At 37.7% G+C, this 72,089-nt stretch overlaps 4 protein-coding genes across 4 annotated transcripts; 3 read left to right on the top strand and 1 right to left on the bottom strand.

Annotated features, from left to right (window-relative positions):
• Positions 1 to 4,029: 4,029 nt before the first annotated feature.
• Positions 4,030 to 9,716, bottom strand: LOC136223218 (beta-galactosidase 13-like). The gene is made up of 18 exons (XM_066011106.1): positions 9,550 to 9,716; positions 9,377 to 9,472; positions 9,180 to 9,292; positions 9,026 to 9,092; positions 8,719 to 8,955; positions 8,549 to 8,643; positions 8,349 to 8,457; positions 8,181 to 8,265; positions 7,569 to 7,687; positions 7,032 to 7,202; positions 6,698 to 6,876; positions 6,262 to 6,371; positions 6,048 to 6,157; positions 5,776 to 5,883; positions 5,582 to 5,686; positions 4,826 to 4,971; positions 4,399 to 4,747; positions 4,030 to 4,323 (listed from the first exon to the last, which is right to left on the bottom strand). Exons 1-18 carry the CDS (start codon positions 9,712 to 9,714, stop codon positions 4,198 to 4,200), a joined length of 2,490 nt encoding a protein of 829 aa, XP_065867178.1. The 5' UTR covers positions 9,715 to 9,716; the 3' UTR covers positions 4,030 to 4,197.
• Positions 9,717 to 41,293: 31,577 nt separating this feature from the next.
• On the top strand, positions 41,294 to 48,218 carry LOC136222158 (L-ascorbate peroxidase 3). The gene is made up of 9 exons (XM_066009670.1): positions 41,294 to 41,543; positions 41,636 to 41,760; positions 41,862 to 41,911; positions 42,612 to 42,677; positions 42,752 to 42,800; positions 46,182 to 46,264; positions 46,358 to 46,437; positions 46,535 to 46,637; positions 47,905 to 48,218. The coding sequence occupies exons 1-9, from the start codon at positions 41,431 to 41,433 to the stop codon at positions 48,100 to 48,102; spliced, it is 867 nt and encodes a 288-aa protein (XP_065865742.1). The 5' UTR covers positions 41,294 to 41,430; the 3' UTR covers positions 48,103 to 48,218.
• Positions 42,807 to 46,174, top strand: LOC136222159 (uncharacterized). Its single transcript, XM_066009671.1, has one exon. The coding sequence runs from the start codon at positions 45,168 to 45,170 to the stop codon at positions 45,966 to 45,968; it is 801 nt and encodes a 266-aa protein (XP_065865743.1). The 5' UTR covers positions 42,807 to 45,167; the 3' UTR covers positions 45,969 to 46,174.
• An 8,703-nt stretch (positions 48,219 to 56,921) lies between the features above and the next one.
• Positions 56,922 to 57,984, top strand: LOC136224729 (myb-related protein 308-like). Its single transcript, XM_066013142.1, has 2 exons — positions 56,922 to 57,292; positions 57,384 to 57,984. The coding sequence occupies exons 1-2, from the start codon at positions 57,030 to 57,032 to the stop codon at positions 57,889 to 57,891; spliced, it is 771 nt and encodes a 256-aa protein (XP_065869214.1). The 5' UTR covers positions 56,922 to 57,029; the 3' UTR covers positions 57,892 to 57,984.
• The last annotated feature ends 14,105 nt before the right edge of the window (positions 57,985 to 72,089 follow it).

Raw genomic sequence — 72,089 nt, 5'->3', positions numbered from 1 at the left:
TCCATCTCTACAGCATCCGCCATCTCCTCCGGCTGTGCCCTCTGGGCATCCCCCATCAATATCTGGTCCCCCCGTTCCCTCCGGGCAGAGGCAGTCACAACACGTGACCTTGTATGTCTCTTTTCAGAACGGTTCTCAGTAATATTAGCCTGTAAAAACCAAAAACATTTTACATTTATAAGCAAATAACGCATTTTTATTTAAATATACTCAATTTCTCGTTTTTCGATTTTTTAATACTTGGGCATTGCCATAGGCCGGGTCGAACCAAGTTATTAAAAAAAAAAACAAAATTTCGGGCCTAATTTGGCCTAAACAGAGCGCCGCAACCGTCCGGCCGCTGGGCTGAACGGTTGCGGCGCTCGTGTCGGCCTTACGGCGGAACGGGCAGCGTGCACCGTTCCGCCTTATGGTGGAACGGATGCGCCGCTCGTTTCGCCGTAAGGCGGAACGAGCATGGCCATCGTTCCACAGTACGGGGGAACGATTGCGCCTTTCGTTCCACCGTACTGTGGAACGACGGCGCCGTTCGTTCCACCTGCAGTGCCGTTTCCACCTAGGGTGGAATGGACAGTTCGTCCGTTCCACCCTTGGCGGAAACGACACGGGGAGTCCGTTTAGGGTAAATTCATACGGGTGTCGCCTCCGATTCGGAGGCGGAACCCGTGATTTCTGAATAATTAAAAAAAAAAAACTTATCGGAGATTTCATGAAGCCTTTACCCGCTCTTGGCTTTGGCGGCATGTTGTTTTAGGTCGGGTTTTTTGAAAAACCAAAAAGCTAGAGAGGATTTGAGAGGATTTGAGATTTTTGATTTTTTGAGTTTAAATTATAAGGAGGGCATAATTATCAAAATAGTGCGGTAGGTGGAAAAAATATTGCGGTAAATAACAGCCCACAAAATAAATTAGAGGAATTTAGCAAGTTCAAAGAGTTCAAAGAAAAGGTCGAGAAGGAACTTGATTGGAAGATCCAATGCCTTTGCACTGACAATGGAGGAGAGTATACTTCACATGAGTTCTCAAGATATTTGCATGACAATAAGATTCGATGATAATTGACTTGCCGTAATACTCCACAAAAAAATGGAGTAGCAGAAAGGAAGAACATATACCTTGCGAAGATATGTAGAAGTACGTTACATAATGTTCCACCTCGATTCTAGGCTGATTGTATGAAGACAGCTGCAGATGTGATCAACAAACTACCACAAGCACCACTTGGATTCATTTCACCATTTGAGAAGCTATGGAAGATCAAACCCATTGTAATCACTTTTGAGTTTTTGGTTACGTATGCTATGTTTTCATTCCTAATCATTTACGAAGTAAATTTGATAAGGAAGAAATAAAGGTGCATCTTCATGAGTTATGACAATCGGGGTGGAAGTATTGTAACATAATAACATGGAGGTGTTATACTTCAAGAAATGCGGTGTTTGATGAAGCTTCATCCTGATGGTCTTTTTATGAAGTTGTTCTACCTAATTCAAAAGAAATCGATGAGAAATTACAAGAAAAACTTGCAAGAGATGAGGCGACTAAAGAAATCACTCGAGAGGTAGAACCAATGGAAGAAAGCATTGGGAGTAAGTCATCTGAAAATCTCCATGGTGCATATGAGTACATCATCAAAGAAGAAGAATGGCCAAGTCAGCTTGAAGATATCATTGACAATGATAAAGCAACAAAGGAACAACAATCACCAGTGTGAAGATAAACAGAAAAATGGAGACCGAATCTTAAGTATGCAAATGCGGCAGTGATCAAAGAAGCAGTAAAGGAACCTACGGCGTATGAAGAAGCATCCTTAAGTAAGGAGTGGAGAAAGGCCATGTAGGAAGAAATAGATGCCTTGAAGCAGAACGAGACTTGGGATTCAGTTCCCAAACCCAAGATGTGAAACCCACTTTATGCAAATGGGTCTATAAGGTAAAGCAGAGGCCTGATGGATCAGTCAAAAGATACAAAGCTCGATTGGTGGCTCAAGGATTCTCACATAAGTATGATATGGACTATGATGAGACATTTAGTCCATTTATGAAGATCACCACAGTACGTGTTATACTAGCACTTGCAGCTAGTAAATATTGGATTAAGAGATTTACATGGATCAACCTTAAGGGTTCAAGATCAAGGTTCAACCAAACTATGTATGCAAGCTGAAAAAGGCACTGTACAGATTGAAGCAAGCACCAATAGCATGACACATGATGATAACAGAGTTCCTGATTTACAGTCGCTGCATGATGACACCAACTGATTCCAGTTTGTTTGTGAAAGTCCAAGGTGAGAAGTTGGCTTATAATATTAGTTTATATTGATGATCTTATCATCACATGTGATGATGTTGATGAGATCAATCAAGTCAGAGCCAACTTATCGGTACGATTTCAAATAAAATCATTGGGAGAGTTAAACCATTTCCTTGGTCTTAAAGTTGAGCGCACAAAAGAAGGACTCTTCTTATTGTCAACACAAGTATGCTGAAGATCTATTAGAGAAGTTTGGGATACTCGAATGCAAGCCTATTACAACTCCAGTAGAGGTACACATAAATTTATGTTCCATTGAAGGAAATGACTTGGAAGATGCTACCATGTATAGACAACTAGTTGGTAGCCTGATCTATCTAACTCTGACGAGGCCAGGCATATCATATGCAGTAAGCATGAGAAGTCGATTTATGCAGAATTTGAAGAAGCCTCATTTAGAAAGAATCCAAAGAATCCTACGATATGTTTGAGGTACTATGGATTATGATGACATCCTATACAAGAAAGAAGGAAAACATGTGGTATATGGATATTGTTATGCTGATTACGCTGGAGTTCATGACACAAGGTGTTCGACTACAAGTCATGTGTTCAATTTTAAATCGGGATCTATATCTTGGTGCAAAAAAAGAAAACTTACAGTGTCCTTATAAGTACCGAAGCCGAGTACATGGCAGTAACCACTGCAGCTCAAGAATGTACCTGTCTGATACAACTTATGAAGGATCTTCATCAGCTAGTGGATTACTCGGTACAGTTACATTCTGATAATCAATCAGCTTATACTTGCATGAGAATTCAATGTTCACGCAAGAACCAAACATATGGAGGTTCATTATCACTTTGTACAAGAAAAGTCTAATGTGAAAACATCAAGATGCAGTGCATGAAGACTGAAGACCAAATTACTGATATATTTACGAAATGACTTAATGGTGCAAAATTCGAACATTTCAGAAGGCAACTTGGAATGCCAAGTAAGTACGAGATATTAGAAGTCGGTGCTGTGAGGGAGTATTAAGAATCATCATCGACTGAAGATTCTAGAGGAAGATTCTTTTAATGTCTTAAATTTGTGTCAAGATTAGTCTATTAGGTAATATCTAGAGTTTGTGTTGGTTGATTTTCTACCAACACAATTATGAGGTTATTGATACACGTTGCATTAGATTTTTAGTTTGCAAATTGTGGCACAAAATAAATCATATCTAGTATAAATAGGAGTTTGAGTTTTGTATTGAGGGCATAGTGAGTAGGAAAGAAGAAATTGAAGAGAGAGTAGACTACCGAAAATAATTAGAAGTGAGATTGTGTAATAATTAGAAGTGTGAGTACTTGTGTCCTATGTTATTGATAATAAATTTTTCTTCATTTAATTAAGTCCTTCATATTTAACATAGGATGGGGTGAGCAGTCACTTCTCCATCCCATCCCTCGTGCAAAAAATAAAATGAGATTCTCCATATATGTTGGAGCGAATCCTTGTCGAAAGCGGACAATCTCCGTCCCAAATATGTAACTCTTGCAATTTAATTAAAATTATGAGAATTCAAGGGAAGGCTTAGGAGCGGCCTCTTGCCAATTAAATTGGCAAGGGAAGGCTTGCCCCCAATACACCCTTGTGGTGGGACCCCTCCCCGGACCCTCGCTCAGCGGGGACGCGTAATGCGACCGGGCCGCCCTTTTTTTTTTATGAGAATTCTAATGTAACAAAAATACTTGGAAAGACAAGAGAGAAGTGGAATTTTTCATGGAAGATTTAATTCAAGTAATTCTACAATAAAATGTATCTAAATTTCTACAACACTATAGAATTAAAGCTGGATTGTTTATACAGGAATATGAATATCTCATCCCTCAAGTGATTTAGAAATGCAAATATGACCAAAAGAGGAATCCAAGCTGTTGATGATTAATTAAGATTAAACCTTGGAACACTTGAGTTGAACCGCTAATACTTTTTGAATGTCTGGACAATCATCTCTTTCCTGCTTCTGAAAATGCTTTCTATGGATCGGAATTTTACACTTGCTTCTTCCTAAGCACATCTGCTCATGCAACATTTAATTATAATATCAAGTAGTGTAATGTTTTGAATAAATCTATAATATTAAGGAGTGTACCTTTTCAACAACTTTCTTAGAGGAAGAAGAAGTGCAATTTCCAGCTACAAATTCTCCACAAAGACCACTTGGATTTCCAAAACTTGCAAAATCCACACCACTAATTCGTTTATGGCTTGGACACTTCAACTCTGCTTTTTCCTTTTTTACTCTATCAACTACTTTTTGTTGCATTATCTTCCTGTGCTGCCTTCTTCCTGACTTTTCATTATTCTCTTCTATCAAACTGCATATTGTATCTCTGTTAACTGTGAGGATCTCTATTCGCTCCGGTCTCGCTCTTTCCTCTTCTAGGATCACCATTACATTCTTACCATGTTTGTGCAGGAATGATCTTGGAATGTGGTACCTAATACATATTTATAAAGCTCTGAATATCAAACTCCATTATAAAATAAATTCAAAAAAAGATGAACATATGACTTACTCGGATTGTGAGGGCTGCCCAAGAGGAGATAGGAAAGACATCCAGTAACGACCAATGCTCTTACCGTTGATCCAAATCATACCTTTGCCCATTCCTGTCATTCTAACTGCTACTGGATCCTTTCCTTCTGGTGTATCCAAGTGCGTCTGGAATAACAATATCAAACTCACACGACAGAATAAAAATCCGCGGAAAAACATCAAAAATCCGTAAAGCACGTTTTCGACGGAATAAAAATCGTCAAGTAAACACACGACAGAAATTTTTCTGACGGAAATTTTTCTACGAGTCTTTGCGGAGTACTCAACATTTTTATTGAGATCTTATCCGTCCTTCTGGAGTTGTTGAAGTTTAAATTGAGCTCAAACCGTCACACCTCTGACGGAATATTGACAAAACTTATTTTCCGTCAGAACTTGGATACGGAAGAGGATTCTGTCAACAATTTGACAGAACTATAACTGTCAGAATATACCGTCAGAAAAAATGACGGGCATGTTCCCGCCATAATATTTTGACAGAATGTTTTTCATATCATCGATATTTTGACGGAAACCATTCAAACGAAATTCTGTCAAAATGTACGGACGGAATCTATTCCGTCAGTATATTCTGCCAGCAAACAGGTATTTTCTAGTAGTGATTTAACACTTCACAATACTTCCGACCAATTAACTAATGCCGCATGTATACATTTTGTAACACCAATCATTTCGCATGATTGATCGAGTACAGTCTAATATTTAATTATGATACCTTGTACCAAGTAAGAGCAGGTCCTCGTTGTTCAACATTTGTCCAATGAACCTTGGTTGATCCTTTCTCACTATAGATTTTATGTCTCTCTCCATCTAAACCAACCTTAATAATTGAATTAGAAAATTAATCTCAAGTCATAGTTGCTAATTAACTAAGGTCATAATTAGGAAAAAGAAAAATGAAAATTAAACCTGGTGACTCCAGCTGTTGTATGTGAGATCAAGTCTTCCTGTGTTGAGACCTAACAGAGCAACACCTCTTGGTCCTGCAACCCTGCGCTCCAAATAGGCTCCGCTATCCTTCAATTATTAACACATTAAAATTTTCATTAATTAAATAATTAATTAATTACGTTATATTGTGCTGCACGGATACTATTTAGTAGCATTTCTGTATTTAGTGTCCGTGTTCATTTTCGTTTGAATGCTATTTTATAAAGTTAGAGAGTGAAGAGTGTTGTTACAGGTAATCCCATTAGAGAGGCCAAGAGAGTGATAGTGTTGGTCCCAGGCTTCAACTTCACACCTTTCTCAAGTACAAAGCTTTTCTCTATATTGCTTCCATGTGCAGCTCCTACAAATCATTGATTTCCATTAGTTTGGTCTTAAGAATTAATTAATATTGAGATAAAGTAATTGCAATTCGATCATAGAAAATGAAATACGAAATTAAATTACCTACAAATTCACCATTAACAAAAGCAACCATTGCATGGCCAAGGCTAGCAACTTGCAAAACTGTTGAAATATCTTTTCGTTGTGGTAAATCACTTCTTCTCAATTTTATGCTGCAACAGTAAATCAATATATATTTCTCAGAACTGGAAATTACTATCTATTTTAATTTCGTCCGTAGATAGTGACAGAGCTAGAACAAAACACTCAGGGACCAATGCAACAATGGTAAATTCGCCACTGAGTCCGTAACTAATATCAAATCCGTCGCAAATTCTACATAGATTGAAACTAGCGACGGATTTTTATTTTTATGATCAGTTTACAACGGAAATTTCAGTGGGTAATTATAATTTTTCTTTATTTCTTCCTAAATTGAGCTGTAAATCCGCCCCATCTGGCTATAGAGAAGAAATTAAAAAATATGTAGTTTAATTACCGTGTAGTGTACCAAGCATAATCTGAGGTATCCTTGGTCAAGCCATAGAGCTCCAAAGGAGTAGTGGATGTCATCTTGTTGAGTTGGGTTGGAATCTTCTCTTTGTACATTTTCCATTTAAGGCTATGCTTTGCATTTTTTGGTTTTACCAAGTTTCTTTGATTATGCTGTGATACTATCTGATTTCCACATAATTAAAGAATTATGACATCATGTTTTATTTAATCATGGATACGGTACAAATTTAACTCTACCATTATTGTGGGGGAGCGAATTTAATTTCCATGTATAAACAATGCAATCTTAACCCTTATTAAGAAAAGATGGGTTTTACCTGATTGGTATTAAAAATGACATTCTTGCAATCATGAAGAATGCTAATGGATTCTGGTGGGAGGATATATTTATGGCCTCTAAAGTCCACACTTTTAGAAACCAGAGTTTGCCTATTCGTCAAGAAAGCTGCACAAACTTTATCTTTTCCTGTCTTCTCATATACACGAGCCTGCACCATTTATACCAAAACTAATTAATTTTTCTTACAATCACCCCCCTTAACTTTGTCAGTTTTAGACATTAAACCTATGAATTTTCAGTTTGACATCACATGACCCTTTTTGTATATCATCCTCCCACACCCACTTATTCTAGAGTTTTGATCATGACATGTAAAAAGGATCATGTCAGATGGCACTGAGATTTGTACCGTGTGAAGTGTCTCATTATTTTAGGGGTTTAATGTGTTCGATTACAAGGACTTAAAATTCAGGGACTGAATACATAAAATTCATAAATTGAGGGGACTTAGGATTCAGTAGCCCTAATACATATTATATATAAACAATTGGATCCTCTAATTAATATGGATTACCTCTAGATCATCTCCTAAAGTAAAAGTGGAAGGAGTACCAAATAGCAGAGCCTTACTGCACAACTTTAGAGCACTATGCAAATGCTTTAGGTGGCTCCACTTTGGCTCCCTCTTCAATCCTGCAAAATATTAATGATGAAGTAGGGGGTTAGCATTCAAGTTTTTATATAAACATGAGATATGATTTTATGATGATTTCGCGACGTTTGGATTTTTGCGTTTTCGGACCTTAATTTAGTTGGAAATGCGTCAATAATCAAAAGTCATGGCTTTGCTATGAGTTGGGTCGCTTTTTAACTAAATTCATCTGTCAATTTACCATTTTAAAGATCTTTTTGTAACTTTTCTATTTTCTTTCCTTTTACCTTTAAGATTAGGATTAGAGTTAGGTTTTCCTTGTACCGTTCGGATTATGATTAGTTTTATCTATTTAAAACATATTTTCAGATGTATTAATAGTTGCTTGTTAATAAGAATTTGAGTTTCATTTTCTAAAGTTCCCTATCGAATTGTAAAGGTTTTGATCGGTAATTGTACGCGATTCAACGATCCTGAATGAAATCTGTTTATTCTATCTGCATAAATTTAATTTCAATATATATATATATATACCAAATTCATCAAGAGGAGCATCATCATAGTAACGAGTTGTAACAAAAGATGCAGTCGTTCTGCCGAAGTTTGTTCCTCCGTGATACTGTATAAGTATGATTTATATGAAACAAAATCAGTATATAAATTGATGATTTACTTAAAGTAAATATGATTATTAGTTGATACCATATAATAGTTGGTTAGAGTTCCATTCTTAGAGAACCATCGAGCAACAGAATATGCAAGATCCTCAGGTGTCCTGTGGGAAGGTGGCTCTCCAAATGAATATCTATGCCTGCATTCATCATGTTTATCTATCTATTTTTAATTTCTTTGATCCAAACAAATCATCTATTAATTAATTCACTAAATTAAATAATACTAACTGTGCAGTCCAGTTCTCAGTCCATAGAGAAGGTTTGTTGGGACTGTTAGGGCCTGCGAAAGTATCCCCACATTGCCTTCCATTGCAAGTGTTAATCTGCACATTCATTTTGAATCAAAATTATAATATACATATATAGTTTGTGGGTTGAATTGAAAGAAATAAAAATACCAGAGGATCAGGAGCATCATTCTGCTTGCACATAATCCATGGAACTCCAGTTTTGAGGCTGACACCCAATTTAGCAGCCCAATCAATATATCTACTTCCTCCTTCTTTAAATACATTTTCGAGATTATTGTACTCATTTTCCACCTGTGCTAATATTATTGGCCCTCCTTGTGGTGCAAATAACTTCTCCTCTTTCATCTTTTTTATTATCATCTTCATATACCTTTCCATGTAGTACTGCATCCCAGTTCAATTAATTTCATCACACTTATTTAATCCACAAAATACAAAAGAATTAATATAGCACCTTGAATTGTGGGTTATCAGTACGAAATGTGATGTTTTTCTCCTCTCTTAACCAGAATGGTAACCCACTGTATGTAAATAATCAAATTAATTATACTTTATTTATATATGAAAAAACACATGTAGAAGACAGACAGAAAGAGAGACGTACATACCCATGATTCCATTCAGCTTCAATGAATGGGCCAACCCTGAGTGTTGCATACATACCATGCTTATCAATCAACTTTATGAACTTCACGACGTCGTATTGCCCTTCGAAATTGTACTGCAAATCCCATTCCCATTCCCAAACTATATAATATAATATAATCACCAGAAGACAAAGTATAAAATTTATATATAGAGTTACCTTGCCTTTCACTGGTTCGTGGATATTCCAGAAAACATAAGTCTGGATGACATTAAGACCGCCATCTCTGGCCTTGGAAAGGATATCAGACCACATCTATAAGACCAAACCCATTAATTAATTAATTTGATCAGAAACATAAAACAAATAAAAAAAGTGAAATAGGCACATACACGAGGAGTACTGCGAGTATAATGGACTGAGCCAGAGAAAAGAAGCTCACGTTTTCCATTTATAATCAAGGATCTTCCATCATAAGTTACTCCGCGATGATTATTACCATTTGTGAAACAACATAATAATAATAATGATAACATAATAATTAGAAGCAAATGCATCCTAATTACTTTCATTTTAATTTAATCTTTTACCTTTCTTCAACACGAACTCAGAAAGAAAAGAAAAAGAAAAGAAAACAGAGTGATAGATAGATGTAATAATTGGATGTTATTTTAATTATAGTGTTAAGAACCAGACCCGGATGACTCGGTTGATGAAACAGTTCAGTTGGATATTGGCGGATATTTCTCTTCTAACCAATATCTGTATTCAATTTTTTACGATTCATAAAACTTTGTTCCACTTCTGCATTTTCAGTCACAACTACGTACCAATAATATTATCTTCACACTAATTTAATTGTTTGAAAAGGGATAAAATGAGTCTTTTGTCTACAATTCCTTCCACTGTTTATTTATTTATTTATTTTTAAATGTGAATAATAATAATAATAATAATAGAGAACTCAATTACTTTATTTGAAAAACAAAGATATACTAGTTTTATCTTTTTCCTTTTTTTTTTGGAAATGTGAAAATGCTAATAATTTAGATCCGACTTCTTGTATATGTCTAGGAGAATTTCTCATTTTGCTTCGAAATTGAAGATAAATGACAATGAATATTTTGAAGATCCAACCTCAGGGGTTCAACCAAATTCTCCTCCTTCACCTAGCTGTTCGGACGTTACTTCTTGAAGTTTATTCCTTTCTGAATTGGGATTAATTCGTTATCCTATCACGATTGAGTCCTTAATACGTGTAGATAGCGCCACAAAACAAGGAAATTTACATTTCTCAAAGTTTATTCCTTAGTAGAATCCAGACTCAATTTTCTTTTACTTAGATTAAGAGTCTCCACTCCTACATAAAGAGTGTAACCTCTCTAAAAAAATGTATGACATAATCACACAAATCATTACGCTGTTATTCTCTATTTTTTATCTCTTAGGAGAAACCGAGGGCTCATCCACACGGGTCAGTTCTGAAGCCACCAATGGTCACTCCAGGGTTGGTCGAGCGGTGCTTACGCTTAGTCCCCTCTACGACTTTTGCATCTGAAGCATCCCTTGAGCTCACTCGGGTTCGATCAAACTTTGTATTGTAGTTTGAACGAAGAAGACTAGTGTTAATAATGGAATCCGAACTCTATGATAATATCCAACCAAAAAGGGAATCCATGAGTGTTACAAGACTTACAATGAATAGGAAATAGGAGAGTCTAACAAATGTCAAACTACCAAGGTAAAAAAGGCAATCTTGTTCACCGGAGCCGAGTTAGGTTCTAGAGTATTCACATACTCTTAATAATCCTTATGATCTTTCCAACTCCATGCGACACTCTTAAATCAGATGTCTAACGAGTAACTTATGACTTGCGAAAGTTTTAGTCAAACCTGGAAAACTCTAGATTTGGTACCATAACTTTTTATAGGGTTAGAATAATCCATAAAAGTCTTAATATAAGTTCGAGTACTCTTCACAATATTTCCAACGATATTAAGTACGTCCAATTTCAGACGAAAAAGTTATGACTTGCAGAATATAGGATGCACAAGGGAAATCCAGGACACTACCCTAAAAGTGTTAGGTAACTTCAAACACGTTATAAATGTAACAAGTGTATTTAGAAATGTTAAACAGTAGGTTAGTGGTTTCACCAAGCGTTTTATGGGTGCTTAATATTATCTTCTGAGGGGGAATGAACATTCCTCACATGTACCTAACTTTCTAAACACAGTTGCTTCTCGTAAGGAACCTCTAGTTACTTTTATGGGATTTATCAAAATCCCAGTGGTGACTCTAATAGCTTCCAAAGTCTAACACTCTTAGACATATGTCGTGTAGTTTTATCAAAACCCGATTTGTAAAAGACATTATGGGAGGACATTTCTTGTCGAAAATGCAGACGTGGAAACCCTAGTTCCTCACCTAGAGTGATGACTCTGCTACACATGATTTGAACTCGAGAAGTTGATTATGTAAAGCATTTCTTATGTATATGTGATATCATTTACATGTCCTTTGAAGTCACATAGCATACTTACATTATAATAACCCTTTTCGAAAACTTTGGTAAAGACTGTTGGTCCCTTGTAATATGAGAATTAGTTCCTAAGGGGGTTTAAGGAACTATTTAAAAATTTTCTCTTAAAAGGCTGACTTGTTTATTTTAACACTTAAGATTTTTCACTTAGTTGTTTAGCACGGTGATATTGAGTGAGGTCAGAGGCAACTTTAGCTAATCAAAGACTAAGGCTGCTTCTAACATTGAGTCAGGAGATAACACTAGACAGTCTATTCCTGAGCTCAACACCAAATCACACAACTCAATATATATCAGTTAAGCATTTTACTAGGCACAATACAAAACAAGCAGATAAGGAGTTAAGGGTTAAAGAATGTTACTCAGCAGTTTTATCCTGGTTCGACCTCCTACCTACATCCAGTCCCCCGGAATCCTTCTGAGCTTTAATCCACTACTGAGCTCTTTTAGGTAGAGCACAAACCCCTTACAATAGTCAGCGAGTATACAGAGTACCTTCCTCTATATCCTATACTCAATACTATTCTACCACTGAGTGCTAAAACCGAGCAACTCATTGTCTCCTAACAATCTTAGAATTGCTAAAGGTTTTTGTTCTAAATACACAAAACACTTTGAATGATCTAAATTCTAATCTTTTACACAGAGTAAGAATGAGTGTAAGATTTCTTTGCTTTGCTTTGACACAGAACTTCAAGTAGGAATTTGGTCATCGTTTCGACTTGGTGAAGATCTGCATCGAATGAAACAAATAAAAGGCCTATTTATAGTGACACTTTGAGCCTTCGGTCTATTCGAAATTCAAAATAACCGTTGGAGGGAAACAGTTCTACTGTCCATTTCACTCCTCAGTGCTTAATATCTTCGGCCAATAAGAATGTTGTCTTTTCTGTCTTGATCAGTTCTTCAGAAGCTTTTGGTCAGTACGCGTTAGGTTGTCTCTCCATTTATGGTAAAGATTCCTGAACAGCGAGACGACAACTGCTCTGGCTCAACTAAAGCTTTCCTTATTTGGGTAGCCTTTGTCTCTAAGTCTGCTAAGTCAACTTCGCCTTGTCTTCTTGTTTGCTGAACTCAGTAGCTTCGTTGTGAAGCACTTTAGCAAGCCTTCTGGATCCTTCTCCTTGCTGGGCTGAGTTAGTTCATAAGCTTTGGATCTGTTTGCTTAGGCTTGACCTTGCTTAATGGGCTTTAGGCCTTGGTCTTAATGTCTTTCAACACTTATGAATTAAATACTCAAACAACACTTGAACAAACACATTAGTAACAATTAAATCAAAGCATTTAAATTTAATGTGTTGGAATATTTTATCATAGGGATTTAATTCTAATTCGAATAATTTTGTCAAATCAAAATCATTGTAGAAATGTGTTTCAACAAAGACAACCCATGACTCCACTCGAGATCTAAAAGGTTTTGCGGGTTAGTTCCCCATTGCAATAAGAAACGAGATATCCTAACACCACTCGAAAAGGATAATTTAATTCTTATTGTGAGGTCCTTGTGTGTCGACTAAAGCTGAAACAGTGGCCTTAACAGCTTCCCATAGGATTTTTACACCATAATAGATGATGTTTTATGCATGTATTTTGTTCTTGTTTTTTCCTCTTAGGAGAGATTATCCCTTATCATGTATCTCATGTTTTATTTGAAAGAGATTTAACCTCTTTTTCTTATGAGAAAGAAAAATGAGAATCGGTTCCAAAATAGCCTATTATATAACAAAGAGTCTACTATCTTTGAAATAGTATATATATCGCACCTTCAATTTGGAAAGGACCTAAAAGAATTAATCTCTAAATAACTTAAATTCAAGCTAGGTATTCCCTATTTGAAAATATTGTTTAATAATTAAAAATTGTCTAAACCAAAGCTGAATCCTTGAACTAAAGAGTTAACTAGTTATAAACAAAAATAGTGCCCGGCAACGGCGCCAAAAACTTGATGCTCGTAAAATGTATAACAATAAATAGGACAAGTGTATCCTATCACAGCAAGTAGTATAGTGCTTAAGCACACGATCGAACCACAAGGACTATTTACCACAACTAATCGGTCTAAGGAAAAGGATGCAATTATTTGGAAAGTTGGATATTGAGGGTAGTTGTTGAAAGAGATAATTCCAAAAACGAAAGATGAAAGCAAATGAAGAAGGAGGATTTGATTCTATTGATTAAACAACCTAGGATGAGGATGTTCTTAATTGGAAACAATGTATGATGTGCTGGATTCAGATGTATATCCGAAGGACGATTGACGGTAATCACTTAGTTAACTGCATGGATATGGTCAATCACATGCAGTCTATTCACATGCAGTCGGCTGATGGCTTGATTAGGTGAACAACCTAGGGCATGAAAACATTAGGTTCTGTGTGATCGAGGCCCAAACCGTAGCCCAGCCACTGAACCGCACTCCTAGTGGTCTTTAGCGAGGTCAGATCATGCTAATTCGGATTAGGTAGGTCCTTGGTTAGGTTACTACCCATCTATGATCCTATAATTGTCAGATTCTAGGCATTAGGTTCAAATCTTACAGGCTAGTTGATCATCATCGATTCTCACTCTAGCCACGATCCTATCCCTGATAAATATAGGTCATTAAGCATGCACAATCTAATCAATTGGGATTAATCCATACATTAAATCACTAATCATACATTATCAACCAATCAATCTCATCCCCATCCCAGGAGGGATGGGGGTTAGTTCATAATCGAACTCACCAAACAATTTAAACATAATTCATCAACTAAAATCTCCATTAATTTGAATAAATGAACAGTAAGAGACAATCCAAGGAGTTAGAAATATAAAACCCGATTCTGTCTGGTTCTGATTACAAATTGGAGAGAACCTCCTCTTCCCGTCTCCGAGAAATTCAAATCAATTACAATCTAAGCAAATCTAATGGTGAAAACTGATACAAAGAAAGAAAGGAGCAAGGAAAAGTGAAAAGAGAACTTGGAACCCTAACAAAGAAGATGTAATGTTCTATTTATAGTCTAGGCTTTGTTAGGGGTAGTTTTGGCATTTTTCAGGCCAGGATTCGTGCTTTGGAGGTAAGAAGACGCTGGGAAATTACTTCCCAGCGTCTCGTCTCATCGAGACAAGAGGTGTCTCGGCAAGACGGGAGGGTGTCTCGACGAGACACTGGGCGTCTCGTAGAGACACCGCGTGATGGTTCCCTTTGGGAACCATCGGTCCACCTCGTCTCGTTGAGATAGGCTGTGTCTCGACGAGACGAGGGCCTGTCTCGACGAGACAAGCCCTGTCTCGGCGAGACAGGCGCTGAGAGGTGGCACTTCCCTCCAGAAGTTGTCTGTTCTAGTCCTTGGTCTTCCAGAGTTTGCTCTATCGACCCCCGAATTGTCCGGACATGCTCCAAATGGCACGAGGATGGTTCAGAATTGCTCGAATAGTCCTAAAAACGCCTGAAAATAGAGAAAATGCCATAAATAATGGAAATTACTGATTTTAACCATAAGCCAACAAAATGATAACAAAGCTGAAGGAAAATAAAGCGAGAATGAACTAAAAGGGGTCTAAAAACCCTATACAAATGGGAGCTATCAGGCAGCAACACCACCCTTCGTCGCGGATGCGATTCGCAACGGGGACGAACCTGGTTTTCGTCCCCGTCACGTTTATTTTCTGTTTTTCAAAAAAAATATTTTGGTTTTCAGAAAACTAAAATTAATATATATAATTAATTGATCCACATGATTTTAATCGTGGTTTGTTTTAAAATTGTATAGACTGAATTGAGTTGTCTAATTGAAGTTATCTGATACGGTTAATTAGACGAACTATTTCATTGATACAAAATTAAAATTTAGGAACAACGAATCATCCCATATAAGTTTATTAAATACATAATTGTTATAATTAATAAAAGTATATGGTAATTATATGTGTTTTAATTTGATTTTGCAAACCGGTTCTTGTGCTTAATAATCATGTTTGATGTATTAGTTAATCATGTTAAACGATTTTGGTAAAATGATTAAACACAATAATTTATAATCTCTCGTCTTAAAAGTTTTGTGTTTTGGAATTGATTTTGCAAAGTTATTTGATGTTTAATTATTTGTATTTGATACGGTTGAATTAAACATGTTGAATAATTTTGGTAAAATAATTGAACACAAATAATTAATACTTTATATAGTTATATTTTGAAAGTCTAATTAAGTTTATGTTTGATATATTTTAATTAGAATAAAATTTAAATGGTACAAAATTTAATTAAAGGTTAATTTGATAATAAAGTTAAGTAAAAGACTAAATTGATAATAAAATTAATTTAAGGGTTAATTTGATTAACTAAAATATTACATAAACAGTTTATGTAATCAACCAATTAAGTTTATTTAATTGAGTCTTTGCATATTTGGAGTTATGGACATATTTGGACCCTCTTTTTAGTCTTTTGGTATTTTGGAAAATAGGACATGCGTGTCCTGCCTTATCTACTCTCTATTGTATTTCTCTTCTCACTTAAATCCCTTCAAATTAGTTGAAGTATTATTTAGTAGTATAGAAATGAAATATTATTGTAAATCAAGGCGCCAAGGAAAAGACGGAGGACCTGAAGGATAAATATGTAATAGTTAGTATTTACCTTAAGGTTGACCTTTTATTCCGTTTCTAGCTCGACGGAATAATTTAGATGATATGTCCATAACCGCCAATGTAAATTGTATGTGTCTGATGTATGCTAAAGCAAATCAAGACTAGGTTAGATTATGAGACTTTAAAATAAAATCCCGCACTAATCAAAAGTTAAGTCAATAAGCAAGTTATTATAAAAATCGGTTGCCCCTCCCTAATATTATAATTCAGCCGGCAGTACTGAGGCCTTTGGGTTGTTGAGCAAACTCAAGCTCGGGGTCTTATGGTAACACCTGAATTATCAAAAATCGTTTTCACGAATATGGGGTAATACTCAAATTAGATTATGATAATTGGATGAGCAAACTCATGTTGTTATAACCTAATGGGCAATATGGTTGGGATTGATAGCAAACAATATCAGTTACTAATGTGGTTCGTAACCCAATAACCTAGGAATCACATGGTTGATGTGATTGATTGCATGAATCTACCTGATGAATGAAACTAGCTTGTTGAGCAAACTCAAGGTGAAATTTCAGGAGTTAGGATCCTAGCTCACTAAAGGGTTTGTGAAATTCTTCGAATTAATATGGGAGGTTATTAATTTGGTAAAATAGTGGGAGCAATTTAAAAACAAATAAAGTCCTACGTATTTAAATTGTAAATGAATTAAACAAATGAATAACATCCGTTACTCTATCTCACTCTCAAGTTAAAGTAAATACTCTGAATCATCATATCTAAAATGGATCTACATAATATTTTAACCGATAACAAATTGAATAGTTCAAAATTCACCAACTATTTTGGCAAACTCAAAATTGTTTTGAAGTTCGAAATGATTGGGTATGTATTAAGATACACTGATACCCATCGTCAAAATTGTTTTCAAGTTCGAAAAGATTGGGTATGTATTAAGATACACCGATACCCAATGTCCTTATTGATGATGCTCCTGTTAAGAAGATTGATGTTTACCGGAAGCACCAATCAGATGACGAACGTACAAGATGTATCATACTTGCAGTTATGGCACTAGAGTTACAAAGGCAACATAAGAACATGGATGCATATTCCATGGTTATAAACTTGGAGGAGGTGTTTTGAGAAACAGACTCAAATGCGAAAGCTATGAGATAGCAATGATTGTTTCGCCCCAATATGCAAGAAGGTTCTTCTGTTGTGGCACTTTATGTCAAAATGATTGACTACATCACCAAAGCTTTCTAGTATTGGATTTGTGATGGATAATGAATAAAGTGTTGACTTAGTTCTACAATCCCTCTCAGAGATTTATTCATAAGTTCATCGCGAACTGCCAGATGAATAAGCTCAGAGACCTCTCTAGAAGAGCTCTTGAATATGCTCAAGTCAGTTGAGCCCAAATCTTAAGAAAGTCAGCACTTGTTATTGAGGGATCTCACGAGAGAAAAGGAAGTTTCCCAATTCTAAAGATTCCAAGAAGAACAAATGCATTAAGACCAAGTTAATAAAAGCAAGAAGGGAATGCCACCAATATGGTAAAGAAGGGAATTGGAAGAGGAACTGTAAGAAGTACTTAGACTTTCTCTAGAAGAAAGGTCAGGATGGTGCTTTTACATTTGGAATTAAAAGATAGATAATTCAACTTACTTGTGGTAATGTCACCTAGGCCATATAAGCAAGAAACTCATGTCTAAGCTACATTAAGATGGGCTTATAGACTCAGTTGATTTTGAATCAATGAGCACATGTAAGTCTTGTTTAAAAGAAAGATGACAAAGACACCCTTTAGAAATAAAGGAGAATGTGTATCAGACACTCTAAGACTAGTACATTCAGATGTATGTAGTCATACGTCAAACACAAGCAAGAGAAAGGTTCAATCACTTCATTAGCTTCATAAGATGATCATACCAGATATTGATTCATCTACTTGATGAAGCATGAGTCAGAAGCTTTTGAGAAAGTTCAAATGCTTCAAGAATGAAGTAAGAAAAACAAACAAGAAAGATATAGTGCTTCGATTAGATCGTCGTGGAGAATATCTTTCTAATGATTTTTCTTAATTATCTAAATTGAATATAGGATTCACTCATAATGGACTCCTCTGTATACACCACGATGTATCTGAAAGGAGAAAGTGTACTCTATTAGATATAGTGCGATCCATGATGAGCACAACCTCTCTTCCAAAGATGTTCTAAGGCCACGCCCTAGAAACCGCCTTATTTACCTTGAACCGAGTATCCACAAAACCGCCAAGTTCTCTTCCATTTGAATTGTTCATTGGAAAAGAAACCCAGTTTCTCTTCCATAAGAATTTAGGGGTGTTTAGCACATGTTAAATACATAGCATCAGATTAAGTTAGACCCTAAATCTGATAAATATTTCTTCATTGGAATTCTGAAAGAAACAGTAGGATATTACTTCCATCATTCGAATGATCGAAAGTAATAGTATCCAAACACTCTGTATTTCTAGAGAAACAGTTTCTTCTAGAAACACAAGTAGAAAGCGTGATTGAACTGGAAGAAGTTCAAGAAGAAGGATTGGCTGAAACATCGAAAGCAATGGTGGAACCCGAATCAGTCTCACAAGATGAGACACTGGTGACATTACTAACTCATAGGTTTGGTCAAGTTCATCAAATCCCAAAGAGATTTGGATTTCTAGTGGGAGCCGATGAAATCCCAAAGAGATTTGGATTTCTAGTGGGAGACGACGAGGAGGTTCACGTGTTAGACGATGAACCAACGACTTATGAGAAGGCTATTGTAAACCTATACATGTAAGATAGTGGGAGCTCGTATGAGCCTTTACATGTAAACTAGTGGGAGTTTGGTCGTTTACTTAGTATTATATGTCGATGATATTCTACTAATGGGAACGACGTAGCTATACTACAATCGGTGAAAATTTTTGGTTATCGGATAAAATTCTCCATAATAGACTTAGGAGAAGCAGCTTACATCTTAAGGATTAAGATCTATGGAGATAGATTAAGAAGACTGCTTGACCCCTCCCAGTCTAAATACGTTGACAAAGTGCTCAAAACGTTTTGCACTAGACCTAACATCACTTTTGCTTTAAGCATGACAAAGTCGATTATAGGTCAATCCGAGTGATGGTCACTGGATTGTTGTCAAGAACATTCTTAAGTATTTAAAATGACTTAAGATATGATTCGGCTATATGGAGATGAAATTTGAAAGTTGGACACTTTCATATACAAGTCATCAAACAGATAAAGATGATCTTGCAGAATACAAGTTTATTCTGAAAGAGGTACGGTTAGCTGGAATAGTTCCGAGTAGGAAATCGTGACTGAGCCAGTAAATTAAATCAGAGTATATATATATGTAGCAACTTCAGAAGCAGCTAAAAGGAAGTTTGGAATGCAAGTTCATTAATGAACTAGGCGTAGTACCTGACATTGTTAATGAGATTAACAATAGAGTTGTTGCTCTTGCTAAGGGCCCGCAGTCTCATAATATGTCCAAACACTACCTCAGTTGTTACCATCTCTTCCGAGAGATAACAACAAGAGTAGATGTGAGAATTAAAAGAGTGCCCACCAAGGCACAATCTTATAGATCCATTTAAAAGAATGCCTTACCCCAAAAGGTTCATGATCATCATACGAACGCTTATGGGAATGTTTTTAAAAACAATTGGCTTTAGTCCGAGTGGAAGAATGTTGGGGTTTATGTCCTATAGACAATTGTTTTAGGATATTAATATTAATGAATAAATTGTTTATTTGATCATTTGTTTAATCAGATATATAGCATTAAATGTAGCTATATATATAAAGGCACAAATCTTTCATAAAAGAAAGTAACCCTAAGTTCATTTAAGTAGTTATAAAGTGTTCATACAAGCATGAAGTGAGATTGTACTTTATAATAGACCAATAGACTTAAAGTAAACCCAAGTCAAGTAATATGTTATAGGGGTTGGCATATTATTGTTGAGACTTGCATGTAACAGTGTTTTCTGTCGAGACAGAAAACTGATCTCACAAGCTTTAGATATTCAGATATCTAGACAGTTACATGGATTCAGTGAAGGAGTTCATTAGGATTGGGACCCGACTTGAGATAACAGCATGGATTAATTTATCTAAAAGTGTCAACTGTTCATCTCATTGGTATTAGTAGGTATAACTAATCCTCAGACTCAAACATTCGTTAATTAGTGATTCTAGATTATGGAGTCTGGTACTTTGATTCTGTGCGAGCACGATCCAACAGGTGAGAGCCTGGGGTGTGTGAGAGCAGGGTTGGGTATCACACAAAGTAATTGCAAAATAGTTAATGTCAAATTGAGCATTCGTCACTCTCGATAAGTGGGAGATATATCCAAATGGCCGCTTGTGGTGAATTAACTGAAATCCTTGCAAGGTGATAGAGTTAAGAGTAGAAATGGATATTTCACTTAACTTATCTTTTCGGAGTGAATTCAACCTGTACAAGTAAAATCGGACTCTTCGTTATATGTAACCTTGACACGTTCCATGGTTATAAGGAATTGACCGACAAGATATAGTTGATGAAGGATCGTATTATACTGTACCTAATACAGAAAGGTTAACGTCAGTTATCAACCTGACTTCTTAATTGCTCTGGGGGAATATCATAGGTTCTGCTAGTAACAGCTTGTGACGGTATTCTATTATATATATATATATATATATATATATATATATATATATATATATATGTTGGAATTAATCGTGATGGATAATTTCAAAGGATATATACGGCTAGTGGCAATAAAGAACCTAATGGGTCGCATATGGGACTTGGAATCGGAGGACAAAAATGTAATTAGTGAGACACTATAGAGATGGGCCGAAATTTGTAGATTAATTAGGGATAAATTAATTTGATTAATAATTATAATTTGATTATGGTTGTGAATTAAATTAAAGGATTATCTGATAATATTAATTAGAAGTTTTTATGTGATTGAAACTCTAATTAATTATCTCTAACATTAATTATTAATTTGAATAATAATAATTATTTAGATATAATTAGTTATTATTTAGATAATAGTAAAGTGTTTATTTAATTATCTAATTAAGAATCCTATTCCGAATAAGATTCCAATTATTTAATTACCACACAACTGAGATTAGGGTTTTGAGAAGTCTATAAATAGACTCCCTAACCCCATAATTCGGCCAACACTAAACAGAAGGGCTAGAGGAATCATTCCGCAACCGTCTCGGCTAATTACAATCTTTGTTACTCTCTCTTTGATCTCGTATCGATTTCTGTTAGAGGCAATCATTGCGATTGCTATTATTAAGGTTGATTACTGATTAGTTATCTTTTTTTGTGTTGTTTCTTTTATTGTTCGTGATACACGGATTAAGAGTTGTGGGCACTTCGTTTGTAACCGTAGATAGTTCTTCACCGAAGGTATTACTTTCTATCCTTCTTTATATGAAATAACAATTAACAGATCTTGGAAAAGGGAAATAGATGAAATAGATAAAATTTTATTATTCCGCTGCGCCTAGACTTGTCTATTTTCCAACATAAGAAGCGCACAATGCGGAAGTTGCATTAAAGGCAGTTATATAGATGTAAATGGGGCGGGCGGTGCGGGGACTAGGAATGGTTTCCCCTCCCAATTCCCCAGTCTAATGGGGATTCTTTGTCCTCGAAAATTAAATGGGGAAAATTTAATCCCATCATTGCCCCCATAAAGATCCACATTCTCCGGTTTGTTTCTCCATCTCAACATAATTAGTTTTAATTTGAAGAAGAATATTCAAAAAAAAAAATTGCTTGAATCAAACGACTTTCATTCATAGGCAGTCTACAATAGTAATTAAAAGTTAATAAAACTGTAATTCTAGTCCTATAACAAAATCTAATTACCTGAAAAAAAAGGGTGTTGTTAAATCCAGCCCCAAATTCCCACCCCTAGCCCCGTGAAAGGACGAAAATGCCCTTTCATGGGTTTTGGGGAGGGAAAACCTATTTTTTTTGCCAATCTGACATGCGAACGTGGTCGGGCGTGATAGCCACACGCCTCACCACGTGGTCGGGCATGATAGCCACACGCCTCACCGCAAGGGCGGGCGTGTGAGCATCTCGTCCGACCACGCGGTGAGGCGTGATATCCACACGCCCGCGTGTTGGATTGGCAAAAAAATAGCTTTTTATTCCCGTAAATTGGCCGTTAAACCTGTAAATAGGCCGTTAAACCCGTAACTACAGAATTGTACTTAAAACCTAAAAATACCATACAATTTTAACTAAAATCAGTAGCAATAATATAAGTTAATGAATAAATATTATTAATTACAACATATAAAACTAATATAATCTAGTCGAAGCCTCTCTCCTTTCAGCTTATAGATTGTCCAAGTGACGAACACTCGGATGATGAAATAGACGCCATTGGGTGGCAATGGGAGGCACTGGAAATGTAGGATGTAAATAAAGATGTATGTAGTGATGATAACTCCCCAAATGACAAATCACAATCTCTCGCTCTGGTGATCTTCCATCGTCCGAACGCATCGGCAGTATAGTGCAACATCCTAACTGTGATGTAGTAAAAAGGAATATTACTGCATTCAAAACAGATGCAGCAGCATATAAGTCATCCGGACTCACCATCCAATGGGACTCACTACACCCCGCTTCTGCCCATTTAATACGCATGAGGGCAGCATCAAATCCGTTCCCATACACTGGCGCATACAGATCACGGTTTGCCCGCATCTGATTCTCTATGAGCACTCTCATCAGCTTCCACTCCTCCTGGTTATAGGTGATGGCATCGGCTAAAACACGAAATCCACAGTTGCCATCTGCTACAACATCATGGAATCTAGTAATAAATGGTACGATGAGACCTTGAACCCGATGTAAATGGTGGTAACCAGCGATATCCGCATCAAATCCGACTGAAAATATTAATATATTAAAATTCATCAATAAAAATATATTTACTTTAACTTCAACATATATATTAATAAAATAAAATATACCTGGCATCTCGTTGTTATGCATAGATGAGGATGAGGAATGGCCTCAACTACGACTACTCCTCGAACCTGAGGACCGTGCTCGACCTCGTGGTGCATGACTGTACTCCCATGCACTCGAATTTCATTTCGTTGATGAATTCCCCTTTGGTCTACCCCTAAAAGTGTCTTTGACCTCAGGTTCTTTGAATCCAATTTGTTCCGGGTTTATCTGATCATGAATCATCATCGATGTGCTACGCACCATTGAAGGATCTAATTTTTCAACCTTTTCCACAAGAGAGTGAAAAAACCGGTGATCCTCAGACCCGTCAGCATATACAGGAGCACTAACCGGTATGTCACTCAAACCTTCAAACGCAAGAGATCTCCAAAAAGGATGGATTCGGTCAGCATGGACCAATGTGTCCATGTCAATATAAGTTTTAAGCTCACATGCACACGGAATGCCATGAGTCATGGGCAACACGCATCCGCATTCACTAACCACATCCATACTCAATCCGTGCATACGCTTGAGCTCGGCATTTAGTACACGCAAGCAGTAATGTGAAACGTGTAAGTCGAGATACTTGAAAGGTGCTCCACATTGAGCCACCACAGATCTTCTTCTCGAGTCCTCGAGTGAGTATCTGATTATATACCGTAAAGGATTACAAAACTAATGTATTACACTTTAAAAGATTAAAGCAAATAACGGAATAAATGTCTTACTTGATCGCCTCGATCTGAGCTTCAATGTCATTGTGCACCTTCGCCCACACTGTATCGAGTGCACCAGTAGATGAATTCAACCACTGTTTCAACTGTGCATGTGAACTCTCCACTCGACAGGTTGTGGTGTTTCCTAAGTGCAACACCTTGTTCGTCCATGCTCGATAAAACTTCTCTTTATGCACTAGCCATGTGGTCTCCACGTACTCTATCACACGAGGCTAGTTGGCAGTAGTATCCTTCATGGCATACAATGCTGCCTCATATTCGGCTACTGTCGGGGCTTCAATTATACGTTTCCATTTGGAATTCTTAAAAACTTCACCAAAACTCTTCACTCCACACAACTTGCCTACTCTATCCTCCACATCTTTATTAATATGCCATGTGCACAATAAATGATGACTATGAGGAAATACCTCATGAACCGACTTCATCAGTCCTAACTCCCAGTCTGTAGTAATGGCTGTTGGATGCACATCAGGTTGGAGCAAAAGCTTCAATTTTTGTAACACCCACATATAACTTCCCTCAGTTTCATCCTTCATGATTGCATAGGCGATCAAGAAGTTTTTGTTTGAAGGCGTCATTCCAATGATCTCAAAGAATGGCATCTTATACTTGTTTGTTTTATATGTTGAATCCATACCAACAAACAAGTAATAAGATCGGAACAGTGTGATCGATGTAGGATGTGCCATAAATAAGTGAGTCACAACATTGCTACCCGGCACCACTTGCGTCCAATGTACATATTCCTTATCTATAACAAGCCGATAAAACTGACCGATTACATCCCGACCCTCAAAGCTCTCAGTCCTGATTTTCTCCCTGTAGTTATAGATATGTCTTTGTGTCGGGCAATCCTCCTGATGTTTTTCTTTGATTGCAGTAAAAATAGCACAAGGCTTAGCTTGAGTTGAACTCATTTCACGAACAAGTTTTTTGGAACCCGGGCTTAGTCCGCTCATCTGTCTGTAGCCCTGACGATATACAGCCAACTGATGACTGTGTTGTCCTCTATCTCCAGCAATACCATTCACCACCCAACCGCCTAATTCAGCGATTTCCAGAACCTTTATCTGGAATTTGCAACCACAGTACTTTGTTTTTGTATCCCTCCGTAGTATAACATCCGTATCCATATCCCTTTTCCTTCTATAATTCTTAATACCACGAGCACATTTAACCAATATCCACTTTGACTTGCCCCTGTCTTGTGTGAAGCTGTGGTTAACTCGAAGCCGATCCCAATTTCCGTCTGTTTTGCCCAGTTAACAGCTTCATGATATGTTTGAAACGTTTGTTTGGGAAAAAACTGCGAACTGTAATCAATGCCGTTTCTGCCAAATTCTTCCCACGAAACCTCCTGCAAATGATAAATAACGAACATTACATTCCAACACACGACATTTCTACAGCGTTTCGGTATTTAAACCCGAAAAGCAGCCACAAATATGCTCGGGCGTGTGAGCATCACGCTCCACCATGAGGTGGGGCGTATGAACATCACATCCCACCTCATGGTGGGGCATGTGGCTATCACGCCCCACTATATGGTGGGGCGTGATGTTCAAACGCCCCACCACATGGTGGGGCGTGATGCTCACACGCCCGAGGTTCAAACCAGAGATTTTTTTAAAAAAAATTTGACAGAAATCAAAGGAATTTCAATTGGAAAAATACCTCAACTTCAGACAGAGCATCACTCCCGTCTCTTCCCGGTGATAACGGATTGCTCTCCATCAAACGTGCTGTCTTTGATTTCGAATCAAAATGTATTTGGGTGAGTTTGAGAGAGTTTGGGAGGGTTTGGAATTTTCAATTTTTGGTTAAAGGGCGGTTACGTCTTTTTTCGAGACTGGAAGTGTGAAATTGGGGCTGGGTATAGTAATCCACACAAAAAAAAAAAATCAATACAACCCATGTCTCAAACACTAACAAATCTATAAAACAAAAATAAGAAAAGATCAACTCATGGGTAACAAATCTATAAAACAAAAATAAGAAAAGAATAACTCATGGTTAACGAATAAATCAAGATCTGAAATATGAATGACGTGTCATGTTCCGTTATTGAGGTCTAAATTGATATCCTCTTTCAAACATTAAGCATATATTGATGCTATTTTTTTTACATGTAGAACCTAAATTGATACTTCTCCAAAACCATAAACCAATTTTAATATCTTATCCCAAACTAAAATAATATTATATTTAAATAACTTGCACTTGTACTTCTTCCCCGCGAACGCATCTAGAATCAATCACAAATGTATCAAACCATGTTGTTTATTAACAAAGTTCAAATTTAAGTTTAATTATTATATTAGAGTTATTTGAGAAACGTCTGAAGTAGCGCATGCACTAATAGTAGATATTAATATGGAGAAATGCCTTCGTGGTCTTCTTTTCCTTTCTCTGCTAGGGCGGTGGAGTAAAGCGGATTTTACCGGTTTCTGGTCTGTTCTTCTTCCTTTTTCTTTCTAATTTTGGTTCTGTTATCTCTGATTTTGGATTCTATTCTTTAATTGTTCAATTCTTTTCTCGTTTATATTCTATTGAATGGCTGAGAGGTTAGAAAAGATGATTCAGAATATGCGATTATCGGAATCGGAAGGGGCGATTCTGAATCTTGAATCGGTTCAGATCAAATCGGATGTGGCGATGAAATTTGGTGTGGTTGGGAGGGTTCTATCTTATAAACCGCTGAATCTGAAAGGTATGGCTCAGGCTTTTCGAGTTGGCTGGCGCATCCAGTCCTTTGAATTGAAGGAGTTTGGTGAGAGACTTTTTCTATGCGAGTTTGGGAATAAACATGATAGAGATAAAGTACTGTATGACGGTCCTTGGCATTTTGAGCGTAATCTTGTGATTTTTAAGGAGGTTGCTGGGCATGAACAATTGGATGATATTCTGATGAATTCATGTGAATTTTGGGTTCGGATTATTAATCTTCCTTTGAATAGAAGGGATGAGGGTTCGATAATGGCTGTCGGAGAGCGTATTGGAAAGGTTGTTGCGGTGGATGATGAGGATGTTGGATCCTGGGGTAGCTGTGTAAGGGTTAGGGTTGCTGTGGATATTAATTTGCCTCTAACTAGAGGTGTGTTAATTAAGAATAGTAAAGGTGAACGAGTGTGGGTTTCCTTTCGTTACGAAAGGCTTCCTAATTTTTGCTACTGGTGTGGTAAGTTGGGGCATGGGTATGAGGATTGTGTGGATGGGCCGGAGGAATTTGTTGGTAATGAATGGCCGTTTCCTCAACATCTTCGGGCTTCTCCGATCAAGGTAAGAGCTGTTAAAGTCTGTGTTTCCTCTTCTAAACCAATTTTAGATATGTCTGGTGGTAGGGGTAAGGTTGTTCGTAATTTGGTGGTTGAAGATGTTGTTCAGGAGTCCTGTGATAATGTTGTTGATCAAGAGGGTCCTAAAAAGATTGCTTTGGATGACAGAGGTCAGAATATTGGTAGGAATGATTCTGAGAGTGGAGAAATTTTAAAGGCGTTACCTAATATTAACTCAGTGTCTGCCTTTGAGATTAGTCCTTCTGTTGTTGCTGATGTAGCAAGTGCTGAGGTTGGGATCATAAGGCTGGCAGGGAATAAGGACTCTGGTGTTATGGTAATAAGTAATAAAGATTTGGGGAATGTGGAATCTGATAAAGTAAATATGACTAGTAGTGGGAGAGTCAAGTTGAAAAAATTGGCTAGAAGTCGTCGTAGCCCTTCGGGTATTAAGTCTTTTGGGCCGGGTAATGTAGTTATTTCGGAAAAGGGTGGGCCTAAGAGGAAAATTTCTAGTGAGGATAGTGAGTGCTGGTTAGAGTTTGGGCGTGATAGTAGTAACAAGAAACTAAAGAATGATGCTATGTGTGTGGATGGGAAGGATTTTCTGGCGGAGGCTGTTGTGCAGCCCCGCCCTACATTATGAAAACGTTAAGTTGGAACGTCCAGGGGCTGGGCAACTCCAGGACGGTCCATGCGCTTGCGCGGATGATGAGTTGTTTCTGCCCGGACTTAGTGTTTCTGATGGAAACTCGTATTTGTCAGAAGAAGGTGGTTTGTTTGAAATGTAGATTTCCTACTTTTAATTTTTTTGCTGTTCCGGTTGTTGGTAGGTCAGGAGGCTTGATATTATGTTGGGAGAAGAATCTTTGTGTACAGATTTTGGGTTATTCTGATCATTGTATTCATTTTGGGGTTCTGAATGATCAAGGTGTAATTAGCTGGAGAGGTTCGGGTGTGTATGGGTGGCCTGAGAGTGTTAATAAATATCGTACTTGGGGAATGATGAGGGATTTATGTGGGAGGGAGCAGGTACCTTGGCTGTGTTTTGGGGATTTTAATGAAATTTTATTCTCTTTTGAGAAAGAAGGGGGGCGATGCACTAATACACATTTGCAACAGGCTTTTCGGGATTGTATAGAGGATTGTGAATTATTTGATCTGGGTTATAAAGGTTCAACTTTTACTTGGTCAAATGGTAGGCGGAATGAGGGACGTATTAGGGAGAGGCTTGATCGGTTTTTGAGGTCGGTGGATTGGGATATTATGTTTCCTAATTCTTGTGTCTTTCATTTAGCACGTGTGTGTTCTGATCATGCTCCAATTCTTCTTGATTCTCTGGGTAAACTGAATTCGGGCAGACGTGTCTTTCGGTTTGAGAAATTTTGGGTCAAGGAAGCTAGCTGTAGATCGGTTATTGAGGAGGCGTGGGCTGGGGCTGAGGTGAGTCATGAGGGTGGAATTATGGATAGAATTGGTTTTTGTGGTAAGAAGCTTAGTATTTGGAATAGGGATATCATTGGGCATCTGGGAAAACAGATTGGTAATTTGACGGAGCGGTTGAATTCGCTTCAGATGCGAAGGGGGTCGACGGAAGTGGATGCTGAGATTAAAATAATTTCATCCAAGTTAGGGTCTTTATTAGACAAGGAAGAAGAAATGTGGAGGCAGAGATCTAGGGTTGAATGGCTTGCTGAAGGGGATCGGAATACGGGGTTTTTTCATAATAAGGCAAATTCAAGGAGAAAGGTGAATTCACTGCATAAACTCAAAAATGAAAATGGGATTTGGTGTGAATCGGATGAGGGAATTGAGAAGATAATCACATCCTATTATCAACAGCTATTTAGTACTTCAAATCCGATATGTTCTGAATATGTGCTAAATGCTATTGAGTCCAGAATTGGTCAGGCTGATGCTGAAGGGTTGAATGCGGTCTTTACTGCTGATGAAGTTAAAATTGCGCTGGGTCAGATGCATCCGACGAAGGCTCCTGGTCCTGATGGAATGCCGGCGCTTTTTTATACGAAGTATTGGGATTTAATTGGGGAGGAAGTGACGAAGGTGGTGCTGAATTGTCTGAACGGTATGGATTTTCCGCTGAATTTTAATCATACTTTCATCACTCTAATTCCCAAAGTGCATTCACCTTGTTCCATGAAAGATTTACGTCCGATTAGTTTGTGTAATGTGATTTACAAGTTGGTTTCTAAGGTGTTGGCTAATCGAATTAAGGGTTTTTTGGATTTGATTATTAGCCATACGCAGTGTGCATTTGTTCCGGGTAGGCTTATTACGGATAATGCTCTTATTGCTTTTGAAATGTTTCATACTATGAAGTATAGGTGTCATGGGAGGAATGGTTTTTGTGCTCTAAAGCTTGATATGAGCAAAGCATATGATCGGGTTGAGTGGTCCTTTGTGGATTTGGTTATGAGAAGAATGGGGTTTCCTAGTCAGTTTGTTGATTTGGTGTTAAGATGTGTTTCTTCAGCCTCTTTTTCTTTTCTCATAAATGGGGTGCCTAAAGGTTTTGTTAAACCAAGTAGGGGTCTTCGTCAAGGGGATCCGATCTCACCCTATTTGTTTCTAATTTGCGCGGAAGGTTTTTCATCATTGATTAAGAAGGCTGAAGTGGATAGATGTTTACACGGAATTATTCCTGGCAATGGAGGGCCTATGATTTCTCATTTGTTTTTTGCGGACGATTCTCTTATTTTTTTCAGGGCTTCTTTTGAGGAGATGGCTGTGATTAAAGATATCTTGGATCATTATGAGAGAGCTTCGGGACAATGTGTTAATTTTGAGAAATCGGAGATTAGTTTTAGTGCTAATTTGTTGAATGATTTTAAAGAAAACCTTAGGGCTTTTATGAATGTTCGGGCTGTGGAAGCTTTTCCTAAATACTTGGGGCTGCCTACTATTCTTGGGAGATCAAAAAAGCTTATTTTCAATTTTCTCAAAGATCGTCTTCGTAAACGGGTGAGTGGATGGAATGAGAAGTTTCTATCTAGAGGGGGCAAATAGGTTTTGATTAAGGCGGTTGCTTTTGCTATTCCGCAATACATAATAAGTTGCTTCTTGATTCCTAAAACTCTTTGTGAGGAATTACAAATGATTATTACGGGTTATTGGTGGGGAGATTCAGAGAATAAGAGGACTATTCATTGGGCCCGTTGGAATAAGTTGTGTGAAAATAAGGCAAATGGAGGTTTGGGTTTCAAACATTTATATTCGGTAAATCAAGCTCTACTTGTGAAGCAATTATGGAGAATTATTGATCAACCGATGTCTCTTTGTGCTCAGGTTTTTCGTAGTAAATATTTGAGGGGTTTTAATTGGTGGGAAGTGATGGGTAGGGCGTCCGATAGTTTTGTGTGGAGAAGTCTAGTTAGTGTTCGATCTATTTTGTTACATGGTGGTATATGGCGGGTGGGAAATGGTTCAGATATTAGGATTCTTTCGGACAGGTGGGTGCCTTCTCTTCCCTGTGGTCGTCCGCTTGTGCTCAAATGTGAGCCTCCTTCTCCTTTTGTGAGCTCTTTGATAATTCCTAATTCCGAATTTTGGAATTCGGGGGTGGTTAAGGAATGTTGTTTTGATGAGGATGCGGAGGCTATTTTGAACCTTCCTTTGCGAACCAATGTGGTGGATAAATTTTTTTGGCCTTTCTCTCGGAATGGTCAGTATGAAGTTAAATCGGGGTACTTGGTTGCGGTTGATCGAAATTCGGTGGTTAATAATGCTCCTGGGGCTTCGTTTGGTCCAAGACGATTTTGGAAACATTTGTGGAAGCTCAGATTGCCTCCAAAAGTATTGCACTTTTTATGGGCTTGTTGTAAATGTTTTTTACCTTGTGCTGATATTTTGTTTCGTAGGAAAATTCCTGCTGTTTTGCAATGTCCGTTCTGTGGAAGTGACGGGATTTCTCTTATTCATCTATTCAAGTATTGTGCTCGATTGAAAATGAGATGGAAGGGTGCTGGGCTATCTCTGAAGGTTTACGGGCTAACTGGAGATGTTTGTCTGGACTGGTTTGAGGCGGTGAAGGAGGCGTTACCGGGTGATGAATTTCTGATTTTTTGTTCGGTTTTATGGATGTTGTGGTTTGATCACAATAGGATTAATCATGGTGAGGCTAGCCTTGATGATAGGGCATTTATGCTTGGAGTTTATAATGCTGCTAATTCCTCATCTTGCCATTATGCTTCTGATGCTGCTAAATCAGGTAATAATAGGTGGATTCCTCCTGTTTTTGGTTTTGTTAAATTGAATTGTGATGCGGCGTTTGCGGTTTCAAGTAGTTTTGGGGCCGCGGGTTTCATCGCTCGGGATTCAAATGGGGTGGTTGTGATGAGTGGAGCGTGTCCTTTGGGTCGGTGTTGGTCAGTTATTCATGCGGAATTGTTGGCTATTTTGAATGGTTTGATATTTGCCAAACAATGTGGGGTGGTGAAAGTGGTGGTTTCGTCGGATTGCAAATTTGCTATTGATGCAATTATTGCGGATATGGATGTTAGTTATGTGGATGTGATAATCAAATTAATTCGTGAGGTGGCTGATTCTTATATTAATGTGTGCTTCATTCATGAAGGACGTTTGCAAAATGCCGCGGCTCATGAACTTGCAATATGGGGTTCCAGTTTAAATGGTCCTCAAGTGTTAGTTTCGGATTTTCCGTTTTTTTTGTCTTCTTGTATTGAATTTGATCGTATCCATTTTTTTTTGTAAGAAGGGAAGAAAAAAAACAAACAAACAAAAACCTAACCCGGGATCAGTCTAGGAAGACTGACCCCAATCCTATCCTCAAGAAGAGAAGGTAACAGAAAAGAAGGAGGAACGGAAAGGGTAGAAACACCTAACATCCCCCCATGCCCAGCAGCTGCCAAGCGATCCGCCACGCGGTTTTGCTCCCTATAAATATGGGAGAAGGTAAGAGAATCGAAGGCAGGACGAAGCCTCAAGATGGCTTTAATGAGATTCTGACTCTTAAGACAAACAGCCTGTCTATCCGAAATCCTGTTGATAGCCTCCAAATTGTCAGACTCCACCGAAAGTCTTTTAACACCCATGCGAATGGCGAGTTTAATGCCAGACAAGATCCCCCAGAGCTCTGCAGTAAAGGAGGAGCCCGTACCTAAGTTATGGGTAAACCCAGCCAGCCAGGCGCCACCAGCATCCCGAAGAACTCCACCAGCAGCAATTCTGCCATTACTAAGGCAGGAGCCATCCGTATTCAACTTGACAACCCCTTCCCTGGGCTTCCTCCAACCAACTAACTGGACCTCTTTAACCGGGGAGGGGTGAACCAGGGGCTCTCCTTCAAAACTCTTTGTAATAACAGAGAGTTTTTTCGAGAAGTAAAACCGGAGGTCAGGAATAAAGACAGTCTTCTCAGCAAATAACTCTTCATTCCTCCATTTCCACATTTGGTGACAAATAATAGCGAAGAGAATAGCCCCGTGCTCCATACTGGCCAACAAATTCCCATTAACGCCTTCAGAGAACCAGTCAATATCAGAGAACCCCATAAAGGAAGGAAGGATGTGGTGAGGAAGGACCCCTTCCCAAACCTTTCTACTATTCGGGCAATCCCTCAAAGCATGGCACAAGGTTTCCACATGGCCGCTGCATCTGCTACAGGCACCAGATACAGCCAAGTGCCTTCTGTGTCTATCTGCATTCGTGAGGAGCCTGTCTTTGACTCCCAGCCATAGGAAACTCCTAATGCGGTAGGGGACTTTGAGGGCCCAAATGGACTTCCAAATTTCCAAAGGAGGATCAGCCCTATTAGGGGTAAAAGCTTCATAGGCCGATTTGCAAGAATAAGAACCATTATTAGTCAAGGCCCAGCAGTGTCTGTCCTTATCCTCCTCCTGATTACTAATCTTCACACCTTTAATATTAAGGAGGGTCTCCAGGCTAAGAAAGGAGTCGAACTTAGACCAGATCCAGTCTCCCTCCGAGTCCACCACATCAGCAATTCTCCAGGAGAGGAGATCATTCGGCGGAGGGGCGATGCACACCTCAATCAACGGTTTGTCACCAATCCAGGTGTCATACCAGAAACTAATGGATCTCCCATTACCCACCTCCAAGCCAATCCCTGTACAGAACTCAGCAAAAACAGCACTAAGCCCTTTCCAGAGGAAGGAACAGCTGACAACCCTCTCCTTCGGGCCACCAAAGATTCTATCTTTCCTATACTTGCCGCACAGAAGACGAACCCAAAGGGAGGAGGGGGATTGCCACATTCTCCAAAGAAGCTTCATTAACAGGACTTTATTATTGTCCTTAGCTTGCCTTATACCAAGACCCCCCCTGCTCTTAGGCTGGCAGGCTTCCTTCCAAGGGACCAGGTGAATCTTCCTCCCATCCCCAGACTCTCCCCACAGAAAACACCGATTAATTTTATCAAGGTCGTTGAGGACCGGCTCAGGGAGCTTACAGGCTTGCATGATGTGATTTGGAGCAGCGCAGTTGATAGACTGGATTAAAGTAAGGCGACCTGCAAGGGAAAGAGAATTAGCTTTCCAGCTAGCACACAAACCGTTAGATTTGTCCAAAATGTCTTTAAAAGAGGCTTTGGACACCCTGTCACTATGAAGAGGGACCCCAAGGTATTTCCCAAACGATTGAGTCAGGGGAATGCCAGACATCTCACTCAGTCTTCTACACAAGCTATTATCCATATTCTTGGAACAAAGCATACGGGATTTATGGATGTTAATCTTCTGGCCAGAAGCCTCACAAAAGCAGTCGAGGATATCCATCACAGCCTTAATTTGTTCCTCATTACCCTCCACAAAAAGTATGACATCATCAGCAAAGAGTAAATGGGTAACAGGGGGGCAATGTCTGTTGATGGAAACAGGGTGGAGAGTCCCTTTGCTCACCGCCTCTTGGATCAAGTGAGACAATCTTTCCATGGCAATAACAAAAAGGAAGGGGCTCATAGGATCCCCTTGACGAATACCCCTGGATGGAGAGAACTCATCCGACATATCCCCATTGATCATAACCTGGAAAACAGGAGAGGAGATACACTTTCCAATCAAATTCCTCCAGTTCTCCGGGATACCAGCTTTGGCTAAACTATCCAGAAGAAAGCTCCAGTTCAACCTATCATAGGCTTTCTCCAGATCCAGCTTGAGAGCCACGATCCCTTTCTTGCCTTTCTTAATCTTCATAGAATGGACAACCTCCTGGGCAATAACAACGTTATCCATCAATTGTCTTCCAGGAACAAAGCTCCCTTGATTTTGGCTGATAATATCCGGAAGGATCTTCCGGATTCTATTAGCCACAATCTTAGTAATAGCTTTATACAAGACATTACAAAGACTGATGGGTCTCATCTGGAGAAAGGAAGAAGGCTTGGCAACCTTAGGAATCAAGACAAGGAGGGTTTTATTAACCAAACTGATATCGTTCGAACCACCAAAGACACCTAACACAAAGCTGTATATACCCTCTTTAACAGTGTCCCAGTGTTTATGATAGAAACTAGCGGGGATACCATCAATACCAGGAGCCTTAGTGGAACCGATGCTGGAGAAGGCCAGATCAATCTCTTTAAGCTCAATGGGATGGAAAGCATTATTAATAGCATCCTCCCCCAAACGAGGAAAGGAAATGCCAGAGTGGGCACTCTCTAGGTCCACAGCTTCCTCTCTGAACAGGTCCTTGTAGAAATCAAGGGCAAGGCGCCGAATGTCCTCCTCCTCAAAAATCCACTCACCACTGGCGTCTTTAATAGCCTCGATCCTATTTCGCTGTCTCCTAATGATCGTTGAGAGGTGGAAAAACCTGGTATTCCGGTCCCCGTCTTGAATCCAAGCCTTCCTAGATTTCTGGAACCACAGAAGCTCTTCATGTCTAAGCACAGCTTCCAACTCGTTCTGAAGAGCTCTTAGGTGACCATTCAGGCTATGATCAAAACGAACCTCCAAGCAACGCTGAACACCTTCCATTCTCCTCAAGAGTTTGTTCTTCCTCTTGATAATATGACCAAAAGTATTTTTATTCCAAACAGCCACATTCCTCCTGAATTCCTCAGTAGCGAGGAGAACATCAGAGTGGGGATGCCAATTGCTTTTAACGAAATCCTTAAACTCGGGGTGAGACTCCCAAGCCACCAGATACCTAAAAGGTCTATTACCTTTCAGCCGATTTCCTTTGACCAAATTAATGAGGATAGGGCAATGGTCTGAGTGACGGAAAGGGAGATTAAGTACCTTGACCTCAGAAAACCTATAAATCGCTGCAACATTAGCGTACACCTTATCCAACCTAACAAACACACTATTCCTTTTCCAGGTAAATTTGTGGCCAGCAGCACCCAGGTCCGAAAGCCCGCACATATCCATACTTTGCTTATGATTAAGACACCGGTTCACATAATGATTACCCCCTCCTCTCTGATCACTCAAGAGGGCAATGTCATTAAAATCCCCGGCAACCAACCACGCCTCCACCATGTTAGAGCTAAAAGAATGAAGGATCTCCCACAGCCTTCTTCGGTTAGTCGAAACAGGATCAGCATAGACGAAGGTAATAAAGAAGGGTTTATTACCCGGGTAACACACCTTACTATGGATGAATTGACTGTCCATAGTAACAATATCAATATTGACTTGACCTGGCTTCCAAAAGAGCCAAATCCCCCCTGCCCGGCCAGTAGCCTCCGACCTGACGCAATTCCAATTCTTAAACTTTCTAACCACCTCATCTGCTTTGGCTCCACTAACCTTGGTCTCAAGAAGGACAAAGCAGGAAGGGTTAAACTGTTTAATGAGATCATTGACATGAATGCGGGTAGCCTTGCTCGCCGCACCTCTAACATTCCAAACGAAGAAGTCCATCAGAGGGGGAGACTACAGACGCAGGCCCAAACCCTAGATCAGGTATTTGTTTGGGGCTCCGGAGAGCCTAGAGGCGGTCCCAGAAGGACCCCTTTTATCCAAAGAATTCAAACCATGAAGGTTCTTTTTAGGTTTCCCTTTGGGATTCTTCATGTTTAACTTACTCACTCCTATAGTCTTACCAATAGGAGCATCAACAGGAGGATGTAGAGTACTCGCCTCCCTACTCAAACCCTTCCCAGCTGACAGGATAGACTGGGGAATCTCTTTGCCTTTAGCAGAAGCATTAGAGACAAAGAGAGGATTAATAGAATTACCCAGACTAGAGGCATGCTCTACCGACTCTAGACCAGGCATGCTTAAATCAATCTGCTTATCAGAAGGATCCGAGTCTTGATCTTCCTCCATAGACAAAACACCGAACCTTGACCCGGAACCCGAAGCTGAGTCCACTCCAGTCTCAATCCCCTTCTTAATATCCGGGGGTCTGACCTTGATCTCAGGAGCAATCTGGAGAGTAGTCATCTTCGTACTGATATCTGGTGAATGATTAACATTAACATTAGCCCGTGGCTTCCTTCTCACTGGCCTCTTGGCAAGCATCCATGGGCCAAAGCTCCTTACTTCCCCTTGACTCTTCTCAGCTTCGCCTATGATAGGTTGCACCAACTCCTCCACGTCCTTCCTCCTCTTAGGACAACCCTCAAGGGTATGGCCAAACATACCACATTCATAGCAGATGTTGTGTATACCTTCATATTCAATATGATAGACCTTGTTTTGAGTACAGAACTGAGAAAGAAGAGGCTTAGCGAGATCAATATCGATACAGACCCTGGCAAACTTGCCTCTCACTGCCCCAATGGTAGTCTTATCAACATGGTGGACTTTCCCAACAAGGCTACCAATCTTGTTCAGGAACCTATCACTGTAGTATTCAAGAGGTAGGCCCGGGAACCTAACCCAAGTAAGGATCCTGTTAACAGAGCAATCATGGGGATCAAAATTTGGGACCCAAGGTCTCAGAGCCAACACATGATTGGAGATAATATACGGACCACCATTCACAACAGCATTGAAATCCTCAGCCCTTGTGAATTTAATGACATAATAGTCATTTTCAAGGTCTGTGATAGTAACCTTTCCTTTCTTTGCCCATTGAGCCTGGATCCTCTGGGCAAAATAATTGAAACTGATCCTTTTCCCCAACACAGTGACGATTAACGCCAATTTCCACTTCGATCTCATGACCCGCTTCTCATCTGAGGACAGCCGGATCCTAGGACACAGCGGGTTATCAGGCTCTCCATCCTCAGAATCGGAATCAGAGAGAAAATCCCCGGAATCATTCTCAAAAGCATCCACCTCCATCATGGGATCCTCCTTTGACACCCCTAGCAACTTATCCCTCCAGGAGGGGCCTCCCAAATCCACGGAAACTTCCGCTTGAGCGGCTTGCGCGGCCAGCACGGCCTGCGTGGCCAACGAAAGTCGCACGGCATGCTCATCCTGCTGGGGAGAGACGGCCGGTACTCCCTGTGGCCCAAGCACCGGAAGCGTCCCTCTAACTCCGGAATCATACGCGCGTCCCTCCGCGAAAAATGAGTCCAAGGCCGCGGCCGCGGCACCAACACCTTCCAGCCCCCGATCGGCCGCCGCATCCCTAGAAGCCCCCAACGGCACCGACGCACCCCTAGCACCCCCCGTCGAAACCGCCGAATCTGCCTCCCCACCATCCACCCACTCCGATCTACTCCTATCCCTCGACCGATCCCTCCGAATCCCGCTGCTCCGCCTCCTCCCCCGAGGAGATCCCTCGGATCTCCCATCATCTGCCGCCGCCCACGCCTCATCGATCCCGGAGCCATTGCCCCGCCCGCGCCCCGCCACCACCAGATCCGACACAGGCCAGCCGCCTGCCTTCACCAACCCATCCCCCTTAACCTTCACGATCGCCTTGGTCATCGCCGAGAGAGAGAGAGAGAGATTTACTTTTCTTAAATTCTACTATTAGTTATAGTTAATTTAGTTATAACTAATTGAGAGAGAGAGAGAGAGAGAGAGAGAGAGAGAAAATTGAGTTATAAAATTGATCCTGTGTTTTAGAGAGAGAAGAGAGATCTGAAAGAGAGGAGATAGATCTAAAAGAGAGAAATAGATCTGAGAGAGAGAAGATAGATCTCAAAATTCTCCATCTTCATAAAAATTCTTCACCATGACAACAGATCTGAGAGAGAGAAGCCAGATCTGAAAAAGAGAAGATAGATCTAAAAGAGAGAGAAAGATCTAAAAGAGAAGAGATAGATCTCAAAACTCTCAATCTTCATAAAAATTCTTCACCATGACAACAGATCTGAGAGAGAGAAGACAGATCTGAAAAAAAGTGATCGTATCCATTAATACAAGTTGATTTGTTTCATTAAAAAAAAAAATAGTAGATATTAATAACTTCAAAGAAAACTATCTTAAAGAAAATTATCTTAAAAAAATGTATGTGGTTTAATTTTTTTTAATAGACTTTTGGTGTAAATCTAAATAAAAATAATTAAAAGTAAATAATGTTATGTATTTCTATTATACATCTCGATCACTAATAACAAATTAATTTTCATACTATCGTATATGTAAAAACTACCTTAATGTTTATATGCTAAAACTTAATCATTTATGTGGATTTTTTTTCTTAAATACTATAAATTGGTTGTGGGATTGTTTTCACTAATATTAAAACTTGCTTTTAATATAACAAGGATAAATTTGAGGAATAATTAGCAAAAATATATAGATGATATAAAACAATTTAAACTTTTCTCATACAATTCAAATATAAATATATATAGATAATATAAAACATGAGGTAAAAAGTAGACTCATACCATTCTAAAAATGAGATAATATTTAGGGCTCGTTTGGTTCACGAAATAGAAGGGGAATAAAATAGTTGTTCCTAAAGAATAGTTATTCTCACATTTGGTTCAACTTTTTCTGTACGGAATAGCTATTCCATGGAATCATTATTCATTGTTTTCATAGAATAGCTATTCTTCAATTTATCCAAAGAATAGCCTATTCCTAGTATTGTATTTTATAAATTATAAAATTACCCTTCATTAAATCCTCAATCTTCTCTCTAGTCAATTTCTCAAATCCTATATATTTTGGCGAATCCGTAATTTAAATCATAAAAAAATATGAAAAATGAGAAAAACGTTAAAAATGTAAAAATACAAAAAATATGAATAACATAAAAATGTTACAAAAACGAGAATATGTAAAAAAAAAAAACACAAAAAATATAGACAAATGCGAAAAACAAGAAAACACAAAAAAAACAAATAAACAAACGAAATGTACAAAAACGTGAAAAACACGAAAACGTGAAAAATACGAAAAACACAAAAAACGTAAAAAAATGCTAAAACACAAAAACGTGACAATACGTGAAAAAAGTGATAAACATGAAAATGCGAAAAACGCAAACAAAATACTAAAACATGAAAAAATACGAAAAACATGAAAAAATGTGAATAATATGAAAAAGTAACAAAATGCGAAAAATACAAAAACGCGAAAAAACTAAAATGCGAAAAAGGAAAAAAACCGAAAAACTAAAACGTGAAAACACGAAAAAACAAAAAAAAATACAAAAAATACAATAACATGCACGAAAACTCGAAAAATACAAAAATATGAACAAACGCGAAAAACAAGAAAACTTGGAAAACATGAAAAAAAAATGCAAAAAACAAGAAAAATGTAATAAACACATTTTTCACATTTTCTTGTTTTAACGGTTTTTCACGTTTTCGTGGTTTTCGTGTTTTTCACGTTTTCGTGTTTTTTTTTTTGCGTTTTTCACATTTTTGTGTTTTCCTACTTTTTCATGTTTTTCTTTTTTAATATTTTTTACTTTTCATGATTTTCAAATTTTTTCACTTTTTGTGTTTGCAACAAATTTTCACGATTTTTTTTGTGTTTTTTCACGTTTGCGTGTTTGTTGTGTTTTACCGTTTGTATTTTTTTTTTTGTGTTTTTCATATTTGCGTGTTTTTTTTTTGTGTTAACATGTTTATATGTTTTTTTTTTGCGTTTTCACCATTTTCCACTTTTATTTTGTTTTTTCTTTTGTTTTTGTGTTTTTACAAATTTTCGGGTTTTCATGTTTTTAGTATGTTTTTACTGTTTTTTTTCTATTTTTTTGTGTTTTTTCCGTCTTTCATATTTTCCTTTTTCTGTTTTTTACATATTTTTAAAAATAATATATATTAAATATTTGAATAATTTATAGTAATAATTAAAATTTTAAAAGAAATAAGACATTATATTTGAGGGGAGGGTAATGTTGTCTTTTGAATAAAAAATAATCTATTCCATTCTATCTTATTCTACCAACCAAACATATGAATAGTTGTTCCTAAAGAATTTCTATTCTATTTCTTGCAATTCTACTCATTTGGAATAGTCATTCTATTCCATTTCGCGAACCAAACGACACCTTAGTATTACAAGTATCACAAGAGAAAATAAAATTTTATCTTTTTCAATTATGAAAATAACAATTTAAACTTTTCTCATAAATATTAATTTTTATTTGTGTCTTATTACTATAATTTTTACAAGTATAATAATTTTTAATTTTTTAATTTTTTTTTTGTTGTTAGAAAATTTATATGTATAATAATAATTCTCATTGTTTAATTGTTTATCTATAATGATTTTTAATTCAAATATATATATATATATATATATATATATATATATATAATTTTAGAAAGAGATAAAATCTTAAAAAATGTCAAATTATAGCAATCTATATAATGAATAATTATTTAATTCAAATACAAATATATAAAATTTTAAAAGGAAATAAAATTCTAAAATATGTATATTACAAACTATAGCAATCTATACAAATATATTATCCTTGAGTTTTCGACTAGTTTTCGACTAGTTGATTTGATTTAAATGATGAAAAACGTTATAAAAAAGTGATGGAAAATAATTTTTCATTTTTAAAATGGAAAAGTTATTTTCTAAGGTAATAACCGTTATATTTCCGGTGAAACCAACGAATAGCAATCGCAGCAAAGAAATAATAGGAGACAAAGTACAGGATTAGAACGTAGTCAGTCTATCTGATCTCAATACCATTGGCCTCTCTTCTTTCAGTTATCTGTCTGACCAGTTCTGCTTCCTTTTCCTCTCTCTTATTTCCACTAGCAGAGGCGACGCCAGTAATTGAAGTGAATACCGATGGCGTTACCGGTAGTTGACACAGATTACCTGAAGGAGATCGACAAGGCTCGTCGTGACCTCCGTGCTCTTATCGCCTACAAGAACTGCGCTCCGATCATGCTCCGCTTAGCGTAAATTCATTCACATAGATACCTTTGCATTGATTCTATTACTTCTACGATTCATTCTTTATTTGACGATTCTTTATTTCTGATTTCTGAAGGTGGCATGACGCTGGGACTTACGATAAGAACACCAAAACTGGTGGACCTAATGGTTCTATAAGAAATGAAGAGGAATTCAATCATGGCAGCAATAGTGGCTTGAAGATTGCTATTGACTTTTGCGGTCAGATTCTTCTCCTTCTTCTTGCAATAGTGGCTTAATGTTTGCCTATTTGATTATTGTGTATGTATGGCGTACTTAAAGAGTTGTATTTCATTTTTCAGAAGCAGTGAAAGCTAAACATCCCAAGATTACTTATGCGGACCTGTACCAGGTGATTTTACGGAATTAATGACTTGGGGCTTTTATCCATTATTTACCCATAATTTCATTAGCTATTTTTTCTTCATTTTGGTTTGCATTTGCTGCTTCCATTTTCCTGATTAGGTAGTCAGAGTCTGCTTTCCTTTTTTTTTTCTTTTTTCCTCTCATGTCACTTATTACACATGAAATTATTTTTATGGATGAGTGGATAATTCGAGAGTTTGAGAAACACAAGCATTAGATAGAGGATTTCTTCTATCTACTTTATATAGTAGCAAATGGAGATATAGTTTTTAAACTGAGATTTTTTTTGTGTCCCAAGGCTGTAAATTTTTTATGAAGAAAATGAGAAATTCAGTGCCTAATTATGGCATAAAGCAGGGTCAGGTCTACGTTCTTCCGAACTGTATTGAGGCTTACATCAATATTGGTAGAAGAGTCACCGTTACCAAACTACTGAATGGAGCAATATCTGGATGTCAAATTATTGGAAAATAAGTTGGCAATCAAGACTTCAGAATTTGATCGAGGAATACAAATGATATGAATTTGGAGTAATTAGTATGCTGTCATAGAGGCCATTCTGTTTTTCTGCCCATCATATACTCTATACTGTTAAATTTTAGTATGATTGTTTGCGTCAATGATTCTTATTCTAGAACTGACAATTAAGGAGCAAGTTTACTCATAATAGGTATTTTCACTTGTAGCTTGCAGGTGTTGTTGCAGTCGAAGTAACTGGAGGCCCAACTGTTGACTTTGTCCCCGGCAGAAAGGTATTACCTTTTCCATTTCTTTAAGTAATGGTTGATTTACAACCTATATTTTCTTAAACTATATCCATCTTTAGGACTCAAAAATTTCTCCCAAGGAAGGGCGACTTCCAGATGCTAAAAAAGGTATCTTCCCTGTTTCTATATCTGCCCCGTTTCAATCTGAGTTGTATATTAAATGGTTAGAGTTGTATTGAGCGCTGTCAATCATAAGCTTCTAATTTTAGGAGCTTTTTTTTTTTATATATTGATAATATTCATGTCCATGATAACCTTTTCAAACTTAGTGATCAGGATATGATTCTTTTTATCTTATGATTTGAACATATTATGCTGGTTGACGATTTTAAATAAATTTAGATTTGAAGGTAAACATAATCAATAAGCTAAACTTGATTCTTGGTGATTATCTATTTCATTAGTAAGTTACCAATGCATGTCTAATTACAGTGAGAGTTTTCAAAATTCAATAGTCCATAGTATCTATAACATCTTGGGCTTGCTAGATTGACAAGTTGTGCATGTCTGCGAGAATGACAGAGCGCCTATCTATATGTGCATTTATACTTTGTCTCCTTTTCATTTTCAGACCACTATGCGATGCAACCTTTTGACATTTATATATCTGTACTATTCATGTTATATTTCATTCGTATCTGTTAGACCAGTGAATGGACCAAGGGACTGTCTTGTTACATCCCAAACAAGACATTCTGGTATATCAAACAATCATTCTATTTATTGTGAGGCTAAGCAAATCAACAATTTCATACCCCTCTATAATACTTCCCTGGTAGAATGCATTAGTTACTGACGGTGTTAATCTACTTGACCAACTTCGTAATTGATATGTGCCCCCTTAAGTTTCTAGTAGACTATGCTCTCATGCTTTCTTCCAGTTCAGAGGAACTTTATGGAGGTTGCATTGTTTTAGGTTTGAAGCTCTGCACTTTACTGCTGAATTGTTTAAGCTCAAGTAGCATCCTGAGTTTACGATTTAGTTTGTCACATCCTTAACATTTTTCAGTTAAACTAGAACCTATGTTGCACGGAAACGGAAACGGAAACACGTAATTTCTGAAAAACATAGGAAACGGAAACATGGAGGAAACCTGTAAATATTAAAAATGTAGGGGCATATTTATAAATATTAAAAATATAATAATACATTAAAAAACAAGATTGAAGAACAAGAGGAAGAAAGTCCAAGCTCAATCGAGATTCAAGAGACAGATTATAGGAGAAAGAAATATGGTAAGTTCTTTAAATTGAAGGATACAAGGAAGGAATTATCTCTCAAATAGGAAGTTTCAATTTTCCTAATCTTAGATTGAACAGGAATTGCAAAGTAGAAAGTTTGAATTTCCAGAATTTTAATCGAAATAGGTAGGAAAAACCGTTTAAAAATTGAGAGACGCGTTTCATATCAGTTTTCGAGAGTTTCCGTTTCCCATATCTGCCGGAAACGAGAGTTTCTGTTTCCCACATTTGCTGGAAACGGGGAAACGCATGTCATGAAGAGTTTCCGTGCTTCATAGACTAGAACAAATCTCAACAGTTTGTGATCTGCATGTTTCAGTCTAGTTTTGCTGTCTTTATACTTTTAGGAATGGACGGTAGTTTCTTAATGTACCTCCTTTTTGTTGACACTTCTACAGTCTGAGTCCTCAAAGTCGAGGATTCAAACAAAAGAGTAAGTTCAGTTAAGTTTCAATAGAACATAGTTTACGCCTTGATATCTTATCATGGGTATCAGCCACTCAAGTTATATTGCTATTATCACATCTGAGTGTATTTCTTGAAGGAAAATTGACTCAGAAATTAAAAAGCTAATTTATTCTCTATGGGTCAGCTGATTTTTTCGCCTTGCATTTTGTTGAGTTAGTAATTAATCGACAAATGTTGGAACACATTTGGATCCTAACATGTCCTAACCTGTTGAGATCAGAGTCTTTGAGTTGCATTTTCCTTCTTTCCGTAGACAATGGCTTGTGGTATTTTTAAATCACATCAAAATGGAAAACAGAAATGAAGAGTGCGGAAAGACAATTAGATGAATTCATTGAATAAAATGTGTTAAAATCAGCTAGTGGAGTGAAAGACAAATTAAAGTAATCTTGATCTTGTGACAATTTGAAACTTCGAAGTATATAATGCATGTATATTAACTAGTCTTCCCATGAGAATTGGGTGGATAAAAATTCAAATTCTTAATTCCATGGTGTTTTTGTGTTTAGATGTGCATGCTCGTATTCTGTCTAACTAAATGCTTGTAAGAGAATCTTCTAATGTTTTCCTTCACAATTGCAGAACCATCACTTTGCCATAAACCCCTTTCTCTCCCAAGATTCTTTTATCAAGTGCTAGTGATATTGACTCATATGTTTGTTCAATCTTTCTTAATTAGTAAATACATGTGTTGCTTTTTTTTGGGAAGTAATTTTTTCAGTGCTATCAAACAAGTAATTTTTTGTGTTTCTTTTTGCCATCGTTATGGATGAACTAACAAGTTCACTTCAAGATGGTATACCATGGTGCATGCTGTTTGCAGATGATATTGTGTTGGTTGATGAGACGAAAGAAGGAGTGGAGATGAAGTTGGAACTATGGAGGCAAACTCTAGAATCTAGAGGCTTTAAGTTGAGTCGAAGTAAGACAGAATATTTGGAGTGTAAGTTTAGCGGCCGTAGGAGTAGGGAGGCAGGGACAATCACCCTAGATGAGAGAGTTGTTCAGGCCTCGGATTGCTTCCGGTATTTAGGATCTATTATCCAAACGGATGGAGAAGTAGATGGAGATGTTGCTCATAGGATTAAAGCTGGTTGGTCGAAGTGGAAGAGTGCTACGGGTTTCCTTTGTGATCCCGGCATGCCTAATAGATTGAAGGGAAAATTCTACCGGACGGCAATTAGACCAGCATTGTTATATGGTACGGAGTGTTGGGCAGTGAAACACTGCCACATCCATAAGATGTCGGTGGCGGAGATGCGTATGTTGAGATGGATGTGTGGTCACACGAGAAAGGACCGGGTGCGTAATGAAATAATTAGGACAAAAGTAGGGGTCACATCTATTGAGAATAAAATGAGAGAAAACCGACTAAGGTGGTTTGGCCATGTGAGACGTAGAGCGCTTGATGCGCCGGTTAGGAGAACCGAAGAGTGGCAAAGGGATGTAGTGGTGAGGGGTAGGGGAAGACCTAAGCAAACTTGGAGGAGGGTGATCGAGAGTGATATGAGTTTATTGGGAATTGAGGAAAATATGGTAGTGGATAGAGGGAGCGACACGACTTGATTTTCACGGTTTTATATGATGGTTCATGTTAGCCGACCCCGAATCATTTCGGGACTAAGGCTTTGTTGTTGTTGTTGTATCAAACAATTGGTGTTCAGTGTGCCTGTAATATTTGTTGCACTGTCATCTCCAAGAGAAGTACTCTCGAGCATCTCAATGATGTTGATAGACTATACAGGATCTGAACCTTACATTTTATTTTTTTCTTGTAAGGTCATTCACATTTAAGGGATATCTTTTACCGAATGGGTTTGTCAGACAAGGATATAGTAGCACTCTCAGGGGGACATACTTTGGTACTTATCTGTAAATTTTCTTTTTTTTTTTGCCTAGCTGTGAAAGCTGTAATTTACAATTCTGTAATTCTGTGGTTGGATATGTCATATAAGGGAAGGGCACATCCAGAGAGATCAGGTTTTGATGGCGCTTGGACCAAGGAACCTCTGAAGTTTGATAATTCATACTTTGTGTAAGATTCAAATGATAGTTGGAAAATGTAACATCTCTTGGTAAGCTTACGAATTAAGATAGATTTATTCAACTCTTTTTTTCCCCTTCAATTATAGGACTCTTTTGAGTGGAGAGACAGAGGGACTGTTGGTACTTCCAACTGACCGTTGTTTGTTGGAAGACCCTGAATTTCGTCATTACGTTGAGTTGTATGCAAAGGTAACTTCTTTTTCTTTAGAAACAAATGACTGGTGTGATCAATACTCGAATATAATGGTGCGCTCACATTCAGATATATACATGCACCTTTATGTAATCTCCTCTTTGTAGCTAACTTTGCATTTAATTTTTCATTAATATTATCATTTAATCATTTTAATTTATAATTGTCCAAGCATACCGTCATTGAATATCAGCATCTAAGCATTTTGATTTATAAACGTCCATTCTACTTGCATACTTCACTGAAGTTATCTAATCTAGTCCTGACATGCATTTATTAGTCGAACTTAGAAATAAAAAAGAAAAGATAGATCAGCTATTAGTCAAATAAGTTATTTTTTACTTCCTTTTAACAAATTTGTTTCCCCTTCTATTGCAAATGTTATGGCTGGATTAGTGCTGATATGCTTTAGTTTCACCTTCTTTTGATGGATAAGGTAAGGTAATGGATTATGAAATCTCCTGTTAGTGTTTTGGAATAAGGTGAGGTAAAATGATGGCTAGTAACCTTTTTGTGTTTGATTTGAAGGTATTGAAATGTAAGATTACATCAAAATTATAAGATTGACGGTATAATAGAAATAACTAGGTATAAAGATGAGTTAATTATTCTTCTAAAAAAACGTACCTTCTAATAAGAATAAATATTCTTAACAAAAGTTTTTACCTTCATAAGTTTCCTTTATTGATAACTTCTTTTAGTATAATGTAATAAAATGAAACTGTAATTAATTGCTAGTACTTTTTAGGAAAGAAATTCTATGTATTTGGTAATAATTTCAAATTCTACATTATTTGAAATATATAAATTTGGTGACAATTGATATTTTGACGGATGGACAATCTGAGAAAGAACAGAAACTTTAATTAAGAATAATTTTTGAAGACGGAGAAATAACCATGCCGACATTCTAATTTGGAGTGCTAAGAATTATTTTATGGTTTTTAACCTGTAAACTAACATTCTTCCTGAACACCAAATTTCGCAACATCTTACCTTAGCATCTGAAACAACCATTGAAACAAGGGGTAAATTACGGCACATAGTCCTGTTCAATCAGATTTGGGTTACATGCTAGTTATTTGGATGAAAATTGCCTGGGTTTGACTAGTCTTTCAAAAACTGTAACAGTTAGAAACTCCTGAGGAGATTTTAGGCACCTGAAAGCTGATGATTGCAGAAGGGAACTTGTCTTTCACATAGCTTCTTGAACTGGAATAATTTATATTGATATATAATAATGATCTTGGTTTGTGATGGCAGGATGAAGATGCGTTTTTCAGAGACTATGCAATGTCACATAAGAAACTTTCGGAGCTCGGGTTCACCCCAAGTTCGTCTGGATCCAAGATCATTGCCAAGGACAGCACCATAATGGCACAAAGCGCAGTTGGAGTTGTAGTTGCTGCTGCTGTTGTGGTTGTTAGCTATTTGTATGAAGTTCGCAAAAGAATGAAGTAGACAGTTGTTAGTCCTATTTGATGGCATTATACTTGTTTTCACAATACAGGAGCTGAATATTGCTGAATACTAATAGTTACCTGACATTACATTAATAAAAGAATCATTTAGCTTTATGATGTTTATTAACAGTAATAGGAGAAGTTGATTCGCTTAGATTGTGATGATGCTAGCTATTTCTCTTCTCCTAAAAGCACAGAATCTGTTGTCTCCTTTTCTTTTTTTTAAATGATTGACTTGGCAGGCAATAAGCATAGGATGCTTGTGAAAATAGAACCCTGCACATGAGGTGTTGGAACCATTTATTTTTGCTATATTTGGCTGTTTGTTGAAACTTCATGTCAGAGTATATGCTTAATCTCTAGCATTAACAATTTATTGGCATTTAGTGGAGACTTAATTATAGAGGTTAGAAGTTAATAATTGTGAAAGAAGTGTTGACTGGAGTTGATACTGTTCTACCTGATAGGATACTCTTAATAGATCCAAAGTTTGGTAGGATAAGAAAGATATGTATCTGTTATCCTGGTGAATAATGTAACACATAAATGGAAAATAAATTGAAGAAAGAAAGAAAGAATAGTTTAAAAAAGGTGTATCCTAATATGGGTAAGTGAAGCTGAAAGGTTGAGAAACCCCACATGGGGAGGTAGGTAGGTAATGTAAGGTAAAGAGCTTTTAGAACTGTCCCACAATACCTAAGCACATGACATCCACGTGTTTGCTTTGCTGTTTGGCACAACTAATTAATTATTAAAGCAGTTTGATACGTTTAGTAATTTGTAATTGTGTAAAACAAAATAGATATGTTTGGTGGCATCTTCCATGAGAAAAGAAAAAAGAAGAAGCAGAGTTTGGCTGTATAAAGAGGAGGCATGTGCTAGGAAGGAAGTAGTGGTTAGGATAGGAAACATTTATACATAGAACAACCTAACTGACACTGATTAATTATGATTGAATTGAATTGAAGAGAGAAGTGAGTAATTCTTATAGAGAAGAGAAGAGAATGTTTATTACTAGTGCATATACGTTTTTACCACTGGTTTTGTTTTATTCTCTGAATCCAGCTTATAGCTTCTTCCACTGAACATAATAATAATGTTAGAATTTATTACTTTAAAATGGATAAGCTTATGAGGTGGGTAAAAAGAAAGAGAGAGAGAGAGAGAGAGAAAGGGCAACATCAAGGGAGGGGGAGGGGGAGGGTTGGACTAGGTGTGAGGATAGTAAGAAAGGGTGAAAAAGTAGGTGAAATAAAAACACACAAGTGGATCTCTCTCTCTCTGATAGCAACTTCTACCCATGATCCCACAACCCTTACCACCACCCACTTGAATTTCATGATGAGAGAGATACAGATATTTATACATGAATTTAGATAGAGAAACTGGTAGGTAACAAAAAAAAAATTATGCAACTTGGAAGGAGAGGAGATAAAAACAAAAAAGTTGAAACAATATTTAGCAGGAGCAGCTATAAAATATTAGAGACTTTAAAACCGGTTTTCATATATATATATATATATATATATATATATATATATAATGAATTTAAATTTAATAAATATAAATTTATTGGTAAAAATTATTAAATCAAAAGCAAACTTTTAAAGCAATTTATTACATAAAAAAAAATATGAAGCAATTAGCAACTATTAATTAGAACATGGATAACCAGGGGTGTATTAAGCAGACATCCCAACTAGGTTGGCACCCCTGCTCGCAACAAAGAACCTGGATCCGATATTATTAAAAAGAATAAAAAATGAAGAATGTTTACAGAGAGCAATGTAAAAAATTAAGAGAACCTATAGACTGTTTGGCCTGTTAAATTACAGAAAAAAACAGAGCTGCAGAACGGTGGAATGTGGTCCCACCAGACGGGGCTGTCGATTGTTCTTCCATAGTTAGCGAGGATGTCCGCTACTTGGTTGCCTTCCCTGAAGATATGAGAAACTACTACTGACATGTGATTAATTTGCTGCAAGCAACGTAACCAACTCTGTCTGATATTCCACGGGACAGTCAAGCTTCGGCTCCGAATAGCTTGCACAACGTATGTAGAGTCACTTTCTACCCAGATATTGTTCCATCCCCGTTCATACGCCAAACAGATAGCATGAATGGCCGCAGAAAGTTCAGCAGTGTAGGAGAACGCTGACTCGATCGGATATGCAAATGCTCCTAGAAAGTTTCCAGTGTGCGAGCGAAATATGCCCCCGCAACCAGTTGGTCCCGGAGAACCAATGACAGACGCGCCCGTGTTAACTTTGAGCCATCCCTCAGGCGGACTCTGCCAACAGACCGGGCATATACGAGGCGCACGGTGCAGACGTGCAGGAATCTCCAGTTCCTGCAGAATTTGCTTCTCAATCCCAGAATTCCATATATTGCCAACTTCAAACCGCCGAGTTTCTCTTATTGCCCTCCATAGGCGCCTAAGAGTCATTGAAATGCATGGAGTTTCCTCTTCATGAATGGCCCTGTTCCGTGTGAGCCAGATGATCCAAATTCCGTGGACAATAGCCGAGCACCACAGAGCGTGGACTTGTGTGCTGAATTTTTGTTTTGCTGCTGCAATTAATAAGTTCAACACAGTAGAGTTAGTGCATATTTTCCTACCGAACAGCCCTTCAATTCCTTGCCAGATCTGAGAAGAAAAGGGACATCTGATAAATAGATGGTTAGCAGTTTCTATATCCCGTTTGCATAAGTAGCATTGCGATACTATTACGCATCCTCTCGCTATTAGCCTATCATGTGTAGGGAGAGCGCCAAGGGCCTCCCTCCAACACGTCATTGTATGAGACGGCGGAATGAATGGCTTCCAGATGAACCTGCACCATTGTAAAGGGGCTGATTCAGGGCGAGTCCAGGCGTAAAACAGCTTCACCGTGAACATGCCAAGTGCCGCGGGGCTCCAAACACAAACACCTCGTTCGTCCCCTCCCCGTTTGATTTCCTGGATGCGTAGGATGAGCTCAGGTGGCAGAGTTGGTAGATTAACCCAGTCCGTATCAAGGAAGTCTTCAACTTTTTGATCTGATCTTCGGCGGAGGTTGTCCGTCATTCCGATTTGGACACTGATAGCGGGTGAAATCCATCTATCGTTCCAAAAACTGAGAGTGGATTCCTGTCCAATCCACCAGGTGCAGTGGTCACGGAGGACCCTGTAAATATTACGAACCGAGCTCCAGATAGAGGAATTTACTATGTAATCCCGTTGTATCCCCGCACAATTGATAATCTTCTGCGATTTTGGTTAGCAAGCGGCTTAAATAATCTTCTGCGATTCCGAACAATATAGGGGAGAGGGGGTCGCCCTGACGCACCCCCCTAGAGCATCTGATAAAACCATTTATCCCAGACCCCGTCAGAATTGAAACTCTAGCTGACGACAGAATATTCAGTATCCAATCACGGAATGTTAGAGAGAAACCGAAGCTTTCCATGACGGCTAGCAGGAAGTTCCAATCTAAAGTGTCGAATGCTTTCCGGATGTCGATTTTTAAGGCCATGTTGCCCCCATAACATTTCTTTTTTAACATATTGACCCCCTCTGAAGCAAGTGTGATGCATTGATGGACACTTCTGCCGGGTATGAAGCCGAATTGATTGCCCGAGATGATCTTTCTTGCGATTATGTTTAATCTGTCTGCAATAATCTTGGATAGGATTTTGTAGCTGAAGTTACTCATCGCAATTGGGCGATATTGATCAATGGATTCTGCATTTTCAATCTTAGGTAACAAAACCATTAAGCTGGAATTAAGGCCAGGTAAGATCATACCTGAGTTGAAGAAGCTTTTGATCATCTCATAGACCTCTTTACCAATAATATCCCAAAAGGACTGATAAAAGGCACCATTGAACCCATCAGGACCTGGGGAACTGTCTTTATCCATTGCGAATACTGCGTTTCTAACTTCCGTCATGTCGGGGCATTTAGTTAATGACTCATTATCATTATCCGCAACCATTTTTGGGACGATGTCTAAGATATGAGTGTGATTGGCATCTATAGCGATGTCAGAACGGACGAGGTCTCTGTAATATTCCTCAATATGCAAATTGATCGCAGCCTGGTCCGTTATCAACTCATTGCCAACCCGTAGCGCGTTAATACCAGAATTCGTAGATTGGATCGATGTAATCCGATGAAAAAACCCGCTGTTCATGTCCCCTTCTTTTAGCCACTTGACACGGCTTTTGTCTCGGAGAAACACTTCTTTCCTGCGCATGACCGTATCCAGTTCATTGTGGGCTTCCATTTCCTTTTTATGGAGCTCGGTTGAGAACTCCTGTGCTGTCAGTTCCGATTGAACGCGAGCAAGGGCTGTATCAGCAGATGAGATTTGAACATCAATATCCCCAAATACGTTTCTATTCCATGCGCGCAGGACTGGACGCAAACGCTTCAGCTTATTGCCAAGAGATTGCATCGGTGGAAGCCTGGGATGCTGACCATTCCAAAACTTGCAATAGTCTCGCGGAGATTAGGATGAGATAACCATATGGATTGGAATCGAAACCGAGCTGGTCTGGCATGACGCATCGCGCACTGAAAAAATAGTGGGCAGTGATCTGAGTGGTGCCTGGTGAGCGAAGTGGCCCTGTAACTGTCCCATGTGTCAGATAGATCCGGAGAGGTCATGACTCTGTCAATACGGCTTTCTACCTTAGCAGTTCCCATTCGACCATTACACCAAGTGTAAAAAGACCCATGTGTAGGGCAATCAATCAAAGAGCAGTCCTCCATGAACCCTCTAAACTCCCGACAAGCCCTAGCTGCCGGCATTCTACCCAAGAATGGCATTGAAGTCTCCCATGACAACCCATTGCCTGTTTAACGTATCCCGGAGCTCAGAGATTGCCTGATATAAGCTGATCCTTCTGTTAGCCCAGACACTGCCGTAAACCAAACCCACATATATGGGATTTCCCCGCGCTTTGAACTGTAGTAAAACGAACTGTTCATGCGCATAGCAGACACTGGCTAACTGAATTCGCGTGTTAGCTACTAGTACCCAGAGTGAAGGCTGATCTTTGAAGTTATGCCTGATGCATTTCATTCCCAAACTGTCCCAAAAGGATGCTCTAACAGTATTAAAATCAACCATAGGTTCAGCCAGACATAATATATCCGGTTTATGCAACCTGCACAAATTAAATAAGTATCGTTGTGTATCCAAGTTGTGGATACCCCTATAGTTCCAGAATAGAACATTCATCGGTATCTATGCGGGGGTTTACTGGCCCGTTTTGCGCGGGCTGCTGCCGTAGTTCCATTTTCCATCTGCTGTTTACTGGGTTTTTTCTTTTTGGAGCTTACCGTGTCCCATGCACCTTCCTCCTCATCCATCATGTCTGCCCATGACTTTGATCCTGATTCAGGAGAGTTAATAACCGTAGTAATCAAATTATCTACCCCAGCAGATGGAGGTCGATTTTCATCGTCTGTGTCTTTGTCTGTGTAATTATATTCCGAATCTCGGATCTGCGGACTGCCCTGTAGCACAGTTTCTGCATTTTCTAGCTTTCTTATTAAGGTTTCCTCTCCCAGGGGTTCCTCTTCCACGGGTTGCAGGTCCTTAAGGATCCTGTTTGTAACTTCCAATACTGGGATATCTGTAGCATGTTTTAGGGGCTTGCGCTTGTCAGGGCCATTAGTCGAAACTTGCTGTTTGGCTTGCTTGACCCCCATCGCCGGCTTACGGTTGTGTTTACAGTCATAGGCCATGTGACCAATGTTTGAGCATATTTTACAGAAGCTTGGGAGTTTTTCATAAACAATATCTATCCAGATTTGCTTTCCCTCTCTCTCAATCCTAAGTTGTGCAGGTAAATCAGTGTTAAGATCAACATCAACAAGCATTCTGGCGAAATGCCCAAAATCCCCCTCTAATGTCGCATTATCAATTCTAATTAACCCGCCTATTCCCTTGGCTATGTCCGACAGAATCTGAGCATCCCAATATTCCCATGGGAGTGAGTAGAGTCTAGTCCATACCTGAGCATTTGTCGATTTTTCTGCATACGGATCAAAGTCCTGCACCCAGGGCTGCAGACGAAACATTCCAGGCTTGGTGTTGGTGACTCCTTTGGTGAATATTTTGGTTTTCATCTCCTGGGACCCCAGGAGTACATGATAGAACCCCCGCCCAATTGAAATTAGCCGCCAGGGTTCCTGGATTCCCCAAACCTTCGTCAGCGTCGTTTTCAGATCTGCTACTCGCCAGGGGGAATCACCTTTGTTGAGAGTCAACCTTCCAATCAGTGAGGCAGAGCATAGAGCGATTCTGTTATTGTAAGCTGACTGCGAGATTTTTACAGTTTTGATGCCGCCAACGTCTGAGACAGTCGCGGTTGATTGTGGGATTGTCGCCACGCTTTTGGTTAGAGCATTAGCGTAAGATCGATTCTGGGGGGTTACGACCGGTTGCGCACCGTGTTGGCATAGGCGAAGCTTTGGATTGAAGAGAACTCTGATGTCAACATAGTCATCATCGAGTGATAGAGGTGAGGCGGCCGGCGCGGCCATACCAGCCGGGGGATCCACGATCAGTTGAGGGCGGCGGCGGCTAGAGGAGTATTTTTGCATCTTAACTCCAGCAACTATATTATTGTTAGGATAAAATAAATAAATAAAAACTTTTGTGGTTTGATCGGTCTTGTGATTTTAAAATTTGCAAACATGAATTTGTAATTTGTGCAATTTCGAAGATTTAGATATTTTATAAATTTTTTTATTTATCATAATTTACCTCAAATGAGAGTGATTTAGACATTGCAAATTACTCCATATATAAAAGCATGACTTTGTAAATAAATTAAATTGTATATATTTTTTTATGAACATGTGTACTATTATTGTCGATTTTTCGATTCTATTTTAACATATTAACGAGACATTTGATATTCTATTGGGATAGAGATAGGGATAAAGGTTGTAATAGAGATAAAGATAAATGGTTGGGATAAGGATATAAATATGATAGTCGAGAATTATTATTTAATATTTGGTATGTGGGATAAGGATGGAGATGGAATAATACATTTTACTATTTTAACCTTATTTAAACTACATAACATTAATTTGAGGGTTAAGATAGACTTTTCCATCCTATTAAAATCGCAGGAGCTTATCCCACCTCCTTATAGCACCCCCCCTACTGGGTATAGGATTTGAGGGATAAGAAACTTATCCCTCATCCGTCTCACTCTTCTATCTCCCAAACAAACACGGGATAACTAATTATCTCGTGTTTTTTTATCCCTATCCCACCTCCTATATCCATTCTAACAAATACCCCGTAAACGTATATATCACACACATATTGAGATTTCAATAATTAGTATATTGTATTTGAAATAAATATTGAATTGGAGAGCTTAGGTTAACACCCCCATAGAGGCGGGTCTAGCCATCCTTAACCTTACCTTAGCGGATGTAGATTCATTTTTGGATATTTTCCAACAATGGATAGATGGTTGAATCTGTGTTGAAAAGTGGAAGTCTCCTGAGATCGGCCCCTGGGTCTGTTTGTTGGGTAAACTTGCAGCACAAGGATGCGGTTAAAAAAAACAAAAGAAGTGGAAGGTGAAGCGAAGCCCACACACAACCACAACCACAACCACAACCAAACTGATATTATTTTATTAGCCAATTAATTAAGCTCGAATTGATGATCTTCTAGAAGGGAAGGGGTAGGGGTTTCTCTCTCATATGCATGAGCATGAGACTGTAGTAGTAGAAGTGAATAGAATAAAGAAGCACAACAACTACCGTCTGTATACATACATACACATGTGCACAAGAAAGAATAACACACCATATTAGAATACCCCTAGCTAACCCACTTTCCCCTATTTCCATCACCACAACCAACTTACTCTTTTACCTACTCTCCTCTCTTTTATCTCTAATTACCCCAATTTAAGAAATGTTTATTCATTCTACTTTTATCTCTGAAATATTAGAAAAATAGAAATTAAATAAATAGATAGGAAGGTGGAGCTTTCAACAGACCGACCTTACCTCACCCCTCTCTCTATAATTGCAATTGCAATTGCTGTTAGTTCCAACAACATGTTATTATAATTATAATCCTCTCTCTTTCTCTACATGATTTCTGGTAAACGTTCTCCACTCAGTTGGCCCAAGATTTTGAGATATAACTAATTCTATTATTCATCATTTACTATTTTATTCGTAACTCCTATTTTTGTTTCAAGGTTATATTTTAGAAATAACATTTACCCATATTTGTGTCAATTTCTATTTCCGTATCCATATCCGTGTGACATGAATTATATAGATATTATACATATAAGGTTAAATTTAATTGACTATTATATCATACCTTATGAAACAAGTTTATTGATAAATTAATTTAGTTTTATGCATTTTGGCAACCCGTTCATAATTGTACCAATAACGTAATAAATATTTTAGACAAATTTTTTTTTTGTTATTAAACTTATATGTAACAGATTTAATTATTAGTATTTTAACAAATTTTTTTATAACCAATCATCGATAAATAATAATAAAAACACTTTGTTTAAATTTTGAGATATTTATCTCGTTACAAAACGTTAAGATCATTTGATTGCATTTTTATAAAGAAAGAGGGATAAATTTGTAAAATAAAAGTTTAAATCTTTTAAGAAAAGAAAAAAGCAGTATCACAGGCTATTTGTTGCCTATACACAAAATACTTTACACCTACCTGAGGGTTACCCATAGTTAATGCTGTTTTAACTTATTATTAATGATAGATATATATACATCTCTAACCTCTCTCACCAACTCGCATCTAGAACCTTTTCTTTTTCCTCTATCTAAGTCAATCCCTATATATAAACCTAACCCAGTCATCTCTCAACCCCCTTTATTCTCCCACTTTCAACCACTTTCACAATACAATGGGAAGGTCTCCTTGCTGTGAAAAAGCTCATACAAACAAAGGAGCTTGGACTAAAGAAGAAGATGATCGTCTTGTTGCTTATATTAGAGCTCATGGTGAAGGTTGCTGGCGTTCTCTCCCTAAAGCTGCTGGCCTTCTCCGCTGCGGAAAAAGCTGCAGACTTCGTTGGATCAATTACTTAAGACCTGACCTTAAACGTGGTAATTTCACTGAAGAAGAAGATGAACTTATAATCAAACTCCACAGTCTACTCGGCAACAAGTAATTTTCCAATATCCCCTCATTTTAAACCATTTCTAAACTTGTATTCGGACTAACTAATCATTACTTGCTTTTGTGTGTGTGTGTGTAGATGGTCTTTAATAGCAGGAAGATTACCAGGAAGAACAGATAATGAGATAAAGAATTACTGGAATACACATATAAGAAGAAAGCTTTTAAACAGAGGAATAGATCCTGCTACTCATAGATCACTCCACGAAGAAACATCAACCCCAACATCAGCATCAGCACCAGCTCCGGCAGCAGTGACAACAACAGTTTCATTCGGATCGGTGAAAGAAGAAAGAGAGAAGATTATAATAAGCGCAAGTGATGATTTCATATGCAAAGAAGAAAAAGACATAGTTGAAGAAAGATGCCCGGATTTGAACCTTGAGCTTAGAATTAGCCCGCCTTACCAAATCCAGCAGTCTGCTTGTTTCGCCTGCAGATTAGGCCTTCAAAACAGCAAAGAATGCAGTTGCAATATCATTATAGGTTCTGGAATTGGTAGTAGCAACGCCAATACTAACTCTGGCTATGACTTCTTAGGTCTTAAAAATGCTGTCTTCGATTATAGAAGTTTAGAAATGAAATAAAATATAAGTAACATTTTAGAATTTATATTTTGTAGCTGAAAAATTTATTAATTGGGACATGAGAAAGAGAAGAGAAGAGGATTACATTTTTAATCTGTCTTATTAAGTTTTTTTTACTCCAATTTGTAGGTTTGTTAATATACAAGTGACTAGTAAAATTTGTAGTGTTTTGGGGGGAGTGATGATTGGTTGGTTTTGGTGTTTTTAAATTCCGGGAAAGTTGGGGTTTGTCAGAATAGATCTCTCCAAGGTTGTTGCTATTTAAGCTAGATAATGATAAAATAAGATTAGCTCTTTAAACCAATAATTATTGTTTTTGTTTTTCAAACTAGAAATAATTCATCCATGTTTGCATGAACTCTACTCAAATGAGATTTCTTTCTTCCAAGATGCTTTTTGTCACATTTTAATTATAAATTAATCATTTCTTACTTACCAACAATCAAGTACTTAATTACTTGTGTATAACATGTCAGTACTAGTACTAGTACCAGTGTCATAATTATGACAATTAATATTTTGGTATTTAACCATCTGGTAATCCCTAAAACACTTGACCTAATTTATATGGCCAGAACTTAGAATCCAAAATTTTGCTTAAAGACAAGGACCCCAGTCCATCCAACAAGAGAAGCACCCAGCCATGACTGCTTCAACCTTTATTTTATTTTTTTTATGTCTTGATCAATCCCACCCATATGTAACTATCTTTGATATACCCCACGTTAATAATGTCCCCTGAATTTAAAGCACGTAGGACAGTATTCATATTGTTATGTGTTGAAATTTTATCGATAAATAGGATTCAAACCTCCATCAGTAAATTTCATAAATAATTTTTGACATAACATATATAATCTTAGTAACCAAAGTAGGAGTTTTAGTGTGATAGTAGAGTATTTGTAAGACATCTTAATCTAATAATTTGTATTTTTCTTAAAAGAAAAATAAGAAATTGCCATGTTAATTAGATTCTTTTTGGGTTGTCTTTATATTATGGGGGGAGGGATGGATAAGCAGTGAGAGGAGGAGAGGTGGGTAGCAATAAAAGCAAGAAAGGAAAGGAAGGAACAGCAAGAGCAATAGTTTTTTTTTTTTTTTTTTACAATTAAATTTGTGTGAAGAAACTAACAACTGTCCGTAGTACCACCCTTTCTCTACCAACCTTACATTATTATTTTATCTATCCACCTACCTTACATTATTACCTACATTTAATCAATATCTATATCTATAAAAAATAATTTAAATTATAAGAATGAATTTTACATTTTTTCAATATATCCATATCGAATATAATAATAAAAATTATTCTTATCACTATCAGCTTAAACTTTTAATAGAAGTGGTTTTTGACAATCTATAATAAAAAACGTGTTATACAAATCACATAAGAGAGAAAAAAACAATAATTTTCAAAGCTTGTTGAAGATTATTTAGAACATATTAAACATGCAATTAGTATTGATATTTCTGAAAAAAGTATTTATGTTTCAGAAATTAGTTTCCAAAACTGTTTGATATTTTAGGAAACGTGAACTGAAATTTGATATATAGGTAAAATACTGGAATGGAGAAGTAATGCCTGCGAATACTGCTACAACTGCAAGACTAGAAAACTTAATTGCACAACCAATTATATGTGAATATATTAATAGTATTTCAGATGGAAATATTTATATTTATATTATATATAGATTGGGTTGACTTTAATACGCTTATTTGAATTATTAAAGTTTGAATTAGTTAGCAATTAGTTCTAGAAACTTTGTTAGGTAAAAATTAAGATTCATAATCAAGCTAGCTACCCAAAAGCATCACTTAGTTTATGACTTTATGTTTCTATCAAACGCTTACCTATACTTAATTTTCATAAATAATGTACATATTCTGGGGCCCACTACCGGAATAATTAATAGAAATTGAAGAAATTTTTCACAACTTTGTTATCAAGATATTGTTCTTCCCCCCACACTAATTAATATATAGTTTGGTAAAACAAAAGATTATGACTTAAGCTTAAGCTTCTGTGGATTAATTCAACGATAAGAAAACGACTTTTAAAACATTTTAGGTGGATGTTCTCCCAATTAAACCTTTCCGTATGTTTTTAAAAAACCTTAGGTGAATGCTCTTTCAAATAAAATTTTCTACATATGCTAGGACTTAAATTTGAGATCTAGTTTAAGTGACTTCAAACCCTTAACCATTCACGTCAACTTTAATTGGTATCAACAAACCTATTTGATAGGTAAATTATCTTGTAAATTTATTTTATTTTTTTTTATTCTGGACTGGACTAGATATATCTTTGCTACTCTTGAACTTTTCTTATTAAAAAAAAAGAATCATGACTTGCTATTTCAAGCACATGTTTGCATGGCTGTATAAAATTTTCAAGTTGTACAATTCTTTCAATTTTTGCCTCCAATCATTTTCTCACTTCAGGTTAGAAATATTAATGAAATTAAATTTGAGAACTTTTTATTATTACTATTTAAAATTAAATAATGATTTATATAAAAAGATGTTATTAAGTTATCTTAAGGAGGTTTGGTTCGCATAGAGTAATAGAATAGAATCAAGAAAGGGAAACAATGAGAAATGAATGAAGATTCTGAATTCTCTTGCCTGTTTGTTTTGGTTCCAGAAAGGAAATACATATGATTCTCTTTGTGACTATTTGGTTCAAATTAGATAATAACCCTAAGTTGTAGATTTTCTTTAACAATAATTTTTATACATATATATGTTTGCATTAATAAATTAATTACACATAAATATAAGAATTAACATCAATTATTTCAATCATTAAAATCAAAAGACGGTGCAACAGATGAAACTAAAATAAACTTAATCAAAATGAATAAACATTATAATTTTTCTTAAATAATATGATATCACATCGATTTCTGTACACCGGATAATGTCCCTGTGGGGTGCCGTTGTGCTCGACCGAGGGCACTCCGATGCCTAAGTTAGTAATTTCCTGAATGAGAATAATCTGTAATCACAAAGGAAAGCTAGAATTATGTGTACCTTTGATACCTTAGCACATGAGTATTTATATAGGATTAAGTAATAACCGTAATGGCTCTCCTTTAATGCCTTTAATGAAGTGTAATGCGGCTTTAATACAACTTAACTCTGATCACTTTACTCTCAGACCGTTATTGTCTTTAAGGAATCATCAATGCTCCTTGATGATGGTGGCTCCTTTGTTTAACGGTTGAATGTCATGCCTGACGGATCGAGTAAGGGCGTACTTCCCTGTATGGTGGACCCAAGGTAACCAAGGGCGTATCACTGTATGAGTATCATTCATCCGTCCTTCTGCTGAGCGGGTGTCAGAAATCCTACTTTGGTGGATCTCTGGTGGCTTTTACTCCTTTTAGTCCTTCATCCAGAGAATATTCTCAGTAGAGTCCTTATGATAACATTGCGGATGTTATCATAATCATTGTAGAATAATTAAAAATAATATTAAACTGAATAATATGATACAACAACAACAAAGCCTTAGTCCCGAAATGATTCGAGGTCGGCTAACATGAACCATCATATAAAACCGTGAATTCAAGTCGTGTCAGCGACACAAATTCTCTCCATCCACTCTTTCCTATCCACTACCATATTTTCCTCAATCCCCAATACACTCATATCACTCTCGATCACCCTCCTCAAAGTTTGCTTAGGTCTTCCCCTACCCCTCACCACTACATCCCTTTGCCACTCTTCAGTCCTCCTAATCGGCGCATCAAGCGCTCTTCGTCTTATATGACCAAACCACCTTAGTCGATTTTCCCTCATTTTATTCTCAATAGATGTAACCCCTACTTTTGTCCTAATTATTTCATTACTCACCCGATCCTTTCTCGTATGACCACACATCCATCTCAACATACGCATCTCCGCCACCGACATCTTATGAGTGTGACAGTGTTTCACTGCCCAACACTCCGTACCATATAACAGTGCTGGTCTGATTGTCGTGCGGTAGAATTTTCCCTTCAATCTATTTGGCATGTCGGGGTCACAAAGGAAATCCGTAACACTCTTCCACTTCGCCCAACCAGATTTAATCCTATGAGCAACATCTCCATCTACTTCTCCATCCGTTTGGATAATAGATCCTAAATACCGAAAGCAATCAGATGCCTGAACAACTTTCCCATCTAGGGTGATTGTCCCTGCCTCCCTACTCCTATCGCCGCTAAACTTACACTCTAAATATTCTGTCTTACTTCGGCTCAGCTTAAAGCCTCTAGATTCTAAAGTTTGTCTCCATAGTTCCAACTTCCTCTACACGCCTTCTTTCGTCTCATCAACCAACACAATATCATCTGCAAACAACATGCACCATGGTATACCATCTTGAAGTGAACTCGTTAGTTCATCCATAACGATGGCAAAAAGAAATGGGCTTAGTGCAGAACCTTGATGCACTCCAATCGTAATAGGGAACTCTTCAGTCTTCCCAACACTGGTGCGTACACTCGTGTGTGCTCCCTCATACATGTCCTTTATGATGTCAACATATTTCCGCGAAATGCCTTTCCTTATTAGGGCCCACCAAAGTACTTCCCTTGGTACCTTATCATATGTCTTCTCCAAGTCAATGAAAACCATATGCAAGTCTTTCTTCTTATTTCGATAGTGCTCCATTAATTGTCTCATTAGGTGGATGGCTTCCATAGTTGATCTTCCCGGTATAAAGCCAATTGGTTTTCCGAGATCTTCACCATCCTCCTTAGCCTTTGTTCGATCACTCACTCCCACAGTTTCATAGTGTGACTCATTAATTTGCTTCCTCGATAGTTGGCACAATCTTGGACATCGCCTTTGTTCTTATACAACGGGATTAGGATACTTTTCCTCCAATCTGATGGCATCTTATTGTTTCTCCAAATTTTGTTGAAAAACATCGTCAACCATTCGATTCCTCTCTCTCACAAACATCTCCAAATCTCAATAGGGATGCCATCAGGTCCTACTGCTTTCTTCAATCTCATCTTATTTAATGCCATTTTGACTTCACCTTTTTTAATTCTCCATATGCATTCACGATTTATCATATCGTGAGGGATACTTATATCTCCAAACTGAATAATATGATAAAAGAAAAAAATTAGTCAAAATTATTTTCAGGGAAAAAAAGTAAAAATAAATAAATGTAAGAATTGAAAGTGAAATTAATCTAAGGATAAAAAATATAAATAAATAAGTATAAGGATCAAAAGGAAAATCAAAAAATAAAATTTGGTCAAAAATATTTTTTGAGGAAAAAAATAAAAATATATAAATACATGGATCAAAAGTTAAATTAATCCAAGGATAAAAAAATATAATATATATATATATATATATATATATATATATATATATATGGACTAAACAAAAATTAAAAAGTAAAATAGAAACTTAAGTAGGATTTTATAAGGAGAGTAAATGTTCAAGTTAGTAAAAGAGCGGAATAGGAATAGAAAACCTTAGGGGGGTTGGGTAATGAGATTAGAAGTTAGGGTAAATCCAAAACTTAGTATATTTGTCTAGTTCTTCAGGAGGAATTCACCCTGACTAATCAGGTATAAGGCTCGCACTCTCCCTCCACTATAAGGAATGGAAGATGCAGATAAAGGAGCAAGGGAAGCTTCGGGACCTGTGTTAGATCCCTCCAATAAATGTTCTTTTTCAGGAGTACTATCTTAAGTCTCTTTGAAGAGAGAGCATTAGCATGTGCCACCGGGCGCTTAAGGCCAAAACTTATTTCAACTGCCTTCACATATAGGGCCCAAGCCTTAGAAGACTGAGTATTTGCCCTTATCGATTTCACCTCCGAACAATCTTTTTTCTCCGGCTTCACCCCTTCTCAACAGCCTTGCCCAAAACTTTGCTAGTTACCAACTCTTGATCTTCGGAAGAAACTTTCGCTTTAGCAGCTACTTCTTCAGGGGCCACAGAAGGTTCTGCCGAAAATGAAGTAGGCTTAAATGCAAATTAAGCTCCATGAGATTCAGGCGGTGCAAAACAAGACACTAGAATGTCAGTTATGGACTCAGTATTACGCACGACAAGCTTGACCGAATAAGCAAAAACTAAGGTAGGCACTCCTAAATAAACGAAGGATTAAAGACCTTAGTTTAATAAAGGAAATACACCTAAAGATTTGCTAGAAAACTCATCAGAAGTAGGAATGCCAATTCCAGCCAAAGGAACTCCCATATAACTAGATGAGCCTGAGGCAGTAGGAGAAGAAGTCAGTCATGTAGGTAGAGAAACAGATGAATTATGAGCATCCGTTCAACCAGTTGGTGAGCTAGTAATGTTTTCTAGAGATTACCCATGTTAGAGCCTGCAAACATAGGAATCAATGAATTAAAATAGGAATAAAGAATCATTATAAACTTACGAGTAACTAATCATATTGAGCAGTCCCTTCCTTATAAATGATGCCTCGGGAATCTTTGAGCATAAACGACTTGTCCTCATCCATATAAGTTAACAACTTCTCTCGGGTAAAGGTAATAGGAAGCTTGTTTAGATAATTATACATACATTTCACCTCGGGAGAAAATAGAGCATGTTGGAGTTTAGTGTCCTATAGACAATTGTTCTAGGATATAAACCAGATGTAAATGAATTGTTCTTTATGTCATTTGTTTTAATAAGATATGGTTTCATAACTGTATAAAGGCAACCTCCTTTAAAGAACTACATAAGTCTAATAAAAGGAAATCCCTGAGTTTATTTAAAGTGATTATAAAGTGTTCATACAAGCATGAAGTGAGACGAAACATTATAATAAACTAATAAACTTAAAGCCACCCTAAGTCAAGTGATATGTTTTGAATAGGGATTGACATAACACTGTTGAGACTTGCATGTAACAATGTTTTCTGTCGAGACAGAGAGCTGATCTCACAAGCTTCAGATATGCAGATATCTGGACAGTTACATAGATCCAATGAATGGAGTTCATTAGGATTGGGGACCCGACTTGAGATAACAGGATGGGTAGATTTATCCTTGTCACCTGTTCATCTCATTGGTATTAATAGGTATAAGTAATCCTAAGACTCAAAGGAATGTTAATTAGTGATTCTGGATTATGGAATGTGATGCTTTGATCCTGTTGTAACACGATCCATAACAGGGATGACTCTGGGGTGTGTACGACAGACGTTGGGTATCACAGGAAGGAATTGCAGGATAGTTATACATTGGATTGAGCATTTGTTACTCCTGATAAATGGGAGATACGTCTAAGGATTGCTTGTGGAAGACTTAACTCTAAATCCTTGCAAGGTGATAGCTTAAGACTTGAAATGCAGATTTCACTTAACCTATCTAATTGGAGTTAACTCGGCCTGTACAAGTAAAACGAACGTCTCGCTATATGTGACTTGACATTGCCCATAGTCATAAGATTCTGTTCAAGGATGTAGTTGATGAAGGATCGAATTATACTATAACTAATACGGAGAGGTCAACGACAGAATCAACCTGTCTTCTTATAGCTCTCGGGGAATGTTTCGGATCTGCCAATCACAGTTCACGTACTCATTCCGTTATACAAAGATTAAATATAATTCTGAGAAAATTAATTTAATAGTTGTATACGGCTAGAAGCAATAAGAACCTAATGGGTCACACATAAGACTTGGAACCCAAAAGATAAACAAATGTTAATTAATTGACGGAAGCCTAACTGAGTCCACTAAGGCCCAGTAGTATAAGGGGGGGCGAAGTTGTGTATTAAATACACAAAGGAATTAATTTAATTTTAAACAATTATAATTAGATTATGATTATGAATTAAATTAATTATAGGATAAATAAGTTAGGAGGTTTAATGAGATTAAATTGCTTCTATTATTATCCTATTAATAAGTTATTATTATCTTTATATTTAGATATAATTACAGATAATAACAATAAAAGTTTTATTCTGAATTAAATTCTTATTCAGTAACCTAATTCTATCTAACTAGGGTTTAGATGGAATAGGCTCTATATACCCCCTCAACTGTGAATTTCGGCTAACCCTAGCCTCTCCCGCAGATTGAGAATTTCGACCCCTACAGTAGAGGATGGAATTCCACCGATTGCTTCCGAATCAATTGATTTCATCTCTTTCTTTTCTCCTTGATTTTGTGTTGATTAATTAGAGGCAATCTATCTTGATTGCTATTACTTGGTTGAGTTCTAATCGTTTACTTATATGTTTTGTTATGTTCATGAATGTAGAAAAAATATACAAAAGGAGAAATTCGTTTTGCTTCTCCTACATCAGGCCAGTTCATGAATTTCGCGGATTCCCGGAGATTGAACCGTCGGATCGTCGCGATTTTTGCACAGGAGCTTCTAGACATATTATTACACGTTTTCACCGTTGGGATTGTCATTCGGAGGTTTGGAAGGTCTGTTAGGGTAGGGACAGATTGGTAGACAGTTTCCATCTCTTTTGAAGTTGTGGGCACTTCGTTTGCAACGGTAGATTGATCGTCATAAAGGTATTTATGTTCAATCCCTCCTTATATGAAATAACGATTAACGGATCTTGGGAAAAGGAAATAGGTAAAAAATTTATATTTCCGCTGCCAAACGTTTGCCTATTTTCCTTCAGAGCCAACTCATGAAAGTTATCCTTCTTCATAGCAGCATGGTTCCAAGAGGTGCGGAAAGGAAATTCGTCGGGTATAGAGCCCTTTCCAAAGGTTTTCCTCCTTCATCCTTCGGCAAAAAAAATCGTGAACCAAGAAGGCTTGAAATTCTTATTACTAGAAGGCCTATGAGAAACAAAAAAAAAAGGTTGGTTCAAGGGAGCCTCCAATATCCACAGCGAATCATCATTCTTTCTCACGGAAGGAGTCCAGATATGACGGAACAAGGGTCTAGTCAGATCAAAATGCATATCCTCGCACATTTTGGCTAATCCAAGTAAATCTAACCACCTGTTAGGAGACATTTGTGTTGAAATACATTTCCACATGATTTTGATTTGACAAAATTATTTATGTAATTGATAAAAATATTCTAACATATTAAATTTAAATGCTTTGATTTATTCACACTAATGTTTTTGTTCAATGTTGAGTTTATTGATCTATAAGACATTAAGATAAAAAGTCCAAAGACCCATAAGTGGAAATCAAGACCAAGTCAACTGATCAAGACCACACGGCCCAAGATTTCAAAACACGGTCGTTTTGTACAAAGCACAAGCTCAGCTTGAAGAAGGATCGAGAAGCCTTCTCTTCAATTGCTTCGAGATGAAGCTGCTGAGTGGAACGACAAGAAGTACAAGTCAGCGGCAGACAAGAACCAACTTCTAGATAAAGTATTTCTACTTTGAGTAAAGTTCAGAAGGCGCAAGAAGCTGTTTGGAAGACTTTGCCAAATATGTCGAAACATTCTGTTTATCGGACGAAAAGCTGCCGAGCACTGCCGTGGACAGAAGATGCAAGAATCTCATTGGCCAACAACACTGAGCACGTCCAGAGTGACAATGACAGGAAGCCGTTTGCCTCCAACGGTTATTTCAAAATTTGAAATTACCGGTGCTTGAAGTGTCACTATATAAAGGCCTCTCATTTGCTTCATTCAATGTAGATCTTCAATTAGTCGAAACGCTGACCAAATTCATACTCGAAGTTCTGTGAGAAAAGCAAAGCAAAAATCTTACACCAATTTCCAATTACTGTGTAAAAGTCTAGAGTGATTTCAATCATCTAAAGTGTCTTAGCAAATTGTTGTTTAGGACAAACACTTTATCATTTCTAGAAGAATAGAAAGGAGAGGCTGAGTACTCGGTTATAGTACTCAGCGGTAGTTATAGGAGTGAGTAGAGGTATAGAGGAAGGTACTCTTGTATACTCAGCTTCTATTGTAAAAGGTTTCGTGCTCTACCTTTAAAGAGCTCAGTAGAGAATTCAAAAAGCTCGGAACGAGTTCCGGGGACTGGACGTAGGCGGAGAGGCCGAACCAGGATATGTCTGCTGAGTAACATATTTCTAACCCTTAAACTCCTTTATATATTGCTTGCTATAAAACTGACTAAGTAACGAACTCACGCTGAGTTGAGTGCACTAAGAAGCTGAGTTCAGGAATAGACTCTAAGTGCTATCTCCTGACCCAAGGAAAGAAACAGACTTAGTCACAAGTTGACTAAGCTCGTGTCTTAGAATTACTTAGCGCCGCTGTGTAAACCTTTTCTTAAGAAAAGAAGTCAGCCTTAACGGACAAAATTTTAAATAGTTCCTATCCCCCCCCCTTGGAACTAACCTTGTCACGTTATAAGGGACCAACAAGTGGTATCAGAGCTTAACAGCTCACTGAGCAAGATATAACTATCTTGAGCTGATCCCCACAATGGTTGAGAACAGTACTCGTTTCCTCCCAGGAAATCAGACAACTCAGATTTTACCTGAGGGATTGTCCATTACTCGGCCTCCTCTGTTCTTCGGGTCTAACTATACCTTTTGGAAGAACAGAATGAAAAATTTCATTCAGGCAACAAATATGAGTGCATGGCCTTCTATAGTCCAAGGCCCATTTGTTCCTGTTGAAACTATTGACGGACAAACAGTTGTTAAAGCTGAGACTAAATGGACAGAAGATGATCTCAAGAAGCTACAAAATCATGCTTCGGCTATAAACATGCTTCACTGTGCGTTAGATGCTGCAGAGTACAACAAAATTTCAGGTTGTGAGTCAGCGCAGGAGATCTGGAAGAATCTGGAGGTCACTTACGAAGGAACCAACAAAGTTAAGGAGTCCAATGTGAACCAGCACATGAGGTTGTACGAGCTCTTTGAAATGAATGATGATGAAGGAATCTCTAACATGAACTCAAGATTCACAAACATAATCAACAAGCTCAAGAGACTTGGCAAGATCTTTACTGAGGAAGAGCAAGTCAAGAAGATACCGAGGAGTCTTCCTAAAAGCTGGCAAGCCAAGAAAACTGCTGTTGAGGAAGCTCAAGAATTAACCACCTACAAGTATGATGAACTCATTGGCTCGCTGCTGACCCATGAGATCTCAATGAAGAACTTCGAGGTGAAGGAGAAGTCTGAAGACAAGAAGCAAAAGTCTCTTGTCATGAAAGCTGACTCCACTGATGGAAGCTCAACAGACGATGAAGAAATGGCAATGTTCACTAGAAAGATGAAAAGGCTGTTCAGAAAGAATGATAAATATTCCAAGAAGCCTTACAAGAAGTTTGATAAGTACAAAGCTGAGTCAAGCAACATCAAGTACAAGAAGGACAACTCAAAGCCCATTACATGCTTTGAATGTCATCAAACTGGCCATATCAAATCAAGAACGGCAAGAAGGCAATGGTGGCAACCTGGAGTGATAGTGATGAGTCATCATCATCAGAAACTAATGCCACTGAGTCAGCAAAGATCTGCTTCATGACAGATGAGCTTGCTGAGCCTTGTGTTTCTGAGCATGCTGACCCCTCCATTGTATCTGACGATGAGGTACACTCAACTGAGATAATATCACTACCCTTGCTCAGAAATGAAATGATTAATGCCTTGAGTGACCTCTACACACTTGTCAAAAAGTGTAACAAGAAGGTTAGAGCACTCAGTAGGCGATGTGACGAGATTGAAGAGGTCAAACTGAGTGACCTTCGATATCTTCTCCAAGACAACTCAACTTTGCATAGTAACGTAGAAATTATGCAAAAGTTTGTCTCTGAGGTCCAATCAGATTCTAAGAAACTGAAAAAGGACGTCACATCTATTCAGAATCAACTTAAGGTTCCAAATAAAAGAAATATTCCTCTGAGCACTCAGTACCAAAGGACTAGTCAGCAGAGATGGAATCCTCAGCGGAATGTCTAGTGTGATTTCTGTGGGAAGAAAGGACACACCACAAAGGTGTGCTGGCATGCTCAGCACTGGGGTGCTGACCAGTCAGTGAGGTATCCTAAAAAGAAGATCAGCTGTGACTTCTGTGGGAAAAATGGACACACTGTCCAAGTGTGTCGTCATAAGATTAAGTATGATTCTTTACCTGCTGAGCCTAACAAACAAGGACCCAAAAAGACTTGGGTACCTAAAAATAACTAGCTATATTGCAGGTAAGCCTGAGGTGTGCTGAGAAGTCAAAGATGTGGTATATTGACAGCGCATGCTCGAGGCATATGACTGGTGATGAAACTCAATTCATCACATTTGTGCGTAAACGAGGTGGAAGCGTAAGTTTCGGAGACAACAAAAAGGGTAAGATAGTAGGGTCAGGAACCGTTGGTGGTAATCCTACTATTGAGTCAGTCTCCCTAGTCAGCGGACTCAAATATAACTTACTCATCGTAGCTCAGCTATGTGACAATGGGAGAAAAGTTATATTTGATGACACTGGATGTAAAATATTCGAGGGTAAAACAAATGAGTTGATTTTAACTGCCCCTCGTATTGATAATGTCTTTATACTGAACTTAGAAAAGAAATTTTCAAAAACTGTATGCTTAGTGTCGAAGGAAGAAAATTCCTGGCTATGGCACAGGAGACTTGGTCATGTAAGCATGGACCTCCTGGCCAAATTAGCAAGAAAGCAACTAGTTGAGGGATTGCCAGAACTTAAGTTCGAAAAAGATCAATTATGCAACGCTTGTCAAGCTGGAAAACAAACCAAACAATCTTTTCATAGTAAAAACATTGTCTCAACTAAGCGTCCATTAGATTTGCTACACTTGGATCTCTTCGGTCCAGTCCAGCCGCTGAGCTTGGGTGGTAGAAGATTTTCCTTGGTCATTGTAGATGACTTTTCTCGGTACACTTGGATCATCTTGCTGAGTAGCAAGGATGAACCCTTTGAGACGTTTTCAACTTTAGTAAGAAAACTTGAAAATGATAAAGACCTTAAGTTAGCTCACATCCGAAGTGATAATGGTGGAGAATTCAAGAACCAACAGTTTGTTGAATTCTGTGAAGCCAGCGGCATTGACCATAATTTCTCTGCTCCTAGAACGCCTCAACAGAATGGGGTTGTTGAAAGGAAAAACATAACCTTGGTTGAAATAGCCAGGACAATGCTGAGTGAGCATAGGCTTTCAAAGTACTTTTGGGGAGAAGCTGTCAACACAGCGTGCTACATACATAATAGTGCTCTAGTTAGACCCATATTAAAGAAGACTCTGTTGAAACACCTTTCCACATAATTTTGATTTGACAAAATTGTTTAAGTATAATTAAAATACATATTCTAAACACACTAAGTTTAAATGCTTTGATTTATTCTACTAATGTGTTTGTTCAATGTTGAGTTAAAATTGTTTATAAGACACAAGAATTAAAAGGCCCAAGCTCAATACAAGTGTCAAAGCCCAAGTCAAACAACTCAGTACAACTCGGCCCGCGTTTGTTAAAACGTTGTCGCTTTGGACAAAACGCAACTCAGCAAAAGAAGGATCTAGAAGACCTTCGGGAACAACTTCAAGATGAAGCTGCTGAGTAGACTCGACAAAGCGTACAAGACAGTAGCTGGCTAAGGAAAACTTCCAGACAAAGTATTTCTACTTTGGGTAAAGTTCAGACGACACAGTATGCTGTCTAGTTGACTTTACCATAAAAGGAGAGACAGTCTGCTGAGCTGACCGAGGACAGAAGATACACAAATCTGATTGGCCGAGAGCTCTGAGCAAGTCAGGATGACAATGACAGGAAGCCGTTTCCCTCCAACGGTTATTTCGAAATTCGAAATGACCGATGCCCAGACGTCTCTATAAATAGTGCCATCAGAAGCTTCATTCTATACAGAACTTGATCAAGCCATTACGCTGACCAAATTTCTACACAAGTTCTGCAAGCAAGAAGCAAAGCAAATCTTACACTACAATTCATACATTTGTGTAAAAGTCTAGAGTGATTATTTCAATCGTCTAAAGTGTCTTAGCAAATCATTGTATAGGACAAACACTTATCATTTCTAGAGATAGAAAGGAGAGGCTGAGTACTCGGTTATAGTACTCAGCGAGAGTTTAGGATTGAGTAGAGGTATAGAGGAAGGTACTCTTGTTATACTCAGTTGCTAAGATTGTAAAAGGTTTGAGGCTCTACCTTTAAAGAGCTCAGTAGAGGATTCGAAATCTCGGAACGTGTTCCGGGGACAGGACGTAGGCTTAGAAGAAGTCGAACCTGGATAAATCTGCTGAGTAAAGTATTTCTTACCTTTAACTCCTT

Source organism: Euphorbia lathyris, chromosome 3, assembly GCF_963576675.1.
Source record: "Euphorbia lathyris chromosome 3, ddEupLath1.1, whole genome shotgun sequence".
NCBI lineage: Eukaryota > Viridiplantae > Streptophyta > Magnoliopsida > Malpighiales > Euphorbiaceae > Euphorbia > Euphorbia lathyris.
The sequence above is the reverse complement of the archived record's forward strand: the minus strand, read 5'-3'. Positions and strand labels throughout refer to the sequence as shown.

What these genes read in the sequence shown, in the direction of transcription:
- LOC136224729 (XM_066013142.1), top strand. Translation starts at nt 57,030, where the DNA reads ATGGGAAGGTCTCCTTGCTGTGAAAAAGCTCATACAAACAAAGGAGCT. An exon ending in CACAGTCTACTCGGCAACAA is followed by an intron (nt 57,293 to 57,383) that starts GTAATTTTCCAA and finishes GTGTGTGTGTAG; the next exon opens with ATGGTCTTTAATAGCAGGAA.
- LOC136222158 (XM_066009670.1), top strand. Translation starts at nt 41,431, where the DNA reads ATGGCGTTACCGGTAGTTGACACAGATTACCTGAAGGAGATCGACAAG. An exon ending in GATTGCTATTGACTTTTGCG is followed by an intron (nt 41,761 to 41,861) that starts GTCAGATTCTTC and finishes TTCATTTTTCAG; the next exon opens with AAGCAGTGAAAGCTAAACAT. An exon ending in ACGTTGAGTTGTATGCAAAG is followed by an intron (nt 46,638 to 47,904) that starts GTAACTTCTTTT and finishes TTGTGATGGCAG; the next exon opens with GATGAAGATGCGTTTTTCAG.
- LOC136223218 (XM_066011106.1), bottom strand. Translation starts at nt 9,714, where the DNA reads ATGCATTTGCTTCTAATTATTATGTTATCATTATTATTATTATGTTGT. An exon ending in ACAACAGCTGGAGTCACCAG is followed by an intron (nt 5,687 to 5,775) that starts GTTTAATTTTCA and finishes TCAATTATTAAG; the next exon opens with GTTGGTTTAGATGGAGAGAG. An exon ending in CTGCTCTTACTTGGTACAAG is followed by an intron (nt 4,972 to 5,581) that starts GTATCATAATTA and finishes TTGTTATTCCAG; the next exon opens with ACGCACTTGGATACACCAGA.
- LOC136222159 (XM_066009671.1), top strand. Translation starts at nt 45,168, where the DNA reads ATGGATGAACTAACAAGTTCACTTCAAGATGGTATACCATGGTGCATG.